Source organism: Phaseolus vulgaris, chromosome 10 (assembly GCF_051622355.1).
Source record: "Phaseolus vulgaris cultivar YP4 chromosome 10, ASM5162235v1, whole genome shotgun sequence".
In the NCBI taxonomy this organism is placed as follows: Eukaryota; Viridiplantae; Streptophyta; class Magnoliopsida; order Fabales; family Fabaceae; genus Phaseolus; species Phaseolus vulgaris.
The window spans coordinates 34276685-34348773 of NC_143507.1; the positions used below are offsets into that span (position 1 = coordinate 34276685).

The following is a 72089-nucleotide window of genomic DNA, read 5'->3' on the forward strand; positions in this document are numbered from 1 at the left end:
TTTGTTTATTTATTTTAATTCTTAAAATCAATATAAATGTTTTTTTGTTCTTCATGGTAATTTTGTAGGACCTAGTTGTATTTTTTAAATTGTGACGTGACAAGCATCACTGTGAAACTAAGATATCATATGGATCCATCAATTATATGTAACACATTAAAATAAGATAAAAAAATATATACAAGATTATGTGAAATGATGTGGAACAAAAAATGAAAACTTTATTTCTTAAAAAAGTAATAACTAATAAAATTAATAATGATATCTCACCAAACATAAATATGGCTGTACTAATAAGACGCTGACTGACTAATTTCATAACACAATAATGAAATCATAAATGTGGGCACCCTTCATAATATGTATTTGAATCTTCATTTGTCACATTGTCAAAGACTAACCCTCCTTAGTTATTAAAAATAATATATTCATTTTTCTGATCTGCTCTTAATTCAAGGTATATAATTTGACTTTTGTTGTATATAAATCTAAAACAACAAAAGGAAAATGAACAAAGTTTTTTTAAAAGAAATGAGTGTGCTAAGACATCACTATATTGTTTGCCTTCCAACTATGTTGCCATCACAATCAATATCAAGGATAACTTACTAACCACTGTTATATTTTTATTAATATAAACAAAATATTTTAAGGCAGGTTTTTACATGCGAAAAGTATTGGTTGAAAAAAGTGGTACCATTAACCATAGTAAAAAGCAGAGAACAAAACTGTAATGACTCTAACCTCAGTCAAAGCTCGTCAGATATTAATATTTGAGCTCAAATGTGAGAGCAAAATAACACTATGCTAAAATTAGTAACCTAACCACTATGGTGGTAACTGGTCAGAGTTGGTCGTTACATATGTTACAAGATGTTTCTGAAGATATGCAACGATAATGCTTACAAACAGGAGTATTATAACTCCATTATATTTTCCTAATAGTTATGCGTATAAAAGACCATGTAATCAACTTTTGTATGCCCTAAAAGCTTATCATTTTATGAGGTGCTTAAGCCCATCACCTTCCCAACCAAGCTTGAGCATTTGATCGACCACTTTCAAGCTCAACTGCAAGAAGCAATAAGCAACGAGAATTACCAACCATTTGCGTGCATTCAGTCCAACAGGCACATAAAAATATCAAAAACTATCACACTGCACATGTGTAAATTGTAAAACTCCAAATAATGTGCAAATGTGATTATTTTATTATGAAACTAGATTGCAGGTGAAACATCAAACGTTTATGCTTTTATGCAATTTACAAGGATCAGAGAAAAAAAATCATTGCCTAGACTCACGGAATATTTAAAAGCAGTATTCACTTGTAAAGCGTAAGCAATGATTGATATTTGACAATGATCCTTATCAAGAGTGATTTAACTTACAGTTGGATCAGTAAAAATAATCAATTGTTTATCCAAAGTTGAAACCAAAAGATTTGTGTTATCCTTATTTAGAGCAAGAGCTGTGATATCCTGTCCTTCTTTCAGCTTCAACACATGAAACACCTACACAAGATAGTATGGTAGAGTGCTTAGCATTAAAAAACAGTCACAAGGATATGCATAGTAGGAAGGAAGGCAACAGGACTCATGATGTTTGAGAGAACCAGAATGCGGTTCTTACTGAGTATTTTCTTATAGTATGTGAATATTGAGGAAGTTTGAAGGCACATAAAGAACAGTTTGATGAGAAATAAAAGATCTGATATTTTTTTGACAGCTCAATTTAATCATCTTAATATTGTACCTCCAAAGTGTGCAAATTCAGGAAGCAAATTGAAGGTGATGGAGCATTTATTGTGTTGCTATCTTGAGTTTCTTCTGAGTCTGAATAAAAATCTTCAGTACCCGACTTACTCGATTGCGAATTCCAACTGTTGTAGGCTCCACCATTTTCTTGAGAATTAATTCCAATCAAAGCACTCCTTCCATCAAGAGAAATTTCCATGCAACTAATGCTGCTAGAGAAAGATAATTCTGTTTTTGCAATCAGAATACCATTAAGAGTAAAGGTACTGAGAATATGCTTCGATTCATTCCACACAACGACAACCCCTTCAGAGGAAAGAGAGACAGTGTGAGCCACCACACCATCCAGCCTTCTGATTAAACGTCCCTTTCTTATAGAGTGTAGGAGAACATCCGATGAGTGGGAGCATGAAACAACCATTCGAAGATCTGAGTTAACACAACAACTGAGTATTTCACTGTCATGCCCCCTAAGTACCTGTATAGGGCCCTCAATACGGCGTCTACGATTCTTTTCTATCAACAGATGTGATGAAGAACTACTGCTGGTTGAAGGCAGCGTGCCAGTGCCAGTCCCAGTAGAAGATTCTGATGTGACACTTGAATGCGATGCAAGTGCCCTTTTTATTCTCCAGAGTAGTACTGTTGTATCTCGGGATCCAGTCACCAGGTAGTCACTATTCGGTGAAAGACCAACGCAAGTTACAGGAGCACAGTGCGCATAGGCTGTTTCCAAGGTTTTAGCTCCATCTGAGGATATTAACCTAATGCTATTATCAGCATGCCCACCTAATCAGAAGTCCAATTGTCAAGTTAAAGTGAAAGACCCAGGCAGTTTAAAAAGTAGCTACTACAAATGTAGTTCAAGTTTCTTAGATGAAGTTTAAGATCTGGGAGGGGGAAGAAAAAGTATTTTAAAAAACAAAAAGACAACATTCAAGAAATAAGATTTCTCTTGTTCAGCCCAGAGTTTATAATGGTTTTGGATATTATAACCATATGTTGAAGACCAGTCCCACCCACAAAGATCAATCGAACTTACTAGAAAAGCCTGCTTAATTGAAGTATATATTTAAAGACCTGGATAAATTAAATATACAGGTCGCTGCTATGATTTCTCTACATTGTTTCGCTGCTGCCTCAACTAGTGAGTATTTTCCAGCAAATGCCTGAAAGAGGTTGGAACTATTTAATTTTTACATCTATATAGTTTTATTCTCCTTATTCTTATGCCTAAATCTTTTCCAAATAACAAATTTTCCCTTGTACTGAACAAAATGGGTGTTAACTAATAGCTGCAATGTCACGTACAAATTTGTCTTTTCTAAGAAATACTAGAACATAGGTATACCAAATGCTATATAAGTACTGTTAACGTCCCGAAACCCCCCCTTGTAAACCCCCTTGAGAAAAATCCTTAAATTGATGAGTTATATTATCTATGTTTCCAGGAAAATTATAAATCCACGCTAATGGCAATGGTTATTATTTTAAGCTCACTTCTCATATAAGAGATTAATTACCAGCAATAATTTTTTCACATTCTACTAGTGGCAGCATATTTTAATAATCCTAGCTCGTCTAGATTTACCAGTAATAATTTCTTTGTCACATGTTATAGAGACAATAGCTTGGCTTCTAATTCCAGATACAGCAAAAGCCAATGCTTGGGGATATTGCCACTCTTCTCCAGTCCCAGCAGGACCTTTTAACATGCGTATAATCCCACCAGCAGAACCTGTTGTAGCCTTTCCATGGTGAAAGAGGAATGGTGTACCCTGCCCATCAGGTGTATTGGGTTGCCACTTGTGCTGTGCAACATGAGCTGCTGGTGCATTCAAATCAACAACCACAACCATATCTGAAGACGCGTGGATAGCAGCTGCTGGTAAATTGCAGTGTTCAGGGGATGGAATGACATATGACTTAACTGCTTTTGGGTTGCGGAATATTGTCTGATATACAAAGAAATATATGCATTATCATTATAATCACATGCATTGATCATTGGCAGTTGAGCGAGCATGAAACAATAGGAGAGCACTTCGAAGCATTTCATCACAGGTTTTGAACAATTCTTAAAACAGAGGAGACACCTTGTATATACATAAAATCTACTAAGGAGCCACATAACATACAAATGAAAAAAATAGTCGGAAGTACACGAAACAGATAAATGGGGCTTTCTTTCTAACTAGGTAGGTAGTGTCTAATCCAGGTTCAATTTATTTTTTTTCTCTTTCTGCTTCTAGGGAGGGGAGAAGAAGGGTTCATACTGATCTTCACAGATAGGATGGAGAGTTACTGATCTCAGGTTCAAGGTTTTTTTAGTTAGTTTTTTATAAATGGTGGCTGGAGTATATTAGAATACTTTTGTCCGTTACTCAGATAATTTTTTTTTTCTAAATCTGTTTAATCAAACTTAAGTTATGCACTTAGTACATGGTTTCTAGTAGCTACCTTAAATAATTTTATCATAGTAATTTATGTAGTAACTAATTTCCTTAAGATATATGCATTGTCTTAAAGAAACAAATAATGAAACAAATGGAATATTTAACAAAGAAAAATAAGTGACCTTTTTTATCGGGAAATACTTAATGGAATCAAAGTCAATGGTAAGTCAAATATAAGAAATGGGGCAGAGTATGGATTTGGTCGTGTTAGGGATTTTTTCCTGAAAGAGTTTAGAAATAGCGAGTTATAAAAAAAATAGTAAAAAGAAATATACATTTTTCTCTTCATATTGCAAACCAAAATAAAGAAAAACAGCCATTATCCATGCATGGCTAATGGCTAATAATGAATTATCAATTAGCTTGATGACTTCTGTATGTAAATCTAGACATTGAAGAAAGCCAAAATAAAACACGGGTAACAAGACAGGGAGGCGTACTAGATGCTTACTGAGAAAGAAGTAATCAATAAAGGTGTCACTGTCAAACCAATGCAATCAAAGTTACCTGCAAATGAAGAACTTCTGATAATGGCTTCTTCTTCAAGTGTGGAATAGTCAAAAGTTGGGACGGTGTTTGTCCAAAATAAGCAATCTGATCTTGTGTGGCATGCTGTTGCACCTTTACATGTCATTGTAGAAAGTAAAAAGTTACAGAAATCATGGATAAGTTATTTTTTGAGGTCTGATGCTTTTATTATGGACTTTTGTAAATGTTTTGTAATAATGTACTCCACACATAAAAAATATTGGAGCATAAAATTTTCCTAATTCATTCACGTATAGATAGTAATGGCCTGTACAGTCCTTCCATTGTTTTTTTTTTTTGTATTTTCCTCTTTTTTATCTATGATATTCAGAGGTGTAGCATAGATGTTTTTTGTGATGCAAACACAGTTGGGATGACAACCGACATAATGAGTCCTCAGCACTCGTTTTTTTTTTTTTAAAGTTATGCAATAGAATTATTTCCTTTTGATTAAAAAAAAGATAGGATGGCACAAGGGATTCTTTTTCCATCTCAAATTTTAACCAAAAAGTAGAAAGCGATTTTTTCCCCATCTCATTTTCTATTTTCCTCAGTTTCTCTGCATTTTGTATTTGGTCACAAGGGAAATTTATATTCACAAACTGACAGCTAACCAACAAAAAAAGGATTGCGTTGTTTATCAAGCTTAAGCAGATAATTTCCTGTATTAAGTTATGGAAACAAACACATATACAAGTGACAAACAAAACTATAAATAACTTGTACTTTAATCCTTTAGCCAAAAAGGTACTTCTCATACGACAATTAATAAGGATATTTTCATCTTTTGTTTCAGGGAGTTGGAATTGCATGTTATATAATGAATTGAAAATGCGAAGATGCAACGGAGACATACTGGGTCAGATATTTTATCAATATCCACGGTCCCTCCATAAGTAATGTAAAAGAAAACATTATTTGCTGCAATAGCCTCTTTGCCCTGTTGCTTATACCTGTATGGTTAAATCCATTTAATGTAACCATAAGTAAGTTGTCAAGGGACTGAAATAAAGTGGAAATTTAAAAAGGAATGCTATAGATATCTACATTGAAATGCTAGAAAAACAAAACTCATGAATAAACAAAAGGAAGCTTTGAACTAGGCTTGAAAGCCAAAAGAATATGGAGAAAAAGGAAAGTACGAAGAAAACCTACCCAAATATGAGATCAATCCACTCATGCAAATGAGAAGATACATATTCACTCTCGAGAGCCATCCTATGCTTGTGCACAAAATCAACTGGATTCTCAGCCCAAGCAGGAAGTTTTACAGTATCTGTATGACAAAAGTACTTCTCAATCAGAGGTAATAAGTTTATTATGCAGATATATGTAATTAGAATGTCTTCTTGAAAAGGAAATGGAGAAAATCTCAATGAGTATACCAAGCTTTCCTCCCAATTGTGTTGTGCCAAAATCAATTGAATTTTCATTCGTGAGGACCTCAGGGAGGTAAAATAGCTCAGGAACCTAAGTTGAGATTAAAAGAGGGAAAAAAAGCCAAATATAAGTTTCAAGAAAACCATGGTAAGCATTTAAAAATATAAGAACTAAAAACATTGAAGTCCTCCAAGGACAACTATAAGTCTTTAATACACAAGTACAAAGAAATTTATTGTAAAAGCATTCAAGAAAACCAATATTTCTGTCATAAGTTAGTAAATATATACCAATTCCTTCACATCACTCATGTCCTCAAGAACTCCATTCCAAGTAGCAGAAATATCAGAAAACATTCGATCTGCATGATCAAATTTTCCACCTTGAAGTTTGATTGCAAGAGTAGTGAATGGTTCAACCCTAACAAGATAATACAAAACCTGTAAAAGATAATAACCATTAACTAATGCAAAAATCAGCTACTAAAATGCAACCATATTAAATGCTGTCGCATACTGGGTGATTGCTTCTGTTGCTACTTTAGAAGAACTGAGGAAAATCATCATGATTTTGATTTATTCTACGACTCAGCAAGGAAATGGAAAATTGAATGCAGAAGCCAAAAATAAACACAGATGCTAACAAAACCCTTGAGAAACAGCCTCTTTGCATGTATGACCTTTCCCCATACTTTTGCATGCAAGAAGCCTTTTTAACAGTGGGGTATGTTAATAGTATGCCAACAAACAGGAAATATAAATAAATAAAATAGCATAACATTAAAGTGCACAAGTTTACTTTAATCACATTTTGTGAGATGCCTTTCTGTATCATGACTTTGTTGACAATACTTGAATGTAAACCAACCTAATTTTAATATCTTAAGAATTCATAATTGGATTGGTATCACTTGGAAGCCATTTTGTTTGATCTTAACATGATTGACAATTTAAAGCATCCTGGCTAAAAAATCTACATAAGTTCAGATGATTGTACACTTGATGCTTCCAACATACTCCCCTAATGCAGCCAAAAATTATTCAAGTTTTATTAATTGAGTGTAGTTCAGGATAGGTGAAACTTAGTCGAAGACATTTGAAAATTTGAAATTGGGAATTAATGCAAAAAAATAAACTTGACATCAACTCGAAGTTAATCACTTAAGCTCCATCTGAATCAACCATCTCGAGAACACTAATTTCCTGACTCTCAAATAAGAGAATAAACCAAAGACCAGCATCAACAGTCTACCCGAGGAAAAATCAAAGAGAAGGGTGAAAAACCTACTGTTCCTGCACTTGAGTAGTGTGATCCATAGTGGAATTTAGGTATTACTGGGTCATCAAAGCTGGAGTATCTCTCTTGAAATTTTTTAAGACGATCTGGGTTCAGTGCTCCAATAGGCTGCATCATATAAAAAAAAATCAAATTTAAAATATTAAGTAATTTCCCTTGAACTCATCAAAGCAACATTCATGATAACCTTTGAAAGATCCCGGTAAGAAGAAGGATTAGAAAGATCCAAGCTCTTTGAACTGTAATCAGAAAGAATCCAGGGGAAAACTGGATACTGCCAAAAATACATAATGATAAAATAAATAACATGTAGATAAGAGTTAAAGAGTTTAATTATAGAACGCAATGAGTTAATAACGAAGATCACCTGAGTTATATCATTATAACTACGCCCAGCCAATGTATTGAGTTGCATTAGATACTCAAAATTACTGATCTGCAGAAGGGCACCATAAAATGTTAGTAAGCAAAATTACATTAGAAATGTTTGGCTTGTTAGTTGTTAAAGAGTACATTAAAAATTTTCAACAAAATGAAATAAGACAAATTTCATAAGTTTGTGTTAGAGATACCAGAGCTCTTCTGCTGCTGCTACCCAATACAGTGGCATAGACGGTATTGCTATCTTAGTCCAGTTAGTTTTTGTTAGACAGTTATGTCAGTTACAGTTAGGTTTATTCTCAGTATCCTGTATCTGAGCTATGTACCGTATATATACAATGTATCTAATTCTATTTAAATCAATGAAAAATATGTTTGGCCTTTCAAAAGAAAAATCAATGAAAAAATATCACATTTTCAGAAATTTAGCATTTCTCTCATTCTCTGTTTCCTAACCTTGTATTACCAGCTTGAAAATCCATACCAACATGAGAGTGAGTGTTGTAAATAGGAAATTATTGGGATAAAAGTATCCTAATATCTCTAATAATTATGAAAAACATCCCTACATTCATTTCAGTAAATTTTATTTACTTTTTTTAAGAGAATATGATTGTTAAAAATAGGGGAGTTGAAAATGTAATTATCACGACTGTAATTAGTAAAATATTTCTTTTCTCCTTATTATTCAAGCATAAGTTACACATGCTATATCTAACAAGGAATATATGTTTAGTACAAAACAAATCGTCAACTTTTGTGCTTGAATTCAAACAATTTCTTTTTGAATAAACCAGCTTAATCTGAGAAAAAAGATTGCTTTCCAGCGTAACCAAGCAAATCCAAACACACTAACGTCTTCAGAGTTAAGACACTTCTTACCTCCCACCTTGCCCAACGCTCCATAAGTTGGGTTCTTTTCAAAAGTTGTCCAGGCCTCTGAAATATAAATTATTTTTATCCTAAGCTCAGATGCAAGGAAAATTATGAAGATGAAAATTTACAAAAAAGGATAATACCTGAGTAGCTAAATATATATTGTTTAAATACAAAGGTCGTGCTTGAACAATTGCCTGATATGCATTTTTTCGCCCCTCTCTACTCTGCAGAGGAAGTTTTGGTAGGGAAAATCAGTTCAAGGATTGGAAGTATGCAAGAATTAACAATCATCCGTTTATCATTATGATGTTAAAAAGTATATTAAGATTGATTATAGTTACAAATCCAAGAAGATTATGTTGCTGAAATATGAAAGGAAACAAAGTGAGCATATTCAAGAATTAGTACCCCAAAGTCAAAGAAGAAGTTGGAACTGTCCACCATAAATATCTCTAGTGCACTTCTCCTAAGAAGATATCTGTAAAAGAACCAATTAATGACATACAGACAACATTAAGTTCAACATAAATTATTGCCTAATAATCAGGGATCAATGATCCTAATTCTCTAGAATCTGAACATCTATGATTAACAAATCTGCAATAACTAATGAATAATTAGATTTAACAATAACAATAACATATACAAGTGCTAATTTTTTCATATCCTAAAATATGTAAGATATATACGTATGTATTAAGAATCAAAACGATTACAAGTGCATATAAATTATAATAGAATAATAAACTAATATAGTCAACAAAATGAATTCACCTCCGACTATATATTTGATGAAGAGTAGATATCAACCAGCTGCGGTTCTTTTCTTGGTCCCGTGTCTCATAACCAAATTTCAAACCGTCCATCGTGGTGTTCGTCTCAATATTGTCAACTATAAAATTCATCCTCCTACTAGTCACCTACAAGAGGACAATGGCATTTCACACTGGTGCAGTTGAAATATAAATTGTAAATTCATAGTCCATTTTTCCGACAATAATAATAGCAGCCCAAATTAACAAATTCATCTACAATTTTCCATGTATTTGATGGTAGAAAGCAACCAAAAGCTACAAAAACCAGAGTAAAGATGATGATAATAAGGGTAAATGAGAGACAAGTATCATGGGCCAGAGTATATTAATTGTGATTTTATCTCGTGTGTCAAACCCCCATGCATTGCTCAAAACCACTAATTCTACAATATCCTTACACTGTTCTGATACTGCTTCTCTATGGAACCCTTTTGGTGCTGAATGTGTCCACGGCCCATGGACCAAATCTTTAAGACAACTTTCATCCCTTCGGAAGAAGTTGAAAAGGAAAAATGTGGTAATTTGAATCTTATATATCAAAGTTTCTATATCACAACACTTGTACGGATAAGGGTAGGATTAGTTATTTGACTTCAATTTGGTGTATATAACATGATTTTTCAATTGGTTTCCTTGGAAGAACTGTTGAAGGATTGTGGAACCCTATTCCATCTATGCATTCTTTGATATTTTGTTTTTTGTGAATACTTTAAGGAGGATTCCCGATTCTCCCAAATCTTTGTAATGTTTTCTCATTCTAAATAAATTTCAGATGAAAGAAATCTGAAATAATTTTCTGAATTAATCATTTATACAAAAAATATTTACAATTTATACAATTACTTTCTTAGAAAAGAGATAAATTGTAGAAGTAAATCTCAGTTGTAGGAACCAACTTATAAATTAAGGATAATCTAAGCTTTTCAAGCTCTATTTATACCTAAAAGTAAAAGTAAACCTGGAAGTTTGAAATTATGTAGCCCAAAGAGGCTGCAATTAAGGTGGGTCAATAATAATTGCAATTAAGGTGACTTTCAATTAATAAGTTCTCTCCATCCTCCATACACACACACACACACACACATATATATATATATATATAAATAAAGATTTAGTGGAGAGTAAAGATTTCCTAGGACTAGAATCAGCAATGTAACTTCCTAAACACTCCCATGATCATTAAATTCATTTTAGCATGTAATACATGAACCACTTCTAAAGCATCGGACTAACTACTGTTAATTGCGAAATATGCTGAGCACACACGAAGCTAGTTTAAAACTAATATGAACCCACTTTGTAAGTTCTTGATTTTTTTTTTCCGCATCAATTAAATGGAACTTTATCTAAACTACAGGTGTTCACCAAAACCAAAATGTATGTTATTTTTCCCAATTACATATATATATATATATATATATAGTTTCTACTATGCTCTTCTTCTCTACTAATAATAGCGCTCTTCATTCCATAAGTAATCTCAAAATGGCTACAAAACGTAATAGGCACAGTTCTCACAAAAGATTATCTTTACGTATCTGCTATATCATCAGAATCGTTTTAAAATTAGATCATGAAACTTACTTGGAAGGTTCCCTGTACAACGCGAAGTGGCTGGACCATTGTTGACGGTAACTCAATAACAATTCTTTCATCAAGCTCACTTGGAACATAACCAGGTGCAAAGGCTGAAGAATTCTGAACAACATCCTCATCACTTTCAGGTTGAATTGCACTGGAGTCTGAAGACTTTTGTACATTTTTCTCAGCTCCTTTCGACAATTTTGGCTGATTCTCTACTTCATCAACTGTAACATCCAAATTTTCAGTTTCCATCTGTTCTTCGTCTTCATTTATACCTTCTATTGTAATTGCTTCCGCAGATAAAACTCGAGTGCTCGGATCACTATTCTCTCTTGAATAATCCTCATAATTGGCGGCAGAACCTAAATGATCAGACCCTCGATAGTTTCTTCTCATACATCTTCTCATCCTAGAAGAACTTTCCATAAAATCTAGCTTCCAGAAAACCTAGTGAAAAAGACAAAATAATCACCGTGGTGACTAAACCATTATTAAAAACAAACAGAAAAATAGGAGCATCAGCTCAAAAGAGCTATCGAGCTCCTTTTTAAAGCCCAAAGCCCCTACACTAGTTCTTTCTGAATTCTTGGTTTTTAATTTTTAGGCATGTACACCTAAGAACAGCAAGCAATATACATCTTTATAAAGGTTTTTCATATACTCTGCAAAAGATAATTTAAGGCCAGAAAAAGATGAGTAGCAACAAAGACTGCCAGTTGGTAGCAACAACGTGGACAATTATATCATAACATACTCGAATTGGGTTGTACAAATAATCTGCAAAAGGCCCAAAAAGACTTCTCATCTCGATTAGTTGTCGAATAAGTTTGCGCCATGCATGAATTCCAGTGTTGATACGATGCCGAGATATTATACCTGAACGTACATGCCTGTCCATCTGGCAACAAAAATGTTTAACAACAGTATCTCGATATAATCTAAAAACCATAGTAACATTTAGCAGACGGACCTCAGATCGTTGCATATTCCTTGCTAGGGCAAAACTGGCAACAAGAACAGCTATAAATTTATATGACAAAGCATTGAAATCTTTCTCGTATATCGACTTTGTATCAACTGGCTGCAGACATTCCATCCATGCAACTCCCATTGCTTCAGTAATATTCCACCTGCGAACCCGCTCCGTATCACTAGCAGTCCTTCGCTGTGCAGATGTAGCCATTGCCACAGCACTCAAACCTCTTCCAGAACCAATTCTTGAAAAACGTTGGACATCACGAGCAGCTGCCAAAGCAGCATCTTTTGCTGCTGCTTTGCTCCTTGGTATGGGTGGTGTTTTGTTAGGAATAGTTGAAGGTTTTTGAAAGCTTGAAAATGTATGAAGCCTAGCTTGTTTCCGTTCTAGTAATGAGGTTTCACGCCTAAGCTGGGGATTTGTTGAAGGAGCATGATTTTCACTACCTGAAGTACCAGCTGCAATCATAGACAATGCTAATGCAGCAGGTGGAGACGCAAAAGCAGCAGCCCAGGCTGGAGCTATCAGATCAAGAGAAGCCTGAAAGAAATGTCAGCTGCATAATTAAGTTAATGCACCAAAATTCATATAAATGAATATAATATTAGATGCATGCAGGAGTTCTTGATTAATACATCACTTGGATTTTGTACAGATTTTATTGGAGTGACAACAAAGAAATACAATGGAAAATCAGGCCAACCATTATGGATGTTTTACATAGATATGAAAAGATCTCGGATCAGACAATGAATAATAGCAAATTTACTACCTTTTTATACCTTGGTGTACCTATTTTTAAGGGCAAGCAAAGTTGCGTCATCTGATTCTAATTGTAGACAGAATTAAGGAAAAACTAGCCAAATGGAAAGGTTGTTTACCCTCCTCTATGGGAGGGTTTATGCTGGCAAAGTCTGTGGTACATGGCATGTTTTTCTTCAGTTTTCATGAATATAGATGACCTGTAACATTGTTAAAAACAATTGAGAGATGGTTTAGAAATTTTATTTGAAATGGTGATATTGCCTTGGTTAAAGCAACTTCTGTAGCATGGGATACTATTTGTAGACCTTACAAGGAAGGAGGACTATGATTAAGATATATAGAAGATATGAATGAAGCATCTATGTCAAAACTAGGTAGAGAGCTAATAAAAGGGAAATCTGAATGGGCAAAAGTTTTCTTGCAGCTCATGTGTCAAGGCCATCTTGTTTGGTGGTTTCTTTTGTATCCTCTTTTATCTGGGCAGGTTTGAAAAATAGCTTTCATTTGGTAAAGGAAAATACAATGTGGTAAATTGGAAATGGCAAATCAGGTGAAAATTTTGGACTGATAAATGGTTAAATAAAGCAGTAGCTGATTCGATGAATATTGATAGACAGTTCAATCACTTCTAAAAGCTAAGGTTTCAGATTTCACAAGTAATAATACTTGGCAGATTCCAGCAAATATGGTAGTATTGCACATCAGATACTCAATACAGTACTACCCACTTTTGAGGTCACTGACCAGGTAGATGAAAACATTCTTTGGATGGAAAACTCGGTTATAGGCAGGCTTATTCATTTGTTTATCAAAGCGGGAAGTTTTATGGAGATTTTCTTTTTCTTTAAGGAATAAAGCTATTCAACCCTCAAAATCTTTTACTGAAGCCTCATTCATGGCAAAGTTCCTACTGATGACCTGGGGAGAAAGCATGGCACATTTTATTGTATCGATGTGTCCTCACTGTCTATGTCAAGTGGTGGATTAGGGACGAGTTCTAGCAGCAATGCAACGTCTAACGGTGAAAGATAGATGAATATGATAAAACCCAAATGGCAAGGACATTTTTTGACTTTCTACTTAAACTATGTGGGTGCAGCTAGCAAAATAAGAGGGTGTACGAAACAAAAGCCTCTTGGAATTTGGTTTGTGTCAAACTCGGTCTTTTAAAACTGGTTTATAAGGTAGAGTTTGCCTTACACTTTTATACTTTCATTTGACCATACTGGTAATTGTTGTGGGACTTCACCGTTGAGGTTGCAATTTAAGAAATCGCCAAAACTTAGGCGTGCTATGGATGACCACAATTAAGGAAACTTTCCAACAATTTTATTATTCTTTATTCTAGAAGATTTAGGTAGCTAAGATCAAGTTCAAAAATTTCAAAATTGATTTGATCTTATTCTTCTTATCTTTATTTATTTTGTAATCCAGGTGATTAGAATCTTTTTAGCCGTTTCTGTATATAGAAACTCGTACAAAACTTTGATGAATGGTGAAAAACAAAAATAATTGCTTCTCCTAGAATTATATGGTACTAGAGCTTCGACTTTGATCCTATATTGCTCAATGTGTCCTCCACAAATTCGGAAGTTATCGTACATGGTCATCATTTATCCCAAAAAAGTTTTTTTTTTTTCTACTGGTCTTCTTAGTACCAAAAAAAATTTCCAAAGCCCATGTGTCAGTGATTCTAAAGCTACTAATCACAATAAGTATAGCTTAATCTATATGATTAGATGAGTTCTTGTACTCTACATAAATTCAAAAATATTTTCAGAAGCGTAGTTTGCATGTACACAATTGTGTATACGTAATGCATGCACACATATCTGTGACCGTTTAAGTTTGTGCACATATAAACTAAGTAAATTGACTACCTCAAATGACTCATCATAAGCAGCAAGTTCGTGATCATCCACCATGAGAGGGTTTAAACCATCAGCAGCCGCGAGTTCATGAATTCCAGCCAAAAGAGGGCGCCATCTCCTTAGGATAGCAATAAATGGTGGTATGATAGCCTCAACATACTTTTTACGAAGAGGCTTTCGGTCTATGCTAACAGCATGGTATACCTGCCCAAATATTGTATATTATGCTGACTACAACAATTGTAGGCAAAAGAAAGACAAAAGATAAATATTGTGGATAACAAAGTAACCGAGAATATAAATGTTAAACGGAGTCAATGCTAACCTCCGAATAAAGCACACAACATGCTACCAAGACTCTTTGTTTCTTAGCATCAGAAATCGGCATGTTGAGAATAGGTGAGAGAACACTGTCATATAAGGATAAGTAGTTAAATAAATAAGACAACGTTAACCAGTTGAAATTGTAGAATTTAGGTAAGCAAGGAGCAGAGAATTGTATAGACTTAGAATAGAAGGATATTGCATTAATATGGTACACTGTGTGATGATACAATGGACAATTCACTAACGTTTATTTTACACTACAAATAAAGCTAAATACTAGACCCCAAAGTCAATCAAGCAAGGAAAGATAAGATAAAATCGATGAGAACAAGATAATTCTTATTATAGGGAATAATTAGGATTTCTTGGAGAGGTTACTTCCTTATTTCATTAAGGATTTGAAAGTAGAGAGAGCATTTATTAATCCAAATGACGTAACTAAATACTCGTACTGCCCTTCATGAGTTCTAAACATCGTTGTTTATTGAAATTTTTTCTTAATTGCAGTGACCCATAGCTTCAATTAGTGCTGGCCTCTTAGGGGGTGCTAAAGGGTTTGTTTCGACAAACTTTTAGAATCCAATCCAATCCAACCCAACATTACATGAGGTAACTTCTTTTCCTAATCTTGTAATCTCTAGTGAATCCATCTCTGATTCCCAACTTCACAAGAACCTGAATCCAAATTGACACCAACCTAAGAGAACCTAGACATTCCAATTGCCCTTAGGAAAAAAAAGACTAAAAAATGTACCAACAAGCCACGATACCCTTTGGCCAATTACCTGTCCTTTAAATACTTACCTACTCATAAAAGCTTTCCTTACAAGCCTAAACACTACCACAACACCTACCTCTATGTATGAGGCATTGACGGACAAAAATGGAAACAGGACATGGTCTTGAAAATAGATGCACTAGAAAAGTATAGTACTTGGGAAGTGGTTACTCTACCAAATGGGACAAAACCTGTAGGATGCAAATGGGTATATACTATAAAATACAAGGCGGACGAATCCATTGAAAGATACAAGACAAGCTTTATTGATGGTTGCACTAGAATTACATGGCTCTATTTTCTTAAACATAAATATGATATCAACCCTGTTATTCCCATTTTTCATTCAATGATTCAAAATCAATTTGGGGTCAACATCAAAAGATTTAGAACTAACAATGCTAGGGACTATTTCAACCAAGTTGTGTCTACTTATTCTCAATCCAAAGGAATTATTCATAACTCTTCATGTGTCTATATACCCCAACAAAATGGAATGACAGAGGAAAAATAGGCACTTGCTTAACAGCACCCAGCATTTCTCTTTCAAGGGAAAGTTCCAACAAATTATTCGGGAGAAGTTGTCATCAGTGCTGAATATATGATAAATAGGTTTCCCTCACATATATTAGAGAACAAAAACCCTCTTGAAAACCCTACAAATTTTTACCCTCACTTTAAGATCTCAAATGGCTTCATTCCTAGAATATTTAGGTGCACAACTTTTGTATGTATCTACAACCAAAATAGAGACAAACTTGATCCTTGGGCTGTTAGATGTGTCTTTCTTGGTTATTCAGCAACTCAAAAAGATTACAAGTGTTATAGCCCTTCATCTAAAGAGTTGTATATCTCCATTGATTCACCTTCATTGAAACTATTTTTTTTTTCTACAATGCTAGCTCCCAAGAAGTTCTTTCAGAAGATTTTGATAACCACCTAGAACCCTTTGTTCTGTCATAAGCTCCAACTGAAGCCTCAAAAAATGAACCTACAGCTAAGCAAATTAATTCCAGCACAGAATTAGATATTGAACTGATAATATCCTTGATGCTACTGAATTGCAACCAGAAAATACTGAAACAATTAGAGATTCAGCCACAAGAGTTAGTACCTAAAATTTCCCAAGATTCAACAATGTCTACACAAGAAGGAAGAACATTCCAGAGATGTGGCAAAGTCCATGAATCCAATCAAAGTTCTAAACCTAAAACTACAGACATAGTTGAACAAAATGAGAACACTCTCAACTAGCCAAATGACCTTGATATGCCAATAGCCATTAGAAAAGGTACTAGAAATTGTGAAAAACAACCTCTCTATCCTTTATCAAAATATGTTTCTCAAGATAAATTATAGACTAACCAATAAAGGTTCATTATTAGCTTGAATTTTTCTGTTGTCCCTAACACTGGTACTGAAGCTTTGACAAAGAAAGAATAGAGAGATGCCATGAAAGTGGAGATGGATACATTGGAAAAGAAGAGTACTTGGGAAATTGTTGACAAACCCAAAGAAAATAGTTTTCTTGATTGCAAATAGGTATTCACAATAAAATATAAGGTTGATGAGTCTATTGAGAGGTACAAAGTGAGGTTGGTCGCTAAGGGATAAACTCAAGCTTATGTAATAGACTACCAAGAGACTTTTGCACCAATTGCTAAAAGGAATACTTAATGATTTTTTTGTCCTTAGCTGCCCACTTTGATTGGAAACTTCTACATTATGATGTTAAAAATGTTTTTCTTCATGAAGAATGAGAAGAAGAAATCTACATGAACATTACACCCGGGTTTGAAGGAGACAGAAAAAACAAAGTATGCAGACTGCAATAGGCTTTGTAAGAACTGAAACAGTCCCCTAGAGCTTGGGTTGGAAGATTCACAAAAGCTTTGAAGGGGTTTGGCTACAAACAAAGTGTAGGAAATCAACCTTTGTTTACTAAACATTCTAGTTTATATTGATGATATTATAATGATTGTAAATGATGAAAAAGAGAAGGAAAATTGAAACATAAAATAGTCCAAGAATTTGAAGTAAAAGAGCTAGGAAGTTTAAAGTATTTTTTAGGGATTGAATTAGCCTACTCTAATTAGGGAATTTTCACATCTCAGAAAAAATATATAATTGATTTGCTGGCAGAAACTGGAAAAATTGGGTGCAAACCAATATCAACTCTTACCAATGTCGACTAACAATACAACCTCTCTTAGCTCCAATGATTTGCCGATGTTGCAAAGTAGCTATCGTCTCGATGGAAACAACTACCTACAATGGGCCCAGTTGGTTCGTGCTACTCTCAAAGGAAGGAAGAAATTGAATCACCTAGAAGGGAACCCTCCAGCCAAAACTAATTCTAAATATGAAGACTGGGACGATGAAGACTCTCTTATCATGACCTGGTTATGGAATTCTATGACGCCAGAGATTAGCCGAAATTGTATGTTTTTCTCCACTGCTAAGGAGATTTGGGAAAACCTTTGTCAAACATACTCTATGAAAACAGATACTGCAGCATGTCATACCAGCCAAGGGAGCCTTTCAGTAACAAACTACTATGGTATGTTGAATAGTTTATGGATCGAATTAGATCAATATCAAAATTTGAAGATGAAGTGCACAAATGACTCTATTGCACTAGCACAATTTCTTGAAAGGGTACGCATATTTAAATTTCTTTCCGGATTGAACCCTGAATTTGATCCAATTAGGATTCAGATTTTGGGAAAGGAAAAATTCCCTTCTCTCAGAGGTTTTTCACATTGAATGAGGGGAAGAAACTCGGAGGTCAGTAATGTTGGATGGGGGCAACTCCGTTGATAGTTCAGCTCTAAGTACTAAATAGCAGAGGAGGTCCCCTCACTCAGCAAAGAAGATTTGGAACGTTTACGAGCTCTCATGAACTCTCTTAGTAAGACTAGCTCTTGTTCTTTAACCATGAGTGGTAAGAGTTCTAGTTTCTTATCCTTTAATGCTTCTGGTACTGAGAATATCTGGATTATAGACTCTGGTGCTACTGATCATATGACACCTCATTCCAATTATTTTTCATCCTACAATGCCTTATCTTATAACCAACATATTACTGTATCTAATGGTTCCAATACCCCCATTACTGGTCGTGGTAATATCCACCTTCAACCTTCCTTTCCTTTAAAAAATGTGCTTCATGTTCCCAACCTATCTAATAATCTCTTGTCTATTCATAAGATTACCCAAGATTTAAATTGTGCAGTGACATTTTTTCCTTCCCATTGTGTTTTTCAGGATCTTGCCATGGGGAAGACAATTGGACTTGCTAAAGAGCAGGGCAGGTTATATTACTTACAGCAGGAAGAAACTAAAAAGTGTGCTAAACTACAGGCACACACTTCTAGCCTTCAGCAAGGCACTGAATCTTGGTCATCTTCTCAGATATGGCTTCAACACAGATGTCTTGGACATCCTCCTTTTAGTACCCTAAAATCCTTATTTCCTGTTTTATTTACAAAATTATCGGTTGAGTCTTTTCATTGTGATGTTTGCCAGTTTGCTAAACACCATAGAACAACTTTTCCTTCGAATAATAATAGAAGTTCAAAACCTTTTGATCTTATTCATTCTGATGTATGGGGACCTTCATCTATTCCTAATATCTCGGGTGCAAAATGGTTTGTTTCATTTAATGATGATTGTACTCGCCTTACCTGAATATTCCTCATGAAATATAAGTCTGCAGTTTTTCAATTGTTTGTAAATTTTTACAAAATGGTTCAAACACAATTTGAAAGTCCAATTAAGAGATTACGTTCTGATAATGGAAGAGAATATGTGAACCAGAACCTTTCAAAGTTCCTTCAGGAAAATGGAGTTGTTCATGAATTAACCTGTGTGGACACTCCTCAACAAAATGGGGTTGCTGAAAGGAAAAATCGTCATCTCCTTGAGGTTACTAGAGCTTTACTTTTCCAAATGTCAATTCCAAAATCTTACTGAGGGGGAAGCCGTCCTGACTGCCACTTATTTGATTAATAGATTACCCTCACGGGTTCTAGAGGGTGTTACTCTTATTCAGCTTATGACCATATTTTATCCTTCTATTCCTATGTTACCTAGTCTTCAGTGTCGTGTCTTTGGTTGTCCAGCTTTTGTCCATGTTCATAGTCCATATCGAGGTAAATTAGATCCTCGCGCCATCAAACGTGTCTTCATCGGTTATGCCCCCAACAAAAAGGGCTACAAATGTTATCATCCTCAAAGTCGTAAAGTTTATATTTCCAAAGATGTCACCTTTCATGAAACAAAGTCTTTCTTTCCTAGTTCTCAGCTTCAGGGGGAGAGTATTCAAGAAGCTAAGGACCTTGAGTTGCCACCCGTCCTGATCGAACAGCAACTTCAATTGTCTGAACCGAGGTAAGAACTCATACGTATGAGACTTTTGAGGACACCTTAAATGAAACTAACCTAGATGATTTACTTATTTCCTTGAGAAAAGAAAAAAGATCTTCTGCCAAATATCCTATATCTCAATTTGTGTCTATAGAAAAACTTTCTATGCAGCACCAGAGTTTTCTTTCAGCTATTGATTCTATTAGAATCCCTACATCAGTACAAGAAGCCTTAAAGGATGAGAACTGGGTTCGAGCCATGAATGAAGAAATGAAGGCATTAGAAAAGAATGAGACTTGGGAGATTGTAGAGACTCCCATTCTCCTTTTGAGGTGGTCTATGGGTTTAATCCCCTAACACCTCTTGATCTTCTTCCTATTCCCCTTCTTGAAGATGTCTTGTGCAAAGATGGGGATGAAAAGGCTTCTTTTGTGAAAACTTTGCATAAAGACATCAAGAAGAGAATTGAGAAGAAGGTTGGCAAGTATGCTGAACTTGCCAATAAAAGGAGAAAAGCATTGTTGTTTGATGAGGGCGATTGGTTTTGGCTTCACTTGAGGAAGGATCGTTTTCCTACTCAAAGGAAGTCCAAACTAATGCCTCGAGGGGATGGACCTTTCCAAGTCCTCAAGAGGATTAATGACAATGCTTATGAGTTAGATATGCCTGATACATTCTTAGGTAGTCATACTTTTAATGTCAGCGATCTAACTCCTTTTTCTGTAGGTCTCCAGAATTCGTGGTCGAATTCTCTCCAACTCGGGGAGTATGATGGAGATCAAGCTCAAGAGAACATGGAGGCCACTCATCAAGCTCAAGAAGAGGTGGAGGCACAAATGGAGGACGCCCATGGAGGTCAAAGTCCACCTCAAAGGATTACAAGAAGCATGTTCAAAGCTTTGGGAGCTAGAGGACATTTATTTTCTCTTTTTGTAGTTTCTTTAGTTGAAGGTGCTTAGAGGGAAACTTTAGAAACCTCTTTTGTTATAGCATCTTTTAGGCTTTAGTTAGGAGCTTTAGGGGGGTGTGTTAGTAGATAGGTGTAGAAGTAGAATAGGAGGTGCCAAAGTGAAGGAAGGAGTCACACCTTCCTCATGGCTTGAAATAGGCGCCGGTTTTAGCTAGCTTTGGGAGGGAAATTTGAATTGTTTTAGCTTGCATTTTCAGCACCTTAGGCTATATATAGAGGTGCTCTCTTTGTAAAATTCAGATTGGAATTAATCTAAGAAAACTATACTCAAATTTTGAGTGACCTTTGGAGAGCTTTTGGAGCCTTCTTCCCTAGTCTTATCTTGATGGATCCATGGAGTCCTCAAGTGGCGGCGTCACTCTCATCTAGGAGCATTCCACACTTCTAGTGGCGAGATCATCCATCCTCCTTCCATCTTCATGAGCATTCTCTTCTCCTTCCTTTCTTCTTCTTCAATTGTTCATGTTGCCTTGTGTTTTGAGTTGTTTTAGTTTCGGTTCTTCCATTTTCCAGCACCTATATTCTGTTTTGTTTCTTAATTCTGTTCGGTTCAATTGAGTATTGGTTTATTTCTGTTCGGTCTTTTCAATTTTAATTCCTTTGTTGATTCAATTTGACAATATTTGGTTCATCCAAATGAGTTTGGGATTTGGTACTAGTAATTGGTGAGTTCTTGTCTTAGAACCATGATCCAACTCTAAGAAAAGTGCCTCTATATTTTCCAGCTCAAGGTGATTCCTAAAAATGTCAAGAATCTTGTTCTATGTGGCTATTGGAATCACATCACAGTGGGTTGTCGGTGGATATACACAGTGAAGTATCAGTCTAATGGCACATTGGATCGATATAAAGCAAGGTTGGTTGCAAAAGGGTACACTCAAACCTATGGGATCGATTATTAGGACAGATTTGTTAGTGATTTGATTTTGTTTGGTTTGTATAGCTTTAAACAACTATTATAATTGTCTTTCATTACCTATTATTTCTTTCCTTGATTAGGTTGTAAAACAGTCTATAAATAGAGACTGTAATCACATTTGTAATACACATCAGAAATACATTCCATCTATTTCTTTCTATTCCTTTCAACTATGTGAGTTATTATATGTGAGTTATTATGGCTAAAAATTATCTTAGATGACTTGAAGAATTTGGAGGGACCCATGAAGCTCTACTGTGATAGTCATTGTGCATAATCCCATTTAACATGATAGAATAAAAGATATAGAAATAGATAGACACTTCATTAAGGAAAAATTAGAAGAAGGTTTAGTATGCATGTCATGCATTCAGTCCAAGCAACAGGCAGCTGATGTGCTGCCAAAAGGACTCAATACCTCAAACTTCCATAATTTCGTAACCAAATTGGGAATGGTGGATATTTATTCCCCAGCTTGAGAGGGAGGGTTGAAATATGGGTGTAAATATTGCACATTTACTGTACAATAAATATAGATTGATTGAATAATAATATAGATTTGTTTGTAAGAAATCCCTAAAATTAATGGATTGGGATTAGGATATTTGATAGATTTGCTCTTGATTTATTATGTCTGAGACTTATTTCCTTTTATTAGGATTTCGTTTTTCCTTTAAATACCAATGTATTGTTTCCTTCTGAAATCAAGAAAAGTAATTCCAAAATTATTGCTTACTGCCCACACATTTTTTCACAAAAGTTACAAAGTAGAAATGAAAAAAGTACATCTTAAGCACCGTGAAATGCTAAAGTTTCATACAAATTGCTAACATTATTTATTTTTTTAAGTATTGGTGACCAAGTAGAAAAACAAGCTAATGTCATGTACCTAAGTTAACCTTAATGGAACTTTTCCAGGTAATGAAAAATTATCTCTAAGAATCAACAAGTGAGCTGGAAGTAATATGATTACAGATGTTATTTTACCTCCACAAAAGTTCTGACTGCAGTTTCCTTCCTTCAGGCATCTCACTGTCAATCCCATCATCGTCTTCCCTCATTGATAGAAGAACCATCCGAAGCATGCACAAGAATGGCTGATCACTGTCTAAAAGCTGGTATAACGCAGTCATTGCTCCCATTCCAGTACCTGACCCTCCACCTATACCAAGACCACCACCTTGCCCAGACTCATCTAGCAACAACGCTTGCAGCATTGCTACAGACTTCTTCACCAATGGAAGCTCAAGCCAGTTGCCATTGGCATCTTTCTCCACTATGGACTTCCAAAAGTCCCATCCACTCCCACCACCACCAAATGAAGCTGTATTTGATGGAAGGCCAACACCGTACCACAAACGGCTTCTATATTTCCACCCAATAGCTAAATCCTTAGCACAAGAACCATATGATACAAAAGCACAAGAAACAGACTCATACGGATCAGCTGCAGCTGCTGCGGCGAGCTTCTCAATAACTAAAGTAGATATCTGACCATTTGCATCAGCCATTGAAGAAAGGACCTAAAAATTTGACAGTCACACCATTATAGGAACAAGCACATAGCAAGACTAGGAGAGAGAGAGAGAGAGGATGGGGGGAATGGCTATAAAAATTAAAAATTAAATAAACAAGAATGCAAATAAAAAAGAAGTAGGGAAGGAAACGGAAAAAAAAATATTCTTAATCTTAAGGGCCTTGCCAAAAGATGGATATTTGTGGAGAAAACAGATAAAGCATTGCAAAATAAAAACAGAAATTGAAACTTTAATAAGCAATATTTCAAAATTATTGATTTTAGAAAAGGCTTATAAAGAACAGGATGGTATGAAACCATTGTATGAATTTTTAAGGAATGAAAAGAACAACAGTGGAGCAAATGCAAATTACAGTATTTATGACACATAGCATGCTTGCACGTTTACTTTTAAATTACTGTATGCATACGTCAAGAGAGACTCCCCCAGAGTTGCCAGATGCTGGTGTGCGATCACCCCTAACTTCTGATTCTGGGCTTGTGAGTGCCGATGTTAAGTTATAATGCACTGGATAAAAGAGAGAGAGGGGAGATGGAGAGCCATCTGTAGCACGTGATGAAGATGACTGCTTGCTTTGTAACCTTATATGATCCTCTACAAGCATTAGTATCACAATGACATTCTCTACTAAAGACACAGACAGCTGAGTAGCGTTCTCAGCCTCTGCCTTGGCAGCATTTGGAGACAAACCCTCGGAAGCAACACCAGCAGCAGCCATGGCAATAATTTGAGTCTGCAGTAAGGAAAATCTGAATGTAGACATTATTTCTGTTTTTCTTCCTCTCTTAACAAAAAACAAGAAATATATATAATTGCATTTCTCGTGTTCTTGTAGATTCACACATTTATGTAAGTAAGCGTAGGCATAAGTTGAGAAATTGTTTTCTAGATGAGCATAAACATTAATAACCAAGATTAATGAGAGGGGAAAAACATCAGAATACAAAAAGGACAAAATATACTGTAATGGGAAAATTGAAACTGTTCATCTGGAAAAATCAACAAGATTGGAAACAATATGTACCTGGACCTGCAACTCACTAGAAGCGAAGTCCAGCACGCCACCAAAGAGTCTTCTCTTAAATATAGGTAATGAATCTTCACGCCTTCAATACATGAACCAAGGAAGAATGGTCACATAAACCATGATAAGAAAAAAAATCAGCATCTCTTCAGTGTAAACTTTTATCAAGACAAGGGAATTATATGATAGTATAGAAAGAGCCTGTGAAAGATTTGCCTAAAATTCTTCATAATATTTTTCTACAAAGCTAGACTAGGATTATGGCATTGAATTCAGAGAAGGAAAATGTAAGAAAAGCACGAGAAAATAGAATACATGTCCACAGAATAATAGCACAGATCAGTCTTATCAAAGAACTGCTCATCCATTGTCATGAATGCTACTGACATCTATTATTCATGCCTGTTTTTCAGGCATCATTGTTCCTCATTGAGTTCCTTGTCAATCAATGTGGAACGGATCTGGGAGTGTCTGCGTATTTTAATCAATCTTAGAATTTACCAACACCTGATTTAAAGTTTAGTGAAACTCACAATTTTCCAAAGATCCAGAATATCTAATTCAGTTAACCTTGGCACATATATAGCAATGACATGTTGTGTTTCAATTCCAAAACGTGGCCCTTCAAGAAAATATATTTTTTATTTCACTAGAAACAATGAAATACAATAATTTAATAGCATAGAAAATTCTGCTAGAAAATTTATAGAAAAGCAGTCACTCCCAAGGCTTGTGATCGCATTGTATTTATCACAATATTTTAGTTTTGTATTTCAAGATATTTTAACTATTACATTAACCAACAAAATGAAAGTATGGCATCTACTTAAGTGTATGTTAATTGATTTTATTTTAAATTTGGTTGGAAAACATTAAGACATAATATAAAATTAATAGTAAAATGCTTAATATGACAAAAGAAATAGTAATTGAAACTAAAAAATATAATTAAAATAATCTCTATACAAAAAAAAACCTTATAGGACTTTAAGATTAATCAAACACTAAGATTATAATTACCTCAATATATTCTAATAAATAAACAAAATTATTAAAAAAATATCATATAAACATGTCCATATTTATCATTTGTGTCAACAGATAATTTTATCAAACAGTTAGAATTCAATGAGCTAATTAGCTTATTGGGTACTTTTACAAATACATAGCCAATGTCGAACAGCATCAAGTAGCAAAAGGAACAGACTACCATGATGGAGCTGAATGGATAGTAATAGAAGAAAGAAACTTAATGAGCTCGTAATGGATATCAACTTACCTAATTCTCTGTTCTCCAGTGCTAGATCCACCTATAATTGAAAGCCATTCTGCACAATGAATTGTTGCTTCAATATCCTGCAAAAATTGAGCAACAGGAAGTAGTATGAATGAACCTGACCTAATAAAAGCAGAAATCATGATTAGCAAATAAGACAATTCTGTTTTATTTTACAGACATTTTTTTTGGTTCCTTAGCATGCAAAACATCTTGGCACCAAGACCCCCTGGCAGTATGTCTTTTATAAAACTTATGGACTTTTTACAAGCATACGGTGCCTCTTCTGGTCAATGGATGAAAGTTTCCAAAAGTCTTTTCTTCACTGCTGATAACTCTCCATTCAATGGTAGAATTAAAACTATTTTAGGCTGCAATAGGGGTTCTATTCCTTTTAATATCTTGGTGTGTTCCGATTTTTGTTGGTGCTCCTAAGTCTCGTTATTTTCAGCCTTTGGCTGATAAGGTTAAAAATAAATTAGCCACTTGGAAAGGTAAAAGTTTAAGCATGATGGGAAGGATCCATATAGTTAACTATTATTTCTGCTATTATGGAATACAGTTTTCAAATTTATGAATGGAATCTTATTCTTTTAAAAGATATTAACATATGGATTAGAAATTTGGGATGTTAATAAGGCTGGTTTGGTTAGTGTTAAATGGAACCCTAGTTGCAGTTCTAAGCAGGATGGGGGTTTGCAAGTGCTTAATCTCCAGGTGGAAAACAAAGCCTATCTCCTTCTCCTTTGGTTAGCTTGGGATTTTACCTACAGTAATATGCCTTGGTCTATTATTATGCCCTAAAGTCTAAGTATTTGAAGTTTCCTTCTTATCATTCTTCGTCTATTTGGCCTGGCATTAATGCATATTATGATACTGGTTTAGATAATACTTTCTGAACTGATTTATGGTGTTTTTCTAAATGCATTTTATTAAGAAGTGAACTCAGCCTTACAAAACCGACTTATAAGGTGAGGTTTGCACCCATTTAGATACTACGAAATGTCTTTATCTCTAGTCGATGTGCGATTTCCAACACACCCCCAGACGCCAAGACCTTCCAACTCGTGCGTGAGACTATATATTATGGGTGGTCCGATAGCGGCCTGATAACAGATGGTCTGATAAGCCAAACAAACACTCGTTAAGATAGACTCTAAATGGCTCTGATACCATATTGAGAAGTGAACTTTAAGCCTAACTCAACCTTATAAAACCGGCTTATAAGATGAGGTTTGCACCCACTTATATATTATGAAATGTCCTTATCTCTAGTCGATGTGGGATCTCCAACACATTTCCTTTATTACTAGGGTGCCTTATCTTGAAAGAACTAGTCTTACCTCTATTGTTGTTGATGGTTGGTGGTATCATTCTCCGGATATTTGTAGACATCCTGACATTCTATTAATCATTTGATGCTCTTCGATTTGCCTGATGTTCCTAATTGGAGGATGGAGGACAACAGTGTTCTTAATAAGAAAACTATTAGGGATTTTTTCTCTTCTTCTCCATGTGACTGGGGGGAGTTAATTTGGTCTAGTTCCATTCCTCCAACTAAATCTCTAGTTCTTTGGAAAATCATCGATAAGAGGCTTCCTACTAGTAATGAGGTTCAGAAAAGAGGTGTTGTTTTATGTTCTATTCTATGTGCTCTTTGTGCATGGAGCAAGAGGAGAGTATTGACCATCTATTTTTTAGTTGTCCTTCTGTTTATTTTATAAGGTCTTGCCTTTAGAATATTTTTCCTCATCTTAATAATTATTCATGTTCTGGTTTATTAGTTTTCTTAAGTCTCCTGGTAGCCCTATTATTAAGCACATTAAGCTGGTTACTATCACCTTTACTCTCTAGATGATATAGAGGATGACGAATCATACTAGATTTCAAATGTGCATCAATATGGTCTCAGGCATTCACATGGTTAAGGACTGCTTTTGGATTTTAGGTAATATGTCTAAAAAATGTATGTCTAATCATATGGATGACTTCTCTGTCTTGAAGTTTTTTGGCATTAGCACCAGACCTGGTAAGGTCTCTGTTCATGTGCAAGTGTATTGGGACTTCCCTGTTGTGGGCTGGACTAAAGTGAACACTGATAGTGCTGCTCGAGGGTCTCTAGGCCCTACTGCTTGTGCAGGTAGGTATCTTCAGAGGGAGTCGCAAGGAATATATTGGTGGTTTTTTGTTTTTATGGTGAAACAGATCATGCGACTATTCTAGCCATTGAACATGATCAAAGGGTTGGGTTCAAAAAGCTTTGGTTGGAGAGTGATTCTACTTTGGTCTGTCAAGATTTTTCTTCTGCTGCTGAAGTATTCATTGCACTCTTAGAGAGAAGTGGAGAAGGTGTATGCAGCTATGTGTTGGTATGGGTTTCAAAGTTTCTCATATTTTTAAAGGATATAATTGTGCTAATAAATTGGCTAACCTGGCTAACCCGTCTTTATGTTGTGTTCCTTTTTATTAGATGGGTTTTGGTTTGGTTCCCCCATGTATTGTATTCTTTTCTTTTCTCTTTTATGTTATGTTTCATGTTATGGCAGATGATTGATGGATTTTAAGGTATCAACCTAGTTGAAATGTAAAAATTCATAGTGATGCCTAACATGAGTTTTATAAAAAAAAATAGAAAAATAAGAAGAAAGGATTTTCTTTGTATGTGATAAGAAACTCAACATAACAAAACCTTATATCACAAGATGGGGTTATGTTAGGAAAGAATTATAAAGAGAAGAAAACAAAGGTTTTTATTGAATAGAAAGAAAAGAACAAGAAATAGGAGAGCACTCTCTCCTTCAAGGGTTTCCCCTTCACAAAGAGCTAAAGCTCAATCTACAAAAAAATTACACACTGTGCCTCCCCCTCTCCTTCTTTCTTATTTATATCTAAGAAGCAAATCAAGTAACTAACTCCTCCTCTCTGTGTATCCTAACAATACACTCTTCCAAAAAATAACCTTGTCCTCAAGGTTGGAACAGTGGAACCTTGATTTCGTGGCTCATCTTCAACACCATGATCTTTATCTATGCTTCCTAAAAGTATTAGGATATTGTCTATCATAGGGAGGGAACCCATTGGCTACTGCATGCAAATTCAGGTCTGGAGGCTTAGGTGGTGGTGGGAATGAGAGGGGGTTTTGTATAAAAGTCTCTGCACCCAGTATGTTGAAATTCCAAGATTCTGATGTCATTGATGTTCTAGCCACCTTCATTATCAAATCTTGATCCTACAATGATTTCTTATGCATATGAAGTAAATCTGAATTTGGGAAAAAATGATGCTTGGTTGCATCTCCACCTTCAACTTTCTTACTGGTTAGCTCTATAATTGGCCTATCCAGAAAAAAAAATCATTGCAACACATGGTCTTCACTTTCTTTATTGATGCATCCCCTTCTGTCCTTATCATTGCAGTTTCTCTGGCAAATCTCACTTCATTTTTGGTTTTTTCTTCGCTGCAGAGGATGTGATTCATCATATTTGAACCTTCTCCCACATCTCGGGTCTTCTTCTCTTCATCATTACCAGATTTCTCTCCTCCCTCCGACATTTTGTCCCCTTTCTTGATGTCCCGCAATAATTCTTTAATTTCTTTCGAGTCCAGAAGGCTTTTCTTCAAGAACGTTGTGTCCGTTCTAAAAGATTTCTCTCTTCCCTCAGACATTTTGTCCCCTTTCTTGATGTCCTGCAGGTAGGCATTTCTTTTATTTCTTTCAGGTCCAGCATGCTTTCCTTCAACCTAGTAATGTCTGCTCTCATTTCTGCAATTCATCTTCCTTGTTCGCTGGTCAACTTCTCCAATGCAGTCGTCCTCTGTTCTATCCTCTCTTCCTCCCTCTCTGTGTTTTGTATCCGACAGTTCAAACCAATTTTTAGGAACCAATAATTATAAAGAGAAAGGTTTTTATTTTAAAGAAAGAAAAGAACAAGAAATAGGAGAGCACTCTCTCCTTCAAGGGCTTCCCATTCACAAAATGCTAAAGCTCAATCTACAAAAAAAATTACACACTGCCCCTCCCCTCTCCTTCTTTCTTATTTATATCTAACTAGCAAATCAAGTAACTAACTCATGGCTATTCTAATTCTAACTAACTCCTCCTCTCTATGTATCCTAACAGGTTAGCTACTTTGATCAAATAACACATTAGGCGTTATGAGAAAACCAATGAAATTCGAGTCAACCAAAAATGATTTGCACCATACGTTTCATGTTCAAGTCTCATCTAATACTCATTAATTAGAACTCCAACCAAAGAAACAAAGAATTAATATAAAAATATTAAAAAATAAACTATTGCAAGATCAGGCAGTAACTGAATATCATGAAAGTGCCACACCTAAAATAGAAAGTTAGTAATGTAAATCAACCTTCCATCCTTCCTTTTGGCGCATTGAATGTTCTAGCATGATAACCAGGAATTTATATATTACGTCCTCTATGTCCCCAAGGCTTGTCGAATCAGATGATTTGCTTGGACCCAACTGTTCAAACAAAAAAAGCATGCTGCATAAATAATGACATTACACAAGAAGTTGACATGTATTAACACAAATCAATTTATTTTCAAAGCATGGTAATTTGGAAACATACCACTCTTGCACCCTTGTTGGATTAGAGTATAAGCCTAGTGAATTTCATTATGCTGTGTTTTTAGGTAGCTGTAACATTTTTACTTGTTATATTATTTCTGTTTTAACTAACTGAGACGCATGTCATATGTCACTGGCTTACTCTATAAGTAGAGTTCCATCAGTTTCGGCTCTTGTATTCTCTATCTAAAATCATAATTTTTCTCTCTTCCTCTCTCTCTTGGATGTTCCTCTTTCTCTCTCTGGACTCTGGACCATCCAGAAGAGTACAGCCTCTGCCTCATGCTGAGGTAGATAAGTCTCAATGAACACAGTCCAAAGGATAAAATCTCAATCCCGGCTTAGGATAATATAAAAAGGGTTCTAATACAACTTAGATTCTCATGAAAATATTTTTCAAATTAAAAATTAAATATAGTTTTTCTGCTATAAGAAAAAGCATTTTCAAATGAATTTTGAGAGTTAAACCATTTAAAATCACTTTTATTAACTCACATTTGATTGATAAAGACCCTTGTGAATTATTTGTTTCAAAGTTTGTTTTCGAGCCACAATGTTGTGATAATCAATCATGGCCTTGCAATGACTCATTATATGTTAAAACTTCGTTCTTGACTTTTCAAAAGGGGAAGATATAAGTGTCTGTAAATTTTATTAAAGAGAAATGAAGGATAGTAAAAAAAGGCAAAGATAAGAGCTTCATAAATTATTACCTCATAGTTTGAGATTAGGACCTCAAGAATCCATTCAGGCCATTCCTCCATATTTGTCAGAATCCCTCTATTTTCCGGATGACTGCAAGCCAAGAATTGAAGATCCTGAAATCATACACAAACCAGGACCTTAAAACTAGACAGTAAGAAACAAGTTCTCAAGTAGGAAATTCATGCACTGCTGGAACTCTTCATCGGACTAAATTCCATTAACAGACTTTCTATATGGCAGTGGCAAGTACATGCACCGCAGTACTTAACTATGTACTTACAGCCAATACTTGCCAAAAAAGCAAAACTCTCCTCATAAGACCAGAAAGAAATGGAGAGACTATAGAATTAAATGTGAGATATAACCACAAAGCTTAAATCTTTTTATTTATTTTTTCAATAAACTGATAGTGCTATTGCATTACTATTATAATTGTAATCCCAACTATCTCAACATCACGATTAGCAACAATCATTTGCATGAAAATTCAATAAAAGGAAAAAGAGATAACAAAAGAGTGGGAGACTATGCCAATACCCACCAAGTAAACCTATAACATGACAACCGAAATCTATCCCTAAAGAAGTCAGAGTTTACAAATAAAGGAAGGTTGTCCCACCATTTGTGTAGTAATGATGTCTAGTGCCAAAATTGGCAAGTTTGTCCCCTCTATCAAAACTGTGCTGCTCTTTATGTATTTTGTGAAGTTTCTTACTTTTATTTTTTTTTATAAAACTCATGCTTTACTAGAACAAACTAGTTCTTTACTTTTTCAATATCATGTTCCTAAGAAATTTTGGTGGGAAGCCCTTCTTATTGCCACTTATCTCATCAATAGATTGCTTCCCAAATCTTAGGATCAAAGAGTCTCATGGAAATCCTATCATCGTTATACCCACACATAGACCCTACAAATAAACTCCAACCTAGAATATTTGGGTATGTATCCTTTGTGCATGTTCATAGTAATTGAAGGGGAAAACTCTAGGGCTGTCAAATACTTTTTTAAGGTACTCAACCACGTAAAGGGATATAAATGCTATCACCTACCATTCAAAAAGTTGTGTCAAGATATGCCACCTTCAATGAAAAAGAGGTTCTCAAATATCGGACTAATGGGACCATTGAACGTTATATGGCAAGATTAGTGGCTCTCAAACCTATGGAGTGGATTACTTGGAGATATTAGCCCCAATTGCTAAATTGAACACGGTCATAGTAATGTCATTAGCAACAAATCATGATTGGCATCTGCAGCAGTTCGATGTGAAGAATACACCTACATGGAGACTTTGATTACGAAATATACATGGAGTTGCCCTCAGGCTGTGAAGGACAGGTTGCTACTATAACTGTTTGCAAGTTAAAAAAGGCTTTGTATGGGTAATAACAATCCCCAAGAGCATGGTTTGGTAGATTCACCAAGGTTATGACAAATCTAGATTACATACAATCACACTCTATTCATCAATCTAAAGGAAAAAATATTGTTGGATGTAGGTGGGTATTCACGGTTAAAAACAAAGCTGACGGGACATCAGAAAGATATAAGGCAAGGTTAGTAGCTAAGGAATATACTCTAACATATGGGATTGACTATCTTGAAACTTTTTCACCTGTTGCAAAAATGAATGTTGTTAGAATCTTATTGTCTCTAGCAGCTAACTATGGATGGAGTTTGCAGCAATTTGAAGTCACAAATGTCTTTCTGCATGGGAATCTTGAGGAAAAAGTAACTACTTTTGAAAATTTTAGAAAATATAAGAGGATTAAAGAGCATCTACAACCCTCAAAAGGGAGATATTGTGGGAAGTTGGCCAACACAAGAGAAAAACAAGAATGGCAACTTCACACAATTATCTGTTTTTCAAAGGCTCACCCTAACTCCTTTGCTTTGTTTCAGGATTCACATAGATTGACATTTGATCCGGGAGGATACACCTTAACGAAGCAAGAGGCTGCTATCCGAGATCAAGCATGCACATCTGAGGATAGATCTTCTCATGAAGGAGGAGATGATGGACACCATCCAGCCACAACCATCCCCCGAGCAAAAGCCTTGGATTTGAGGACAAATCCTTTTCAAGAGGGAGGGGATGATGGAGGAGGGCCCAAGCTCACCACACTATGAAAGCCAAGCTTCCAAGACTAAGACCGTCTAGCCATGATAAGAGCGTCTAGCCTCAACAAAAGGAGCGTCTAGCCATGAGGAGGAGCGTCTAGGTCATGAAGAGGAGCGGCTACATAAGGAGCATCTATGAAGATTCCTAGACCGTCTAGCTTCACATATACATGGGCCAAGCTACGGTTTGTGAAGAGAAGGCTTTTTGTTGCATAAAGGCCCATTAGGGGTGCTTAGTAATTAGAGTAGTGTAGAAAGCAAAGTTGAGTGAAACTTTCTAGAAGCTTACCATGTGTGTGACCGGTCATGGCAATGACCTATGTTTTGCATTTCATTTGGATTCCATTTCATTACACATTAGCTTAGCTTCTACGTCCCACATAGCCTATAAATAGGGAGGCTATCTCATGTATTTTGCAAGTTTATTGTGAGTAAAGTTATGCTGCCAATTTGTGCTCAACTTTGCTTCTCCCTAGAATCCTAGGCTCTAAACTTCAATTCCTTCATCTTTTCCCTTGAGCTGGCCGAACCACTCAATACCCACACTTATCATGCACCTACAAGATCAACACCACTCTTAGGAGGATCTTGCTCACTCTCATTCATTGCTTCCGCCCCATACTCTACATTGATTCAAGAAGAACTTCATGAAAATGCCATCACTAAGCCTGACATTGCCTATGTTATAGGGGTTGTAAGTTAGTTCATGCATAATCCAAAGAGACTAATCTCAAAGTTGTTTATTGCATGAATAGTACTTTAAAGGAACTCCGGGAAAAAGAATTCTAGGGTTAATGAGATGATCTTAGAAGCAGAAACAGACACTGACTATGTAGGTTCTAGAGAAGACAGAAGATCTACCTCTGGATATTGCACTTTTCTTGGAGGGAATTTAATCACTTGGAGGGGCAAGAAACAAAATGTTGCGGTGAGATCAAGCACACAGAAGATCCATGGCCTGAAGGATTTGTGAAAACTATGGTTAAAGATAATTTTAGAAGACCTAAAGATTGATTGGAAAAAGCCTATGAGATTGTATTGCAATAACATGTCAACAATAAATATTGTGCATAATCCAGTGCAACATAATAGAACTAAGCCTGTTCAAGTAGACAAACACTTCATAAAGGAGAAATTGGTGGAGAAAATGTACATAATGTATCCTCTGGAAATCAACTTGTGAATGTATTAACAAAAGGGCTAAGTAGTGCTACATTTCAATCTATGGTTGACATGTTGGGAATGGATTCTCGCAACGCGACGCTTTTCATGGCAAGCCTCTTCGATGTACCTAGTGTTTCCTTTCCAGGCTTTTTATTGGGTTGGGATGCATGACCCAATTTGTAACCCGAAAGTTTAATTAATTACTATTAAGAAGTGAACTTTAAGCCTAACTCAACCTTATAAAACCAACTTATAAGGTGAGGTTTGCACCTACTTATATACTGTGAAAAGTTCTTATCTCTAGTCGATATGTCATCTACAACACACCCCTCTCACACCGAGGCTGCCAACTCGTGCCTGATAGCACCCAGATAAGCCCAACAAACTCTCACTGGAATAGGTTTTAAATGACTCTGATACCATATTAAGAAGTGGACTTTAAGCCTAACTCAACATTATAAAATTGGCTTATAAGTTGAGGTTTGCACCCACTTATATACTATGAAATCTCCTTATTCCTAGTCGATGTGGTATCTCCGACAATTACTTCCCAAGCCCAATTACTCTTCTCTCTTTTTTCAAAGCGCAATTGCATAATGGCTTCCACGACTTCCATAAGCTTCCACAACATTGTGACTCACTCTCTTCCCCATAAGCTTTTAACTGCCATTGCCTAAGAAACCGTGCACCTAAGAAATTGCCATGAACTGTGATGATTGCCGCTCTCCCCTCCCCTTAGCTATTTAATTTCACTACATTGCACTACACTAAATGCATTGCACTTTCTTCCTTTATTTTTTTTTCCACCGAATTGCACTACATTGTACACTACACTATACACTTTCTCCCTTTGCTTTTTTTGCACTGCACCGCAACACTATCTTTGTAAACCAAATTGCAGTTTTCTTCCTCTGTATTTTCCATTGCACCGCACCCAATCTATAGTCCCAATCATTAAAATGACTTCAAATCCAATTTCAAACTCCTGTATACCCATGACTGTGACTCCCAAAATGCTCCAAGAAACAATATATTAGCCTTTGTGGAACATCAATAATGAAAGGTGGGACAAGCAATTCCATAGGTTTTTCCATGTTGTAGGCTATTTTCTTAACCCTCAAATGCACTATCACCCCAAATTTAAAGCAGATTTGGAAGTAAAATGAGGTCTAATGAAATGTATAAATAGGATGGTGGAGGATGAGGATGAACAAACTCTAATTGATGTTCAAATTGATGATTTCAAAAAACAAACAAAATATTTTAGTTGTCCCTTGGCTACTAGGTCAATTAATTTAAAGACTCCAACAGATTGGTGGGAACCTTATGGTGATGAGTATCCTGAACTCCAAAAATTTTCTATTCATGTATTGAGCTTGACATCTAGCTCCACCGGACGTGAGCATAATTGTAGTTCCTTTGAGATGGTAAGTTAATGTTATAATATATCATATTAATTTGTCTTTGCATTTGTTTAGGCCCACACAAAGAGAAGAAATAGGCTAAAGCAAAGCACAATGAATGATGTTGTTCTTGGTATGGCTAATTCAAAATTAGCTAAGAAGAAGAAAACAAGAAAAGCAACTCAAATTAATATTGAGAATTGTTCATCTGATGAAGAGTGGATTATGGAAGATGAGCATGAGCAAAATGAAGCATTGGATTTGGATGAAAACTTGGTTCTAGTTGAAGTTGAAGAGGATGAAAATTTACATAGCCATGATTTACACACGACTAATTTGAATGGTGAAGGAGATGGAAAGGATGGATTTGAAGGTCTCTATGCAAATTATGAATTTAACTTACAAGATTATTTGGTTTAGGTAGATTATCATTTTTGTTACTATTTTGTAACTAGGAAGGAGTTACTCCTATGTAACTAAGATATGGTACGTAGGAGTTACTCCTAATTATGTACTCTTTTATATATTAAGGAGTTACTCCTATGTAACTAAGATATGGTAAGAAGGAGTTACTCCTAATTATGTACTCTTTTTATATATTATCAGGTTCAATTATGAATTTTGAGTGAGATATAATGATTTTATGTGTGTATATAACTTTTAATCAAATTTAAAAGATCTTACAATCCTTGTTACGATCTCCTGATTTACGATTCATAAAAGGGTCTTCCCATAAATTCCATTATGTTAGCATTAAACTCAAAGCCGTCATTAGTTTTATTTTAGCATTTGAATAGCCAATAATTATTATCTTTAATTCTAGTTTTGAATCTCATTTATACTATGATTTAAATGTAAATTATAGTATAGGTTTTATGAGAGAGAATGTAGAATTTGAGAAGTCTATTGTAAGACTATTTAGAGAAATTGTATTCTTATTTGAAAATGTAGCAGTGAAATAAAATTGATATTCTCTGTTCACAAATATCTTGCTCTGTTTTATCACCTCAACACCAACAGATATCATTGAACTTGAATTATAGGGATAGATTGTGTCTGTCATAAATTAGGATTTTCCGTTATTAAGTTTTTTTGTTTTCTATTTAAGAGCAATTGCCCTTCTATGAATATCATCAGAAACAGTTTTTCTGCAATAAGAAACTATCTAATTGGTGCCAACCTAGGAGGGTCTTTGGACAAAAAAGGGAAATGGAGTTATGTTTCAGAATTAGTTACTAAACAATATAAACAAGGGGTAAATTGTCCCCGTTTTTCTTGTTGAAGAGAAAGGGTTCTTTGAAATCATTAACTTATATTTTTCTTAGTTAACAAACTTAATAAACTCTAAGAGGTAGATTGTCTTTGTTTTTCTTGATTCAATTCCTTGTTGTTTAAATAGAACCTAGTTGAGTCTATCACTTTCTTTTAACTAGTTTTAAACTTGTTACCAGTTTTAGCTAGTCTCTTAAGTAAAGACATGATTTCTATGTTACATAACAATCTTGTAGATCATAAACTGTTGGCAACTTATCCTTACAACACCCAAAAGAAAAAAAAAAGGTGTCTAACAAGAAACTAAAAGGCCTAAAATAAGCAAGTACTTCAATAAGTAAATTGCAATAAGAAGATCAAATCCATATATCAAGAACACTAGAAAAGAAGAGACTAAGAAAACCTCGGCAAAGATAAGATATGATGGACAAATATAGCATGCATATTGTGAAAAAGATTGTTAGGTCAATACCTGCAGTACTCTGCTCTGCAAAGGCCTAGGTGCAAATGGAAGGGAATGCAAAAGCACTATTAGCATCTGTGAATGCTCAAAGCGATGGCCAGAATCATTGACATTCAACCCATTCTCTGTTGAAGAAGCATTGATCTGAAATAGAAAAAAGAAGACAAAAATAAACGAGGCAAATGAAAACATGAGTAATCTTAAATAGATATCCAAAAGGGCTTCAAGAGATTTATTTCCTTTAATTAGGATTTCGTTTTTCCTTTAAATAGCTTGTATTTGTTTCTTTTTTAGATCAAGAAATGTAATTCCATAATTATTGCTTACGACCTACACATTTTTTCACATGGTATCAAAGCTCTAGGTTTTTTCTTGGAGCCCTAGTCTATGCTTTTTAGCACCTATGGCCTTCATTGCCATTTTATATTCAAATCTAGATACCTCAAAACTGCATTGTGGGGCTTTTGCATTAGCTATCTTTTCCCATTAGCAACAATAGAAGTTCACAACCTTTCAAATTAATCCATGGTGATATATGAGGACCATCTACTATAATTAAAATCTCTGAGGCTTGTTGGTTTGTAGTCTTTATTGATGATTGCACAGGAGTTATTTGGCTCTATTTGCTTAAACAAAAATCTGATGTGAACATTCTTATTCGCATCTTTCATCAATGACTCGGAACCAATTCGAGGTTAACATAAAAAGATTTAGGTCTGACAATGCTAGGGATTATTTCAACCAAATTATGCCTACTTATTTTAAATCCAAAGGGATCATTCATGACTCTCCATGTGTCTATACTCCCCTACAGAATGGGAAGGAAAAATAGGCATTTGCTTAACACCACCAAAGCACTTCTCTTTCAAGAGAAAGTTCCAAAAACTTATTAGGGAGAAGTTATCCTCACTGTCGCATATATGATAAATAGGTTTCCCTCACATATCCAAGAGAACAAAAGTCCACTAGAAACCATAAACAATTTTTCCCTCACCTCAAGATCTCAAATGGCCTCATTCCTAGAATATTTGGGTGCTCAACTTTTGTACACATCCACAACCTAAATAGAGACAAGCTTTATCCTCAGTTATTAGATGTGCCTGTCTTGGTTATTCAGCAACTCAACAAGGCTACAAGTGTTATAACCTTTCATCTAAAATATTGTATATCTCCATTGATGTCACCTTCATTGAACCTAAATATTTTTTTTCTCAAACGCTGGCTCCCAAGAAATTCTTTCAAGAGATTTTGATGACCACCTTGAACCCTTTGTTCTATCATATGCTCCAACTGAAACCTTAAAAAAATGACCCTACAGTTGAGAAAATTAACTTTGGGGTAGAATTAGAAGCTAAGACTGATAATATCACTAATGCCGCTGAATTCCAACTAGAAAATACTAGAACAGTTAGAGATTCAGCCCCAAGAGTTAGTACCTACAATTTTCCAACATTCAACAATGTCTACACAATAATGAAGAGCATTCCAGACGTGTGACATGTCCATGAATTCAATCCAAGTTTTGAACCTAAAACTACAGATAGACTTGAACTAGAAAATGAGAACACTTTAAACTCTTCAAATGATCTTCTAATAGCCATCAAAAAAGGTACTAGAAATTGCACAAAAGCCTCTCAATCCTTTATCAAATTATGTTTCTCTGGATAGATTATTGGTTAACCATAAAATGTTTAGTGTTAGATTGAATTCTATATCATCCCCAACATTGTTACTGACACTTTGACAAGGAAAGAGTGGAGAGATGGCATGAAAGTGGAGATGCATGGATTGGAAAAATACAGTACTTGGGAAATAGTTGACAAACCCAAAGAAAAGAATATGGCTAGTTGAAAATGGATATTCACAGTAAAATATAAGGTTGATGGGTTATTGAAAGGTACAAAGGGAAATTGGTTGCCAAGGGATACACTCAAGATTATGGAATAGACTATTAGGATACTTTTGCACCAGTTGCTAAAATGAATACTATAAGGATTTCTTTTGTCCTAGCTACCCACATTAATTGGTAACTTATACAATATAATGTCTAAAATACTTTTCTCCATGGAAAATTGAAGAAGAAATCTACATGAATAGTTCACCTAGCTTTGAAGGAGACAAGAAAAATAAGGTGTGCAGACTGCGAAAGGCTCCCTATGAACTGAAACAATCCCTTAGAGCTTTGTTTGGAAGATTCAAAAAATTTATGAAGGGATTTGGCTACAAAATCACACTTTGTTTACTAAACATTCCAAAAAACAAAAGGAAACAATCATTCTAGTTTATGTTGATGATATTATAGTGATTAGAAATTGAAAAAGAGAAGGAAGAATTGAAATAGTGACTAGTCCAAGAGTATGAAATAATAGAGCTAGGAAGATTGAAATATTTTCTAAGGAATGAAGTAGCCTACCCTAACCAAGGAATTTTCATATCTCATCAACAATATATAACTGATTTGTTGGTAGAAATTGGGTGTAGACTAGTGTCAACTCCAATGGATCTTAATCACAAGCTATATAAGGCTAAAGAGAGATTAGCCCTATACAAAAAGATGTATCAAAGGTTGGTTGGAAAATTAATATATTTGGCTCACACACAACCAGATATTCCTCATTCAGTGAGTATCATCAATCACTTTATGCATGAACTGAAGGAATCTCATCTTTAAGTTGCTTATAAAATTGTACATTACTTGAAGGGCAACTCTGGAAAGGGAATATTGTTCAAAAGAAATGGAAGACTAACTCTTGAAACCTGCACTGATGTTGATTATGTAAGTTTTCTTGTTGATAGAAGATCAACAAATGGATATTGTACTTTCCTAGGTGGGAACTTAGTGACATGGAGAATAAAAAAAACAGAATGTGGTGGTAAGATCATTTGCTAAATTAGAATTCATGTCCATTGCACAAGGGCTATGTGAGTTATTATGACTAAAAATTATCTAAGATGACTTGAAGGGTAATTTAGAGGGAACCATGAAGCTCTACTATTATAATAAAGTAAACAATATACATGGCACATAATCCCATTCAGCATGACTAGACAAAACATGTTGAAATAGATTGACACTTTATTATGGAAAAATTAGAATAAGGTTTAGTATGCATGTCATACATTTCGACCAAGCAATAGGTAATGTGCTAACGAAAGGACTCAATTCCTCAAACTTCCATAATCTCATAACCAAGCTAGAAATGGAGGATATTTATTCCTTAGCATGAGGGGATTGTTGAAATATAAGTTTAAATATTGCACATTTACTTTACAATAGATACAAATTGACTAAATAATAAATATAACTTTGTTTGCAAGAAATTCCTAAACTTAAGGGATTGGAATTAGGTGTTTATTTTAAACATTTGCTTCTGAATTAGAATCTTTATTTCTGGATATTTGTTTCTGTTGCATAATCAGGAGAATTATTCTGTGATTAAGTGCAGATTCCATTATCTATTTATTAGGACAAATTTGTTAGTGATTTGATTTTATTTCTACAGCTTTAATCACCCATTATTTTTGGCTTTCATTACCTATTATTTCTTTCCTTAATTAGGTTGTAAACAGTTTATAAATAGAGACTGTAATCACATTTGTAAATCATCTCAGAAATACAATTCATCTATTTCTTTCAACTTGGTACCAAAGCTCTAGGTGACTCTGCTTCTACAATCTTCTTTTTTAGAAGCCTTCATTGCTGCAATTATTTTTCTGGGCAGCTTTCATTGCTACAATTTTTTTCTCCGTTGACCACCACCATTTTGTGTCGTTGATTGTCACTATCATTATTGCCGACCATCGCCGACCGCCGCTGCCCGAAATTTTTCCGACATTTTTTTCCAAACAAAACCACCACCAATCAGTTTTGTCTTATTGCTATCAACTCTCACCAATGTCGACTAAAAATTCAACTCCTCTTAACTCCAATGATCTGCAGGTGTTGCAAAGCAACTATCGTCTTGATGGAAGCAACTACCTGCAATGGACCCAGTTGGTTCGTGCTACCCTCAAGGGAAGGAAGAAATTGAATCACCTAGAAGGGAACCATCCAGCCCAAAATGGTCCTAAATATGAAGATTGGGACGATGAAGACTCTCTTATCATGACCTGGTTATGGAATTCTATGACACCAGAGATTAGCCGAAATTGTATGTTCTGCTCCATTACTAAGGACATTTGGGAAAATCTTTGTCAAACATACTCTATGAAAAAAGATACTGCAGCATGTTACGAGATAGAACACAAGATCATCCATACCAGCCAAAGGAGCCTTTTAGTAACAAACTACTATGGTATGTTGAATGGTTTATGGATCGAATTAGATCAATGTCAAAATTTGAGAATGAAGTGCACAAATGACTCTATCGCACTAGTAAAATTCCTTGAAAGGGTACGCATATTTAATATTCTTTCTGGATTGAACTCTGAATTTGATCCTATTAGGATTCAGATTTTAGGTAAGGAAAAACTCCCTTCTCTCTCCTTGCGTCATCAAATGTCTCTTCATCGGTTATGCCCCCAATAAAAAGGGGTACAAATGTTATCACCCTCAAAGTCATTGTTACTTAATCAAGAGAATTATGTTGCAATTAAGTGCAGATTCCATTCTATATTTATTAAGACAGATTTGTTAGTGATTTGATTTGATTTGTACAGCTTTAAACACCCATTATTTCTAACTTTCATTACCTATTATTTCTTTCCTTAATTAGGTTGTAAAACAGTCTATAAATAGAGACTGTAATCACATTTGTAAAACACATCAGAAATACATTCCATCTATTTCTTTCAACTGTCATAAAGTTTATATTTCCAAGGATGTCACCTTCCATGAAACAGAGTCTTTCTTTCCTAATTCTCAGCTTCAAGTGGAGAATATTCAAGAAGTTGAGGACCTTTAGTTGCCACTTTTTCCTTTGTTGCAGGATTTCGTTCTTAGGGAGGATGACAAAGACCCTACGTCAACATCATTACCAGAGAAGAATAATGAGGACAGATACTTTGGGAAACAATATCAGCGAAGGCAACAAAAACCTGTCCTGGTCGAACAGCAACTTCAATTGTCCGAACCGAAGGTAAGAACTCATACCTGTGAGACTCTTGAGGACACCTTAAATGAAACTAACCTAGATGATTTACCTATATATTGCCTTGAGAAAAGAAAAAAGATCTTGTGCCAAATATCCTATGTCCCAATTTGTGTCTATAAAAAAACTTTCTATCCAGCACCAGAGTTTTCTTTCAGCTATTGATTCTATCAGAATCCCTACATCAGTACAAGAAGCCTTAAAGGATGAGAATTGGGTTCGAGCCATGAATGGAGAAATGAGCGCATTAAAAAGGAATGAGACTTGGGAGATTGTAGAGAGACCAAAAGATAAGAAGGCAGTGGGTTGTAGGCGATATACACAGTTAAGCATAAGTCTAATGGCACACTGGATCAATATAATGCAAGTTGGTTGAAAAAGGGTATACTCAAACATATGGGATCGATTATGAGGAGACTTTTGCTCCAATGGCAAAAATGAATACAGTCAGAATTATTCTCTCCTTAGCAGTGCACTTTGGTTGGGAGATATATCAATTTGATGTTAAGAATGCCTTCTTGCATGGAAGCTTGAAGGAAGAAGTATACATGGAGATTCCACCTGGTTATGGTGCAGTTAACGAAGCGAATAAGGTGTGCATACTTAAGAAGGCCCTATATGGTCTTAAACAATCACCTCATGCTTGGTTTGGAAGGTTTACTCAAGCTATGGTATCTTTGGGGTACCGACAAAGCCAAGGTGACCATACTATGTTTATAAAACATTCTCAAAATGGTAAACTCACTCTACTTTTGGTCTATGTAGATGATATGATTATTACAGGTGATGATGAGATTGAAAAACAAATTTGAGGGAGAGACTGGCAGCTCAATTTGAGATGAAGGATCTTGGGAAGCTGAAGTACTTCCTTGGGATAGAAGTAGCTTATTCGAGACTGGGCATCTTTATTTCTCAAAGGAAATACATCCTTGATCTTCTCAAAGAGACTGGAAGTTGGGTTGTAAGACCACTGGAGTGCCAATAGAGAAAAATCATAGGATATGGAATGATGAGGAAAACCCAAAAGTAGAGAAGACACAATATCAAAGACTTGTGGGAAAACTCATTTATCTATCACACACTAGGCCAGACATAGCCTATGCAATTAGTGTGCTTAGCCAATCTATGCAGACAATAGATAGAATTATTCAGTACTTAAAAGCCTTTCCAGAAAAAAGGATTGTTATTCAAAAAGGGGAAAAACTTATCCATGAAAGTACATAATGATGCTTATGCAGGATCGATTGTTGATAGGAGATCCACCATAGGCTACTGCATGTTCTTGGGTGGAAATTTGGTGACATGGAGGAGCAAGAAGCAAAATGTAGTTGCAAGATCAAGTGCAGAGGCAAAATTTAGAGCCATGGCTCAAGGGGTGTGTGAATTATTATGGATGAAGATCATACTTGATGACCTAAAAATAAAATATGAAACTCCTATGGGTTTGGCGTGTGATAATAAGTCTGCTATCAGTATTGCACACAAGTTCAACATGATCGAACAAAGCACGTAAAGATAGACCGACACTTTATTAAGGAAAAGTTGGATAATGGTCTTATAGCCACTAAGTACATCCCTTCCAAACTCCAATTGGCAGATATGTTTACTAAGGGACTTCCCATAAAACAATTCGAAGATTTTACTTTCAAGCTGGGAATGATAGATATACATTCACCAACTTGAGGGGGAGTGTTGCATAATCAGGAGAATTATTCTGTAATTAAGTGGAGATTCCATTCTCTATTTATTATGACAAATTTGTTAGTGATTTGATTTGTGCAGCTTTAATCACCCTTTATTTTTGGCTTTCATTACCTATTATTTCTTTCCTTAATTAGGTTGTAAATAGTCTATAAATAGAGACTTTAATCACATTTTAAATCATCTCATAAATATAATTCATCTGTTTCTTTCAATTGTTTCCTTTATTTCAGGAGATTTATTTATTTTTATTTGGATCTCATTTTTCCTTTAAGTACCAATTTATTGTTTCTTTTTTATACCAAGAAAAGTAATTTCATAATTATTGTTTATGGCCTACACATTTTTCCACAAGTCTAACTCAACCTCAAAAAATGGGCTTGCAAGTTGAGGTTTACACCTACTTATAAATTATAATTTGATCACATCTCTAGTAAGTGTCCTCTCACCGAGGACTAGACATCTCAAGCGAGGAAATATATATTTATGGGTGGTCTCATGGTTATCCAAAAGGAGGCAACGAAATAGGCTCAATAAACCTTTCTAGGATAGGCTCTGATACCATCTTAAAAAGTGAATTTTAAGTCTAATTTAACCTGACAAAACTGACTTTAAGGTTGTTATACCAACTTAAGTTTAGATATGATAAGAAAAGTAGAGTTATTGTGTTCAATTGATGTATATTATATATACACATGTACATTTATATATATATATATATATATATGAAAAGTACTATCCTATAACACCCAAACCTTAAGCTAGGTACATACACCCAAAAATGTAGTTTAAGAAGGTTAACACGATAACAATCACAATTTTAACATAATTATAGAAATATCTAATTAGAATTAATTTATTGGAATCTGATTAAAACATATGACATCATCTATATTCATATGAAAGTTCCTATAATTATTTGTATTTATCGCAATTAGTATGTATTTCTTGCAATCATGTAATGCATACACATTTTCAACATCTCTTGCATCTATTTCTCTCTTTCAACAAAAAGTTACATACAATGAATGCCCGTAGATTTCAAATAACATAGATAGTACACATACAAAGCAAAGAATGTAAGAACTATATCATATAGAATTAAGTTGAAAGAATTATAACATTTTCTCATATTGAAAAAAAAAAGACATTCTTAAATATCTACACACTTAGAAAGAAAAAAAAAACTATAAGATTATAATGGCAAAAGAAAATAAGCTTATGCTAAATAAAGCATGTCCATTTCAATAAACACAATATTTTCCATTTTTATACTGGTATATAATTAACTTTAACTGTCACTAATAGTATCCTTCGATTGGCATGGACTAGGGAATAGAGAAAAGGTAGGGAAAGTATGTCATACCGAGGCAGTCAATAAAGCTGTGTAGACATTGTTTGTCATTAGCCTACCCGGTGATGCCTGGAAAGCCTTTTGTAAGGCGTAAAAAAGAAAAGACACCTTATCATCAAACATTGTACTTCCTCCATCCTGCAGTCCAACACCCAAAAGGTTGCTTGCAGTATCAAGACCAGCACGGGAACCATACCTCAGATGCCCAGAAATTATTAAAGCACCTAAGAGACCTACAATCCCAACAACAATGCCATCACTTTCATCAACATTATAAACATTTTTCCTAGCACTGTCAGCACTGATGGATAGACTTATGCCTCCCAAATTCTTGACAGATGGAGTTTCTGAGGTAAGTGTCATCCCTTCAATATACACATCAGGAGAACTAGCACCAGTGTTACTGCAACTCTCAGCATATTGAGAACCTTCATCATCGTGACATGTTTCTGTGATTTCACTGCCACCATCAGTTTCATTTTTTTTTAATTCAGGATTCTTTGGTGCCGATTTCGGAACATCACTTTCTCCAGCTTTAGCTTCCCTCTGAAGAAGAACAAGAAGAGTTTCTATCCCTCCACATGCTAGGAATGCTTTTGCAAATGAGTGAGCTCTAGCTATATTAGGCTGCACAACCAACCTGTAGAAGAGATGTAACACCCTGGCAATCTGGAAAATAAAGTAAGTAAAGAGTAAATATTTCTTTAAATTTGATAACTGAGATTTTAAAAATTAAACCAAAGCATAATAAATTTATGTTAGATTGTTCAAACTTCCAAATAAGCCACTAAACTTGAGATTAGTCATAACCACAAAGAGAAGATGTGGATTACATGTTTTCAGACAAAGCAGAATATCAAATATCAATAACCCTGAGTTTTTTTTCTAGTTTAGTTATGCAACAAAGTAAGGTATAGTTAATGGCTCATGAAGTAAATTTAGAGCATACAGCATTACATAGAAAATAGGGTTTAGCTTTGGGGCAATTACAGCAGAAGTGTCAAATATCCCAAACACAACTCTTGAAGTCCATCCTCCCGAATAAAATGTAAAAGCGAGAGCAACTTAGAAGCTATAGTTAAAGGGGTCACGACATAGCAGTACTTTGTCTTCGTAACTATTGTAATTAATGAGTAAAACTCTGATACTTTGATAGTTTATTAGTAGCCTAGAATTGAGTTTCAAAAATTTATTATATTAAGAAACCCTCCCAAAATAGCACAGCACAGTAGTACACCAATCTATGATGTACCAAAGACATCAAACTAAAAAGACTTCACAAGAACACTACAAGAAACTTAGTGAACTACTTGATCCCAAATAAACTCAAAAGGAAACACTTAACCAGTTAATTCCTTGCATTTCTTTCAAACTATATACACTAAACAGCCACAATTTGAGAATGTAAAGCCTTTTAGCATCTCTATCGGTACCATAAGCTCTAAATTAACTCCCAGAATGGACTTGTCACATGTCTGGAATGCTCTTCCTTCTTGTGCAAACATTGCTGAATCTTGGAAAACTATTGGTACTAAATTTTTAGACTGATTCACCAACTATTCTAGTATTTTTTGCTGAAGCTTTATAAATGTGCAATATTTACACCATATTTCAACAAAACCCAACATGGGAGATTGTGACAGACAAAAAGACAGTAGGGTGTAGATGGATATTTATAGTGAAACATAAGGCAGATGGGTCAATAGTTAGGTATAAAGCTAGATTGGTTGCAAAGGGTATACTCAAACTTATGGAATTGATAGGAGACTTTTTATCCTGTAGCAAAGATGAATAGCATCTCATCTTGGATGGGAATTACATCAATTAGATATCAAGAATGTCTTTCTTCATGCGGATTTAGAACAAGAAATGTACATGGAGATTCTTTCCAGATTTGAAATTCATGGTGGAAGGAATGAGGTATGCCGCCTAAAGAAGGCCTTATATATGCTCTTAAACAATCTCCAAGAGCATGGTTTGAGAGATTTACAAAAGCAATGGTTTCCTCAGGATATAAGCAAAGTCAAGGAGATCATACTTTATTCATAAAACACTTTGTTATAGGTAAACTTACACTTTTGTTGATCTATGTGGAAGACATGATTATTGCAGGAGATAATGAAACAGATAAATTGGCTTTAAAGGAAAAATTGTTAGCCCAATTTGAAATGAAAGACCTTAAAAAACATAAGTATTTCCATGAAATAGAGGTTGCTTATTCAAAAAAAAAAGGATTTTCATCTCCCAAAGAAAATATTTACTTGATTTCCTTAAAGAAATAAGTGAACCTCAACAGTTCCTATTAAACAAAATCATAAAATTGGAACTGAAGAGAGCTTTGCTGTAGTAAAAACCCAATATCAGAGATTGATAGGAAAACTTAATTATTCATCACATACAAGACTAGACATTTCTTATCCAGTTAGTGTGGTACATCAGTTTATGCATGATCCAAGAGAAAGACACATGCAAGCAGTTAACAAAATTCTTTCGTACTTAAAGTCAAGCCCATGAAAGGAGTTATTCTTAAGGAAACAAGACACTTTGACCCTGAAGATGTATTTTAATGCAGACTATTCAGGTTCTGTTAATAGAAAACCGACATTTGGGTACTATGTGTTTCTTGGAGAAAGTCTAATGACCTGCAAAAGCAAATTACGATAGAGTATCTTGTTCTAGTGTAGAAGCTGAATTTCGAGCCCTTTCTTAAGGCTTGTGCGAAGGAAATTAGATGAAGATCATACTTGATGCCTTAAAATTAAGGTTGGCCCTTATACTGTGATAAAAAGTCAACCGTGAGCATTGCCCATAATCCAGCCCAACATGATAGAACAAACATATTGAAATTGGAAGACACTTCATTAAAGATAATCTTGACAGAGGCCTAGTGGTTACAACTCATGTTCCTATAAGATTTTAGATAGCAGACATTTTTACTAAAGGGCTTCCTCAAGGCACATTCCAGGATCTTGTAGACAAGTTGGGAATGATTGATATTGATTTACCAACTTAAGACGGAGTGTTGTAATGGCAGATTATTAGGATAAAAATATTCTTAATATCTCCATAATAATGAGGAAATAATACCTTTAGAATCTTCCTATTTATTTCTACATATCTTTATTTCCTTTTGTAAAAGTTTTGGTTATTAGAAATAGAGATGATGAGAATGTAATTTTTGTAATTGAGATCAATAAAATAATTCTTTAGTTTTGAACTAAAGTGAATCAGAAGGTGAGGAACTAGACTTAGACATAATAATTTATGGAGATCCAGGGGAAGAGATAGAACAAGGGCTAGTTTCGAGATAAGCGGAACACATGCAGAAATACCCAAAGTACATAAATGACTACCAGGTGAAGATGAGAAAAAAAAGAGGAAATGAAAATATTTGCTCATTAAACAGAAAATCTTAGGAAATATATAACCTACCTCAGAAAGATAAACATTTGTAACATTTGTGATGTGGAATAACAAGACACATTCTTGGGAGCGAAATTCAAGTTTTATGGGAGTTGTATGGTTAAGAATAGAAAAAGAAGCACATCCAAAAGCTTTTAAAAATTTACAATCAGCAGCAGTTTTAGAAAAAACAATGGAACAAGAAAAATAGAAGGAGCAGTAGGTAATCTACTTTTAAGATGAAACACTAAAGATATGGTCCTAATAGGATAAAGGAAATGATACATCACTAAGTAAAGTAAGACCCATGTCAGCAATATGATGATGCTTCCCTTCAATGACAACATTTTGATGATGAGTGTAATGATAAATGAGTTTATGAATAATTATATTTGAATTCCTTTTCTAGAACTCCTAGCGTTACTTCTGAAAAATTGAATGGGAAAAATATATCTCTTCCTCTGCCTAAGTTGAATTAGGGTTCCTTGGCCAAGGTTTCCACGATCAAATTGGACCATAGAAGAAATTGATTTTCAGCCTTGTGCTTTATTGTGGCAATCTGTGGAACCCAAAATATTGGATACTCGTAAATCATTCACAACGTCCAACTCATTTTGGAAAAAGGCTCAAAATATTTGTATACATGATATTCAACACCTTTATGACTCTGCCAATAGACTTGCCTCTCAAACAAACAGATCACGAATGATATCTTTTATGGCTAAAGCTCAATCAGTTGAAGAATTGAAGATGTTCTTGGAGGTTGAGTCATTGGATGAGACTCAAAAGCTAGAGAAATGTTATGTAGTTATCATCCTCCATATCATGAATCTAGATTTTGGTCATCTTAGAGATCAACTTTTAATAGGTCACAAAGTTCAGTCTATGGAAACCTTGAGAACACAACTTTTTTGAGTTCCAACTCTTCAAAGCAAGAATGTACAAGACCCTATTGAATCTTTTGTCATGGCATCTAGACGTGGAAAAGGAGGACGCAATACTAGAGGAGGACAAGGCGCTAGGGGACGTCCTCAATGTATGAACTGTAAGAGAATGGGTCATAGTAAGAAAATTACTTCTCTGTGCATAGCTTTCTTGACAAGACAATTAATATCTCTAAAGTTGAAGTTCTTGAGCCCAAATTCTCTTATGAAGAGGCCAAGAATATTCGAGACTAACAACTATAACAGCTTGACACACTCACTACACAAACCATTTTGCAACTGCTTACACTCACAATATGTGGAAAGTCAAAGTCCATGGGTAATTAGCTCAAGTTCTTTTGATTACATTTTTGGTAATACCTCAATGTTCTCATACCTATCTTCTCCTAAAAACCCTCATCTCATAACTTTCGCATGAAAGTCGTGTTCGTTAGGAATACATGTTAAGATCTTTTTTTCCTAAACTATCTGAACCAACATGTAATTCTATCATTTCTATCATGCATTCGAATATTTGGGGTTCAAGTCTTGTCTCATCTTTTGTTTTAGATATTTTGTTACTTTTTATTGGTGAGTATACCATATGTACTTAGGTTTATCTAATGAAAGAATGTTTTGAATTGTTGTTTATCTTTACATCTTTTTTGAATGAAATCAAAAATCAATTTGGTCGAGTAATTAAAATTTTAAAAAGTGATAATGCCAAAGAATACTTCTCCTCTAATTTCTCTATGTTTTTAAGTTCACATGACATTTTACATTCGTCTATTTGGCTCACACACTTTAACAAAATGGTATAGCAGAAAGAAAATATAGACACTTGATTGAAATGGCTCGTACCTTATTGTTTGGTGCCAATATATCCGTCCATCAATGGGGCGATGTTGTTTATTTTTATTTTTATTTTTTGGGGCGATGTTGTCCTAAATGCTTGTTTTTTTATTAATAGAATGTTGTCTTATTCTCTTAGCAAGAAAGATCTTATTCCATTTTGTTTCCAAATGAACCCTGGCCTGATAAGGCCAACAAACTCTCGCTAGGATAGGCTCTAAATGATTCTAATACCTTATTAAGAAATAAACTTTAAGTTTAACTCAACCTAATAAAACCAGCTCATAAGATGAGATTTGCACCCACTTATATACCATGAAATATCCTTATCTCTAGTCGATGTGGGATCTCCAACACACCCCTCACGCCAAGACCCTCCAATTCATGTGTGGGACTATATATTTATGGGTCCGATAGCCAGTGGCCCGATAAGCCCAACAAACTCTCGTTAGGATAAGCTCTAAATGACTCTAATACCATCTTAAGAAATGAACTTTAAGCCTAACTCAACCTTATAAAATTGGTTTATAAGGTAAGGTTTGCACCCACTTATATACTATGAAATGTCCTTATCTTTAGTCAATGTGGGATCTTCATCTAATTTCCTTCAAGATATGCCTCAACATATTCTTTATGATGAATTGGAACTCCACATCAGTGTGTTCATCAAAAAAAGTCTTAATCTTGAGAAGATAATCTTCCATTAATTTGGAACCAAGTCAAACTACACGCATCGCAATATATCATTGACACACGCGAGATTTTGTTGGAAGACCAAAATATTCACAAATCTACTCAAAAACCTCATAGGAGTGACTCAACCCAAAGACACAAGACAAAACTAACTTAGAGAGAATCGATTGAAGCCAAACAAGTAATCTTGAACTTCCCTCGCTTCATACTCCAAATCAGCTTGATCAAGTTTATGAGTATCTTCAGTGAGATAGCGTGACAGAACTACATGATTTTCAACATGTTGTTGCCAATGAAGATAAATCAACTCATCAAGCTCTTCAGCAATGGAAGTTGGAAAGGACTATGATGCGGAAGACATAGAAACAGATGAAGACATCGTGAAAAAAAGACATCGCAATGATAAGATGACTTGAAAAGAGACTTGCGATAAAGAAGTCACAAACAGAAACTCACAATGAGGAACCCTAGATTTTCAGAAGAGGAAACATTGGAAAACTAGCTCTAGATAACATGTAAAAGGGATTGAATGATAGAAAAAGTTATAACAAATTGAACTGTGTTTATTATTTTCACTTTTGAAATAAGAAGCTTACAAGAGTATTTATAGGTAACCGCTTACAACAATAGATATAGTTGTTAGTAATAGCTAACAGTTTGTAACATGGTAGTAATAGCTAACAAATGTAACAGATAGTACATACAAAATATAACTAAGTCTTCACTCTAATATTGTGGATTGAGAGTGATAGTACCAGTGTAGTTCAAGCATTTACCACTTTTACTATTGTTCCTTGGTGTGAATATATGGTTAAATTGTATGGCTCTTGAGGAATGAAGTTTAAAGTTTCACATATAGAGAGAGGGTAATAGATGTTCTGACTTACTTGGAGCACAAGGTATTGTTGATAGTTGGTGGGATGTTATGCTTTCTTTTCTTAGTATTGCTTTCTTCAATACAAGGGTGGATAGCGTTTACCTTTTTATAGGTTTGTTTAGATTTCGTTAATGGGTTTGTTTCAATCCCACTTTATTTAAGAAATATTGGATAGTTATCTTTTTCAGTTCTTTTTATGTCTTATATGGGGATTTCAGTTAGTTGAACATAATAGACATTCATTTACCACTTGAAGGAGAGGGTAGAAGTCGTTAGAAGACTCTAGAAATTTGTTTGTAATATTTACTTCGTATTAATCCTTTTCAAGTTTTACCATCAAGGAAATGGTAGATGGAGTTATTGACAGTCACTAAAGACTTCCCTCATACTGATGGTAATCATTACTCAAAAATCTTCACCCATTTTGCGATGGTAACCACCATTAGAGTTCTTTTATCATTAGTCGCGAATTTAATAGCTTTATTTTCTCCTAATTGTATCCTTATATTTATATTTATTTTATAATCAAGGTTTGCTAAGATTTCTCCAAGCAATTTCTGCCAACATAACTCCAGTGTAATTTTAGTCAATCAATAATAAGAAAAATCATTTTCTTTTAATAAAATAACAAACTATCTTTATACTAAATAAATTTTCATAACATAATTTATAAGTTGTTTTTACTGCATAAAGTTTTAAAAATAGAAAGCAAAAATGAAAACAGAGGATAAAAAAAGTTACCTAACAATCTTCAAACATAAAACCAAAGGAAAAAATTTACAAGTAAAAACCATCGGAAACATGAAATACGCAAGCAAAGCCTTTTGAAATATGGATAACCTCAACAAGATTGGCCTAAAAGGATGTTACTGATAAATACAATACATCTGTATTATATGACACGAACTGCAGAAATCGTGATATCAGAATATTTTATTATAAGAAATATGAATTATAAGATGTTGTGTGTTTCATATTAGCATATTTCTTACCTGACCAGGTTGTCGACAGTCAATCATGAACCCAAGTAAACATCGAACATCATCTGATGCCAATGTAGGAGATGCTGCCACCATTAGAAGTTCAATTACCACTAAGAGCTCGTCAACCAAAGCATTGACCTCACCAATCGGTCTTGTTGATCCAGTTAGATAAAAATTATTTACTGAATCTTTTTCTGGAACAGTCCAATAACTTCTTCTACAGCCATCAAGAAGCATTTGAATGGCATTGGCCTCTCGCATCACTACCGACTCAGTGAAAACCATGTCGGCAAGTGATGATAGAAGCTTCTTTTGTATGCCATAACTACATAAACTCCAAACTTTTAAATCCAGCAACAGTGTGGTGAAGAGACGCACTTTGAGCGTTTGGTTGATATTTTGAGATAGACAAAGTGAGACAACTGCAACAACAAGTTCCTCATCACCTACACCATCACGTGTTCCATCACAAAGTGAAGCCAGGGTTTCGAGAAGGTAATTTAAAATCTTCGAAAGAATCTCAGGTCCTTTGCAACGAGCCAACTCCTCACTGTTCCTCGGATGTTGAATAGCCATTGATATAATTCGAAATATTGGACCAGCCAGAGATGAAGTGGCTACAGACACAGAAATATTCCCCTGCCGTGGTTCTAGAGTATCCTCGTGTACATTGCTAATTGCTAAGGGAAGCAAAGATAATGGACCACCGTAAGCCAATGCCCACAAAGCATCTACAGGTCGAATTCGTGTGGCAACATGGACTTGACCAAGAACCTCAGCTGGGCGTCGAAGCAATCCTGAAACATAATAAAGGAACCAACCATAACAAGTACAGCAGTGCATATTTTACATGCCTTGATAAAAGAAATTTTGTCATGGTCTGACAGTAAATACATGCAATTATTTCAATAAACTTAAGGATCTGGATTTTAAATACTAAAACATTGTACACAAAGTTGTTTCTTAAGAAGGATTTAGAGACCAATAGTTTGTCTATACACATGATTTATGACATAATATTGGGGCGTTATTTAATCCATATAACTGACCCCATCTTCCTAGTTGAAAAAGACTTGGCTATTGTTGTTGTTGGACTTCCTAAGAACAAGCCATGGATTATCCAACAAATAATCAGTGATATCAAAATGAAGAACTGACAAGAGATGAAAAGAACCAGCGATCTAATGGAGATTGGTTTACACTAAAACTAAAAATAATAAGAGACTAGAAAGAGATAGTGCCTAAAATTGTAACAGCTAGTAATATATAGTAAATTTGTAAGATTAACCACATAACGAATTAAGAAACTGAATTCAGTTAATCAAGCGCACGAAAAAACAGTTATATCATGCATGGCCAGCTAAGCATAAGTTACACTTGGACATAAAAGAAATCCACTGTTACTCTTTTTTTTTTAGATCAGCAAAGTTGTTACTTACTCGATGACTCAAATAATACTGCATGGTATAATATTTTGTATTTTCATGGGCATGGTTCTCTATATAAATATGAAATTACATTATCTTCCAATAACACTGTTTTCTTAGAAGTGTTAATATTCACTTTTCATACTAAACAAATATACAACCTAGGTTTTTTTCAATGCATTTATAACTGAATTTAATGCTAATTCATAACTTGTGTGAATAAACAAGAAGCGTGCAGTTTACAGAAAGACAACAAAAGAAGAAGAAATACAGTGGAAAATAACCTCTTAATAATCAAACAATTGTTACCACTGAATGAGAAAGGAAAACCCGCATGTTACTTATAAAACATGCCAATTTCCAACCCAAAAAAGGTTGTAAGAATTTTCTAGTTACATCATATAAACAAAAACTTAGATTATTTATCAAGCATTTTTCTTTCATGAAAAATTAACATACTTAGGCAGTAGCAGAAAATTTTATATATTACCGTAAAATCAACACCCAGAAATTATCTGACCTGCAGCACCAGAAGGTGAAGCATCTGGACAGAAACGCCCACTGAGCAAACTAGGATGATAGAGTAGGTGAATGAAATCTCCAATTTCTGCATCCAAAAGAACACTTTCCTCTGCCTTGCTCTGCACATGGGCATTTGTTGCAAGCCATGGCAGCCCTGCTGCATTACCAAAAGAAGGTACAATATCCCCTCCTCTAGTAGCCAAGCGTGCCATCCTTTCAGGGCCAATTGGTTCCCTGAAGATGTAAACAGGCCCCATCTCCGCAAACAATGGGCACTGACGACGTCTCCTTTGCAAACCAGCCATAGTAGGAGGAGGGTTAGTTCCTATGCAGCAAAATGCAAGGGGTTTGGAAATCCTGGGGAACTCAAAAGGACGAATTTCGTATAAAGACCCATCTACATATAATCTAATTTCATTTTCTGCATTCCCAAGAATACCATTCTTGCTTGTATGTTCAAGACCAATGAAGTACCAGCATTGTGGTCTAAATGCATAAGTAAAATGTAAAGCAGATTTCCTTGCCTTTCCACAACCAATTTCAACAACCAAAAATTGAGCATGAAAATAAGCCTCTATTCCCTGATTATCAGCAGATAAAAAACTGAATAGACGTGGCATGTGTACCGTACCTTCACCAGCAAGAGCACTGGCTGCTGCAGCAGCTGACATAGCTGATGACTTACCTGATTTAGCAGATGCAGCCGCAGCAATTGCAGCAGCAACTGTTGCTGTATTTAGTGCATCAGCAAATGATTCAATGTAGATCCATGTTGCAAATGCATACCCATGGATAAATGGCCAGCGACCCTCACCTGGACCCAGCAAACCAGAACTTTCGCCATCAAACTCAAAAGTGCAAGCTGGTCCACTAGATTCCTTTTCAGTTATTGCTTTTTCCAATGCAAGCATCAAGCGTGAAGCCCAAATTGTGGTAAGTGTTCTTGGAATGACTTCAAACCATCTATGAAGATCACTAACAGTAAGAGAATGCCCAGCCAAGTATTGTATGCAGCGGCACAAAGGAGTTCCATCCCACCTTATCTGCCCATTTAAGCCAACATCTACAGTGAAAATTTTTTCTGCTGTTTTCAACAGTACTCCTAACAGACCAGCCATCGAGCACATTGCTCTATTTCTAGTGCACGCCCTTAATATAGCAAGAAGTCCCCTTACCATTCTTGTCCTAGGTGACATGACAACATCAGAATCACCAACGTAAGGAAGCCAAGGAATCAGTTCACCTGACACAATGGCTGCCCGAGAGTTCAGCATTACACTAGGAGGATTCTCACCATCCTCTTCAAAACTTTCGACACCACCCATTGTTGCAAGAAGTGAATCTACTATTAAGAAAGACACGCTGTCCATTTCTTCACCATTCCCAAAAATTTCTACACCGCTTGCAATATTCTTCAGTTTCTCCATACCTTCAGGTTTCCCCATAATAGCAGAATCAATTAAATGCAATAATTCTGCCGACATATTTTGCCCAGCATTTTTTTCCCAAGGCTTTTGTGGAGAACTAACAGAAGAATATGTAGGCGAACCAGAATGAACTGAAGCAGGATACTCCTTGTCCGTGTGACCAAAATGCCCCTCTGACCCTGGGCTTGTAAGATGGTCATGTTGCATGTCATGAACTGGGAAAAGATTGCCCTCAGTTGAGTACACCCCGGACGAATATTTTAAGTTATCTGTATTACCAACAAATGGGTGTTGTGCTTTATCTGCTGAATATTGGTTTGAATCCACATGTTCATCATGCTTCTCTTTATCTTTCAAAGTTTCCTGCTCAAACCTGCCGCCCTCATCCATAGCTCTAGTTACAGAATTTATCCCATGTCCTTGTGAGCGTACCTTTTCATTTGCCTGTCCATCCCCAGTGTCACTCCCAGCATTCACATTTTCCTTCTGAGGACTCTTAACAACTCGCTCCACGCCACTATTATTCACTTCATGACCATCTAATCCATTATCAGATATTTTTGTCTCTTTTGGTTCTTCCTCTTCTTCCATTATACTATCACCAAATATGCTAATAAATACTCATTCAAATAACTAAACCAGCAATCCACCTGCAAATAACACAATTAACAAATTATCCATCCAAAAAGTCTAAATTAGAAAAGGAAACTAGTCACCGATATCAAGAGACCAGAACATCTATGGTATAATATTTGCAATCGATAAACATTATATTACAAAATTTCGTCAAAACTCTCAAACAAGAAAACCGTTAAAAAGCGCCGGCTTAACTTATTAACTCATAAAAGCATTCTCAAACACCTACACTACTTGAAATTCGCAAGCTGGTTATGATCATTCACTCACATTATCTGAAATCAGCTCAAATCCCTCACACGTTGCCAGAACAAATCAACAAACACGGACACACTTTCATGCATACATTACACGAAGCCAAACAAAAAACATTGATCGTGGTGACGAAATCGGCATTGTTTACGTGACGTGAGATTCAAGGAAAAAAAAAACGGTTAGAAATGATACCTCGGTAAAGTGACGTTGAGACTTGATCGAAGCTCGGAAATGGAAACGAGAGGGAGAAAGAGAGAGAGAGAAGGCGAATTGGGCGCGAGAGTGAGGGTGGAATTGGGATTTGGCAAAGTGACTATAACTAACGGGCTATAAGTATTTGCCGCTTCTGTCTGTGGTTTTGCCCAGTCAAACATGGAATTTTGAGAAACCAACGGTTAGCTTTGTGGTGCCTATTTTACCCTTTTTCCCTCCACTAATTTTTTTTTCCAGGGAATTTTTCTTCTTATAAATTTCTTTTAAAACACACCAAGTCTTTTATATTATTATTATTATTTAAAATTTATAAAATAGAAAATACCAGTTAAATATAATGAAATGACAACTTCGTCCTTTTTCTTTTTTTTATTAACATCTTTCTTTTATTTTCTAGATTCTACGACCGACGACATCAGAATTTGAAATATAATTTTATATTCTTAATTCTAGAATTAATAATGAATTTGATATATTTTGAACTCCAAAATATAAAATTTTATTTTAAATTTTAGAATTTAGAAACTCTACATATTATACAATTTACAATTGAAAAAAAATCCTGAATATTTTGTTCAAAGATAATTTTAAAATTAAAAAATTTAAGGAAGAGGAAGAAGAAAATATGAAGGTGGAGCACAATAAGTAATTGGTATGAGAGTGATTCTAAATCCAACTCAAAATTTCTTTAGAAAATCTTTCGCATTCTTGCACATTAAGAAAATAGGATTCAAAGATAAGATCGACACTTTTAAATTAATAATAAGATTAAATGTGCATTAATTTATAAGATATTCGATGTAGTCTTTGATGTAAGACATGAATGGATAAATATTTTAATTTTAAATTTTTGTATTTTAAATTTATTATGAAGTATATCTTATTACACTTTTTTTTATTGGATTAAATATGTTTTTTTTTTCACGTAAAATTGATTTTTTTGGATCTATACTGGTATAGTATGAAAACAACTAGAATGAGTTATTATCAAAAAAATTATATGACGAAATTTTGAGTATGTAATAGATGTTAAAATATTTCATGTTGATTTATTATTGATGTAGATATTATAATATTAAAATACATTACAAGTTGTAAAATATTTTGTTATTAGTAAAACTTATTTCAATAGTTTCCTTAATATTTATTTGGAAATTCACAATTTAAGACAAGATAGTTGTTGGAAAAATTTATTTTGAATTATAGAAGTGATTACATGTAATGAATCAATATTTTTAAAAGAAATTTAAATCTACTATATTTTTCTATATGTTCAATAATCCAACATCGTTTAGGAGTCGAGATCAATGACAGTTCAAATATACTTTTCTCCCTTAACTTACCGAGATGTCTTTTAAAGACAAAACCGTGACGGAGTATCGAGCTCCAAAGCGCGAACAATACCTCTAATTCTGATACGCCAAATAGTTTTACATAACTTAGAAGTCGATGTTAAGGGCACTTTAAATACAACTTTCTCCCTTAACTCACCAAGTCGCCTTTTAAGGAAAAAACAAAAGTGGACAATACCTTAGATCATATTTCCTCAACTGACTTGAGATCCAAAAATGACAGTTCAGTTATTAAGCACATCAATAAAATGAATTTGATCTTAGCCAGACTTACGTCAGTGAGCATTAAGTTCGATGATGAAGTTCAAACTTTACTACTGTTATTGTCTTTTCCTGACAGTTGGTCCGGAACGGTTACAGCAGTTACCAGTTCAGCGGGATCCGATGGATTCACTTTTGAGAAGATTTTTTATCTCATTCTTGGCGAGAATGTCCAAATCTGGAGAATTATCTAGTGAATCGCTATATGTCATCATAGGTAAGGAAAATATCAGAGATAGTGGGAGCAAGAACAAAAGGACTCAATCAAAGACTCGAGATTGCTCAAGTGTAACATGTTGGAACTGTAAGGAGGTGGGGCATTTCAAGAATCAATGCACAAATGATAAACAAGTCAACATTGCAGAAGACTTCGCGGACGAGGACCTTTTAGTTTGTTGCGCGAATAGCAGTGTGAATTCCTGGGTCATAGATTTTGGTGCTTCATTTCATGTTACCCACAGCAGTGAAGCATTGCAGAATCTAATTATTGGAGACTTTGGAAAGGTAAGACTAGTAGACAACTGAACTCTTGATGTTATGGGAATGGGTGACATAGTGTTGAAGAAACCAGTTGGTTTCTGGACTTTGAAGGATGTCAGAGTTGTTTCAAGCTTGACGAAAAGTTTGATTTCTGTTAGGCAGTTGAACGAATAGGGACATGAAGTGAAGTTCGGAAATCAGCAGTGGAAGGTCATCAAGGGAAATCTTGTCATGGCCCGCGGAAGAAAGAAAGGTTTGTTGTATATGGTCGGATTACCGTTTGAGGGAGTGACCATCCCAGTTCAGAAGATAAACAAAGTCTGGTTCACAGAATCTCGTGGGCAGAAGAGGATTGTCTTTACAAGAGAGAAACCCAGAGCCACAGGTCAGATTCAGGATGAAAGAACATGGAAAGGTTCAGGTAAACCAGTCAGAGGTACTTATGGCAGTGGGAGCACGGGTCGTGCTTCAGCTGAGGTTCCTAGATGACAATGGGTTAGGAGAACCAGTATTCCAACTGTTGAAACATCTCTAGAAAATTTCTTGTTGAGTATGAAGTATGTTTTTTCTCAGGCTATTCCAGGATCCGGAAGTTCCTATAAATGGGAGCCGGTAAGAACAGAGAATGGGTTAGTGACTGACGTGTTGAAACTCATGGGAGTTTTAACGAAGTCTTCAAAATGATTAAGAAGGCTGGCAGCAACTAGGGGTGGAACATTGAGTTTCGTCGACAGATTACAGAAGTACAGGTACACAGTTGAAGCGTAGGTGAACATTGTTCCGTGACTTCAAGTGGGAGATTTTGGATATGAAGCCAGGACCAATTGGGTTGGGCTGACTAGACATCATGTTTAGTTAGTGGGCTTAATCATTGTGTCTCCTTTATAATTTATATTTAAATAGATCATTGTACTTGTAATTGGTGTGCAATAGGACATAAATGAAAACCTAATAGTTGCCCGTGTGGATGTAGGTTTCAGTTGGCGACCGAACCACGTTAAATCATGTGTTGTTTATTTTCTGTAGTTGATTCGTCATTATGTGTGTTGTTTAGTCGTGCGTTTTTCCCATCACTAGTTTGCAGAAATTTGAATCCTTAACTTGTTTTAACAACATATTCAAACAACACCTTATAAGGTATGTGGGCTTGTTCGAGTAAGCACTAAGAGAAGTTATGTTACTTCAGATCCCTTAGCAGAAAATATTCACACTAATAGGCATAGGTAGGGATGACAAATAAACTTGTCTCCGTGAGTATTGTCTATACACATCCCGATCTGAAGGAGAATATTTGGATTGACCAGGTATGGGTATCGATAATACCTTATTTTTTATATTGAGTATGGGGACGGGATTAGTATATACATATCCTCGTTCCCACACCCATTTAGTCCTCACACTCATACTTCATTTAATATTCCCTTTGGACTTTAATTTTGTAACCCTTCTTTTTTTTTCTTTCGATACACAATTCTTTTTTATTTTCTCTTAATTGTTTGACTTGTTAAAAATTCACTCAAATTCTCATGGTACTTTCACTCTTATCACAATCATCATTATACTCTTTTTTTTCCTTTGTGTGGTTTCTTTCCGATGGTGTATTGCATTTCAGGAAACACAAACCTTAATTTCATTTAATCAAATAGTTTATAGAGCACACATTTGATTATTTCTACTTCTTTTTTAATATTTTTATTTATTGTTTATTTTTTCAATGAAAATGTTTGACTCTCAATTTTAATTGTTCAACTTGAACCCTTCATTTATTGTGTAACATAAAGAAACTTATTCTTTGACTCTTAATTTCATTTTATTTGAAGAACCTTTGTTTCACCAAACAAATTATTCTCTCAACAATTTGGCTTGTTCGGTATCCATCAAGTTTACTAAGATCTCCAAGGTATTATTTTGATCCAATTATTACTTGGTATTCTTATTTGATATTTACACAATTATAATATTTTTTTCTAAATGTTTGGCATTTAAGAAAATAAAATGTGTATCATTTTGACATTAAATTCATGATAATATCATGTTAACTTTGCCATGAATTTTATTTTTATTTTTTGTAAAAAATTATTTGATTAATATTTGGTATTGCTTCTGAAGTTATTAACTTGATTTCTAAAAAGATTCGCGGAGGTAATGTGGCTTATAAAGTTGATATTCACAAAGCCTTTGACACTCTAAGTTTGAAGTTTTTACTATTAGTTTTCACGCTTTGGTTTTCACTCTTTGTTTGTCAGTTGAATTAGTACTATTCTCCATTCAGTTATGCTTTCTATCAAAATAAATGGTAGTTTAGTGGGTTTTTTTCCTTGTAGTAGAGGTGTTAGACAAGGTGATCCTTTGTCTCCTCTACTTTTTTGTCTTGCATAGGAAGTTCTTAGTAGAGGTCTCTCAAAGCTTGTGAATGATAAGAAGATACTACATATGGCTAGTCCGCAAGGTTTTCTCACTCCCTCTCATATTTTATATGCGGATGACATTTTTGTTTTCTGTAGGACAGATAATAAGTCTCTTAGAAATTTGAGTATTTTTCTTACAACATATGGTCTTTTCTCGGGTCAATATGTTAATAATTCTAAGAGTAGTTTTTTCCCCATGGATAATTCTGCAAGATTTGTCACCAAAATTCAACGTATTCTTTCTTGTAGTCATGGTAGTTTGCTTTTCACTTATTTAGGAGTGTCTATTTTTGTTGGTGCTCCAAGGGGTCGTTTTCTTCAACCTTTGGCTGATAAAGTCAAATTGAAGCTTGCTTCATAGAAAGGTAAACCTCTTAGCATGATGGGTCGGGTTCTGTTGGTCAATACGGTGATTACGGGTCTTCTAGCTTATAGTTTTAATTTGTATAAATGGCATGTCTCTCTTCTTAAGCAAGTTGAGCAATGATGTCGAAATTTTATCTGGACTGGTGATATTCTGAAAAAAGGTATAACTATTGTTAATTGGGCTACAATTTGTTCTCCCCTTGAGACTGGAGGTTTGAAGATTATTAACCTTCACCATGAAAATAATGCATATATTCTTATGCTTGCTTGGAATTTTGATTATAGCAACAAGCCTTGCTCTCTGCACTTGAAAGTCAGGGTTCTTAAATCAAAATACGAGTTTCGAATGATTTATAGATCCTCATCTCTCTGGCCTGAAATTAAGCAGTTTTATTCTACTATACTTTATTATACTTCTTGGACTGTTGGTACAGGATCTTTTATTAATTTCTGGAATGATAAATGGTGTGGTACTACTTCTTTAGAAAATTTTGTAAGATTATCTGATGGTGTTAGCATTTCGAATACAATCTCTCAATTTTGGACAGGTGGTGATTGGAATATTTCATTGTCTTTACAACAGATGCCTCCTCTTTTTAGTCATATCATGGTTAGGGTGGAACAAGATATTCCTAATTGGATTCTAGATGATTCTGGTCGTTTCACTCTTAAATCAGCTAGGACTTTTTCTTTGATCTAGGAGTTCCCTGTGGTTGGGGTAAATTTATTTGGTTTTCATATCTTCTGCCTTCCAAAACTTTTGCCCTTCGGAAATTTTTTCATGGGCGGGTTCCTACATATCAACATATTCAAAATAAAGGTCTGCATATTTGTTATATGTGTACGCTTTATGAAAAACACGGAATCTATTCAGTATTTTTTTTTAATGTACTAATGTTTTGCGTATTTGGAGTTGGGTTCGGCAGATTTTTCCTACTTCTCATTTCTCTAATAAGGATGATCTTTTCTCCTTTATTAAGAGTGATGGTAGTCCTTTGGTTAAATGATTAAGCTTGTTGTGATAACTTTTTCTATTTGGATGATATGGCGTATGAGGAATTATGCTCGTTTTCTGGATAAGATTGAGGTTTCTACGGTTATTTCAGTTATTAAAGATTTAACTCGTCTAGTGGGTAATTCGTCTAAAGCTTCAATGAAGAATGGCATGTTGGATTTCAATGTGATCAAGTTTTTTGGTATTAATACTCGTACTGATAAAGTTCTTTGTCCTCTTCCTGTTAGATGGGAGTTTCCTTCACCAGGTTGGGTTAAAATTAACACTGATGGGGCTACTAGGGGATATCCTGGTCTTGCTACTTGTGGAGGTATTTTTCGTGGGAGTATGAGAGAATTTATTGGAGCTTTCTCTGCGTTTCTTGAAGTTCAGACTGCTATAGTTGCTTAGTTTTATAAGGTTATACATGTTATGGAGGAAGCTCAAAAGATGGGGCTTACTAATGTCTGGTTGGAATGTGATTCTGCTTTGGTTTGTGTTGTGTTTACTGCTATGACCAATGTTCCTTGGATGCTTCGTAATTGATGGAATATTTGTCTTAATTAGTGTGGGAAAATTGGGTTTATGGTTACTCATATTTTTCGTGAAGGGTGTGCTGATAAGTTGGTTAATTTAGGATTTATTCATAAAGAATCTTTTCATTGATAAAATAGGTTATCATCTAGTGTCTTATTATAATTCTTTATGAATATGTATAATCTACCTATCTATGGTTTTTATTAACATATAGGTTTTGATTTATTCCCCCCATATTTTTGTATTTTCTTTTAAATAATATTTTTTTTTCATGCGATGACAAATGATTGTTGTTACTTAAGGTGTCCGCATAGCTGAGATGTCAAGTTGCATAATGATGCCTAACATAAAAGTTTTTATTTAAAAAAAAACTATTTTTTACTTTTAACTTAAATTATAGAAATTTTATGTTAAAACTCATAGTAGATGAAAGAAAATATTTCTATCTCATATATATTTGCATTATTTTCATTCATCATTTTCGACAACTAATTTCTAATTAAATCTTATTACTATCCAGGCTTATAACAATATTCAATTCAAATTTTCATAAAATTATTTTGCCACAGAATAATTATGATATAAATATTTTAACATATTTTTTCTTCTGTAATTATTTATTAAATAAATAAAATATAAAATTATAATAAATACATATCTATGTAAATAATTTCAAATTCAGAATAAAAATCATTTTAAAAATTTTAAACAATTAAACTTTTAAGAAAATAAATTAATTTAAAATAGGATTCAATTGCTGTTTATGCTGAATGCAAAATAATAAATACTAATAATTGTTTTACATCTATGTGATTTTCCTAAACCTTAATTTTTAAAAGTTTTATTTTCTTAATATTGAGTCTAAAGATTTTAAAAATGAGAATTTTTCTTAAATTTGGAAATAATTTTTGATAATGTTGTTGTTCTTACTCTTTGAATTTTTAATTTTAAAAGAATTATTTCTATTATATATCTATATCAGTTTGTAACTACTATTTTAGTGGATACAATTAATTATTGATTTTAATTAACATATTTTATTATTTTATTTTATTTTTAATATTTTTTAATTCTTTTAAAATATAATAAGAATTTAAGTAAAATTCTATAAATATCTTATCAATGTAATTTATATTTTTATAAAATTAATAAATGTAAAATTTGGTTTTATTAATATTAATAGTTAAATTACATGATTTGTTTTTTAAGATTTAGAGAATTTGAATCCTATATAGTATCTAGATTTGTCAATAATCTAAATAAATAACAAATTATAGATAAACTAATATTTAAAATCAAATAAAATATTATTATTTGCATATTTATATTAAGAGTATAGATTTTAATATCTATGTATAAAAATGATTTCAAACTAATTTTAAAAATGATATTATAGTTTAACTTTGTTTTGAGAACTGCTTTTCCAAAACATTTTATTTAATCTTGATAAAAATACACAAATAAGAAAATAATAAACAAAAATTTTAAACTTTTAAAATTATAAAAAAAAATTATGAATGATATATTTTATACAACAATTAATGAAGATATCCGTTAACAACTCTTTTTTTTTTAATAATACGTAGAAAGACATTCCAAATATTCACTTTTATTTTTATTTGGTCTACCTTTAAAGAAGAATTTAATATTTTTTTCTTTTATATATATATAAATAGATAGATAATTTAATATTTAAAAGATAAGACTACACATAAATATATATTTTATTTAAATAAATAAGATATGATATTACACATAAATAAAAAATATGATATTAAACATAAATAAAAAATACGGATATACTTTGTACATGTATTTCCGCTAGTTGTTTATAAAATTGATTATAAAATTGATGTAACACAGAATAACTATATTATTCATATCCCATACAAGCTTCATGCACCTAAATTGACATGTATTATTGTTCGTTCCAGAAAATAAATTTGTTTTTGCACTGTATCTTCTGAAATAGAAAATTATATTATAAAATATAAAATCAAGAATTCAGTCAAGAATACAAATTTGTATTATAAAACTTTCCATGCATAATCCGAAAGGTCTCTTAATTACAAAAACTAAACTGAAACTCAAAATGCAAAAACAGAAGGGTAAATTTAGAATATTTAAATTTATGGAGGTGCAGGTTGAAATCATAGAGATGCAAGAAGGAATGACCTACTGGTTAACTTGTTTTTCTTGAACTACAAGAGTCATACCAGCCTTCAACTTCAAACATACTTTTTACCATTTTCTTCCATTTCTGGAGAGATTGAACATGAATCTCTCCAAAGATGCAAATCAACAAAGAAGCTATGTCATACTTTTCTTCACTCGGGTGACATCATCAAAAGAACATTAAAAAATTTATTGGAATCTTCAAATTGAGTGTGCAAAGTAGTTGGTTAATCAAGTCATCAACGGTGAGTTATGCTAAAGACACATCTCTTTTCTCAAATTTGGTAGCATGCACGTCTAATGAAATATCTTTCATAAGCTACTCAACAAAGTAGCATCTGAGAGTAATAAAAAAGCTTTTTTTCATATTCAGATTTTTTTCTGAGTAAAAATCTTAAACAAAAGGTTCCTAAAACAGGCGACTTAATGATAACAGAAAAGACATCCATCAAAAGACTTCCTTGTAGCCTAGTGCCACCAATTGAATCCCTAATTAGTAAATCTTCAAGAGTCACACAACAAACATAATCAACAAACGTCAATATTTAATCCCCAAAACTGGCAGCCAAAAACATAAATTACTTTTCTTTTTGGTGCTACATTCTATTATAATTATAGCTTAAGAAAGAGTCTTAAAGGTACAAAATTTATTCCACATCACCAGATCTACGATACGGCATGTATCTGTGGTCCTTAGCAGCATTCCTTCTCCTTCTTTTCTCAACAAATGCTTCAAGTTTGCCAGATGACTAAAATGATGAATAAATAGATTTAGTAGAAAAAAAAATCAACAAGTAGTATAACAGGGTGGGGGCAAGGGTAAACACAGAAAGATGTTCTAAGAGATGTATACCTTGAGATTATTATATTTCTCAATCAGCCTTTGCTTCCGTATTTCAGCTGCGAGGAATGTAAAAGGATGTTAGCATCTATAGTGAATGCTTCACTAATTCATTTAATATGTATTTATCTGTTTGTGAATGGAAAAGAGAGCATGACAGGAAGGATTACATTTTTTTATATAAAAAGGACGTTTCCCCTCCTTTGCTGCTTCTCTCTCTTTCTTTTTATGCTTAGCCAATATTTGCGTATCAATATTCTTCCTTGAATCAGATTTCATTTGTTTATCCTGAAAAAACATGTAAATATGATGAGGAAATCAATAAATATCATAGTTTTGGTGGTAGAAAAAAAACTAGTAAGAGTCAAGTACGTACAATCCATGATATATGTTCTTCTATTTCACTTATGCGCTTTGGATCTTTATACTTTTTCAATTCCTTCTTCAGAGCCTGGTATAGCGAGATGATATAATCAGAATTCATACAATAAGCCCTACAAAAAATTCTACACATTATCTGGAAGATTACCTGTCTTTCAGCAGGAAGATCGTTTTCATATAAGAAATTATACCTCTTCCTAAACCTGCAAGTCCAAGTACATATATTACAAGAGAAGTTTCCAAATTTAGTTGAAAGCACTGTTTAAAATGAAACAATAACATAAAACCTCTTGCATTAAATTGTTCATATAAATATAGTCCTGTTACCCATAATCATGAAATAAAATCCATAAAAAGCAAATACTATTATGAGTCTGCAACCTAGGCTAGAAACTATCAATTAGGTAATTAAATATAAAATCCAAAGCAAAAACTTTACAGGCCTAAAGGACAGACATTGTGAGAGGTGCTTCGAGAACTAGACAATCATACAGATGTTCAATATATCTCCCCCACATCCCTATAGTAAGGCAAACATCATATCTCACAAACGTGATTGGATACAGGTGCTGAATCAAATATAGAATTATTAAGATAAGGTCATGGTTCTGACATTTATCAATACTTTGAAGCTACTTGGTTATGCACTAAGATACAACATAAGAATCCTTCAACATAGTAAAGGCATAATATGTGTTTGAACTAAGGATATCAGAAGTTCTTTATATATAGAAAGATATATTTATGAGAACGAAAAAATTATTATCTACAACAAGGATTATTAAAAACTTGACTGTTTAAAATTTCCTGACATAAGAAAGTCATTCATTTGAAATTTACATGTTTCTCTTCACTGCTTTAAACTGTTCTCACTATGTTGACTCCTCCATAAGAACGGAACTAGCATCTTCTTAAGATATTTAGTGGGCACTTGACTAGACACACTCTAAAATAGCAAAGGCAACCAGAACTAGCACAATCCAAAAGTAGCATGAAATTGCTTGAAGTTTATAATGATGATTGCAACTAAATAAGTGTACATGATGACAACATTAAAAAGAAAAAGATGAAGAATAAAGAGCACATGTCCAGAGTTAAACATACCCTTCAGGGTCAAGTGTACCACAAAGAGATTCAAATCGTGGATCACGTATAACCTGACATTATTAATAGTATAGAAAGTCAGAATAATATACAGATATATAAAATTAAAAGATCCTTAATCATATCAGTTTTCAAATTTAACATAACTTCCACAATTCAACATCATAGCACCAGCATAAACATTTTAAAACTTCTAATAAGCACTAACATTGCGAGAGGCATTGCAATAACTCACTTATCATATCAGTTTTCAAATTAAACATAACTTCCACAATTCAACATCATAGCACCAACATAAACATTTTAAAACTTCTAATAAGCACTAACATTGTCAGAGGCATTGGAATAACTCACTTATCATATCAGTTTTCAAATTTAACATAACTTCCACAATTCAACATCATAGCACCAGCATAAACATTTTAAAACTTCTAATAAGCACTAACATTGCCAGAGGCATTGCAATAACTCACTTAACCCATCTCATATCCAAAGTTTACACACATGACACCCAGAATCTTATATGTGAGCATGTGTGTGCATGTATAAAGCAAACAAGTAAAATACTGCAATTGGTCTTCCTACTCTACATAATCTTGCAAATGGCTCTACAGGGTAGTAGCCTAGTAGGTCTAAAATATTAAAATGCTATGCAAGCTTCTACCAGGCCTCGTTAGAATTTGAGGAGTTAAAATTACAACTCAACGAATTCAATGCAGCAACATAAATTTAAAGAAAAAAAATAATAGAAAGTTACACTCTACAAGGAACAAATAAATCTACCTTCTTTGGAGCTTGGATGGCCTCTCTAAAAGCAGAAACCGGCTTCTTGCTACTGGCCTCCATAGGCCTAGTAAAACATTAAAAAATTATTTGCATGAGGTTTCATTGACAAAAGAATCAAAATTAAAAAGAAAAACTCTATTAAACTGTTACAATTACAATACCTATTCTTGTTAGCCCTTTTTAACTTTTTGTCTTCTTTGGGTTTCTGGAAAAAAGCATGTGCCCCATTCGAACGTGCTTTCTGCAGCTCCTCAAACGTTACATCAGCTAACTCCTTCTCTATCTCCTCCTCCTCCTAGAATAATCAAAATCAATCACACTTCACACTCACTATGCACTTGGTTTTGAAGAAATCCCAAAAAAAAAAACACAAAAAATTATAACTTTATGAAACTTTAAGTTACCCACATCTTCTGAGGAACTGTCGGGAATAGAGTCTTCTCTCGCGAGTTCCTCATACTGTGTTTCCATGGATTCTGGCTCCTTGTTTTTCCCTTTTGACCAGTAAACGAAATTAGTTATGTCCCCCAGAAAAAAAAAAAAAAAAAAAAAGGTATCAATTTTACCTGAAAAAAATGTTGAATTTGAAAATTTGCATAAATTGATTGTTGGAGGAGTACCTGAGTCAACTGTTTGGGAGCAATTTCGCAGAGATGGTAAAAAGGTTCAGATTTCACGACGAATTTGAAAGACTGCGATATTTGCTGGCGAAAACGGAAGGGAACCTAAGACATCACATCAAACGACGACGGTTTGTGACGAGGAAAAGGGAAGACAATTGCTTCTGCACCCCAGTCTTCCTACCTGCACCTCCTTCTTGCAATCTGAAAGGGTTTCAAATTTTATTTTATATTTCATTCACAATTTACAAAATCTGCACAATTTATAAAACCAGATTTTCTTGACATTGTGTATTTTTAACTTTTGACTCTTTTACTCCTTGCACTTTTATATTTTCTATTTATGCTAATTTTAGTATATTTCAACGGTGACTTTTGGATTATTTATTCTAAAAAAATTTAATAAGTTTTTTTAAAATATAAGAGATATTTTATGAAACCAAATTTTTAAAATAATTTTTTTATAATAATTTTTTTTTAAAACATATGATATACTATATGTAACACCCATATAAAGATTCACCTCCTCTTTTAGAATTTGTACTTAGAGAGACATTAAGGATTAAATAATCTAAGAAGTTGTAAAAGATTAATGATGTTATTTTAATCTTTTTGCTAAAAAAGTTGTAAAAGATAACTATAGAATAAAAAAATATTTTAAGGTCTAACTTATTTTATAAATAAAAATAAAAAAACTTTCAAACTAAATTAAAAATTGTAGCAAAGAACACATAATATACCAAAATAACCGAACATAAAATTTATCTCAGATTAAAACAGGTGTTTAAGAAGTAAAAAAACTAAAATTATCTAATTAGATCTTTGAAATAAAAAAAATAGTTCAAGAAAATTGGTTAAATAGAATTAAAATAATACTTTAAATCATTTTTCGCAATACAAATGTCTATTAGACACTCAAAAAGGTAGTCTAAAACTCTGTTTGAATTAGGGAGGGGATGTGTGAGGATATGTGAGGAAAGTGTGAAAAAAATGTGGGTGTTTAGATTGGGGTACGTTAGGGTAAATGTGTGAGGAAAGTTTATGGGAGTTTGTGAATGATGTGATGGTTGTGAGGGAATTTTAATTTTTTTTTAAAGGTGTGAAATGTTACTTTACAGATTTACCCTTGCCTATTAAAAAAATTAATAATAAAATAAGTTGTTTTTTTTTAAAATGAACAACTTCGTAGATTTAAAAATTATAAATAAAAAAAATGTTAAATGTAAATATGTATAATATAAAAATTATAATTAAAAAAAATATGTATTCAACAAATTAAATAAAAACAGAATTTCAAGTAATTTCTTTAAAATATTAAACATGTGTTATAAAATTAAAAAATAAATCAAATCTTATATAAATAAATAAAAATATTATTTTTTAATATTAAAAACCCTGTAGTAATAAAAAATAAAAAATACTAAAAAAATATATATAACGTAATTAACAATAGAAAAAAAATTCATAAATAAATTATAACTCATAAACATAATAACTATACATATAAACATATTAATATAAACACAACAACAAATTAAACAAAAACATAACTTCAAATAATTTCTTTAAATATTAAACATATACTATAAAATTAGAAAATAAATCATATTTTATATAAATAGAAAATTACTATTTTTTAATATTAAAAAACCTCACAATAAAGCAATCTAAAAAATACTACAACAACAAAAATATAACTTAATTAACCATAAAAAAGGATTTCATAAAAAATTATAATAAAAAATAAGGATAAAATAAAATGAAAAATGTATAGTATTGGTGATGCCCATGATCCAAATCAGGTAATATTTTTAGTGTTA

General features: G+C 34.1%; 2 protein-coding genes across 3 annotated transcripts; both read right to left on the bottom strand.

Moving 5' to 3' along the window:
* Positions 1-675: 675 nt before the first annotated feature.
* On the bottom strand, positions 676-57502 carry LOC137819559 (BEACH domain-containing protein C2). The gene is made up of 31 exons (XM_068623446.2): positions 55432-57502; positions 53494-54281; positions 45767-46423; positions 37619-37753; positions 31194-31298; positions 30259-30372; positions 25892-25968; positions 24613-24694; positions 23998-24321; positions 23038-23573; positions 15014-15098; positions 14698-14892; positions 12047-12592; positions 11831-11974; positions 11077-11523; positions 9452-9597; positions 9086-9155; positions 8818-8901; positions 8681-8737; positions 7785-7853; positions 7605-7691; positions 7409-7525; positions 6412-6561; positions 6127-6211; positions 5897-6017; positions 5598-5694; positions 4721-4834; positions 3349-3712; positions 1756-2546; positions 1392-1514; positions 676-1071 (listed from the first exon to the last, which is right to left on the bottom strand). The coding sequence occupies exons 1-31, from the start codon at positions 57449-57451 to the stop codon at positions 997-999; spliced, it is 8805 nt and encodes a 2934-aa protein (XP_068479547.1). The 5' UTR covers positions 57452-57502; the 3' UTR covers positions 676-996.
* A 9380-nt stretch (positions 57503-66882) lies between these two features.
* On the bottom strand, positions 66883-70509 carry LOC137818886 (uncharacterized). 2 transcript variants are annotated; one of them, XM_068622528.2, is made up of 10 exons: positions 70270-70509; positions 70058-70143; positions 69811-69944; positions 69647-69713; positions 68864-68916; positions 67908-67962; positions 67755-67829; positions 67549-67666; positions 67391-67437; positions 66883-67286 (listed from the first exon to the last, which is right to left on the bottom strand). In XM_068622528.2, the coding sequence occupies exons 2-10, from the start codon at positions 70118-70120 to the stop codon at positions 67185-67187; spliced, it is 714 nt and encodes a 237-aa protein (XP_068478629.1). In that variant the 5' UTR covers positions 70121-70143; positions 70270-70509; the 3' UTR covers positions 66883-67184. The 2 variants fall into 2 exon arrangements, with proteins under 2 accessions (XP_068478629.1, XP_068478628.1); XM_068622527.2 differs by having other exon boundaries at positions 70216-70509.
* Between the last annotated feature and the right edge of the window lie 1580 nt (positions 70510-72089).

Coding starts and splice junctions, on each gene's coding strand:
- LOC137819559 (XM_068623446.2), bottom strand. CDS start 57,451: ATGGAAGAAGAGGAAGAACCAAAAGAGACAAAAATATCTGATAATGGA. Junction 54,282..55,431: donor TTCACCTTCTGGTGCTGCAG/GTCAGATAATTT, acceptor ATTATGTTTCAG/GATTGCTTCGACGCCCAGCT. Junction 8,902..9,085: donor ACTTCTTCTTTGACTTTGGG/GTACTAATTCTT, acceptor CTTCCTCTGCAG/AGTAGAGAGGGGCGAAAAAA.
- LOC137818886 (XM_068622528.2), bottom strand. CDS start 70,120: ATGGAAACACAGTATGAGGAACTCGCGAGAGAAGACTCTATTCCCGAC. Junction 68,917..69,646: donor CCATCCAAGCTCCAAAGAAG/GTAGATTTATTT, acceptor TAATAATGTCAG/GTTATACGTGATCCACGATT. Junction 67,830..67,907: donor ATCTTCCTGCTGAAAGACAG/GTAATCTTCCAG, acceptor TCGCTATACCAG/GCTCTGAAGAAGGAATTGAA.